At 36.3% G+C, this 72,089-nt stretch overlaps 1 protein-coding gene across 1 annotated transcript; it reads left to right on the forward strand.

Moving 5' to 3' along the window:
• The first annotated feature begins 3,567 nt into the window (after positions 1–3,567).
• On the forward strand, positions 3,568–56,813 carry LOC106711459 (RNA-binding protein MEX3D). The gene is made up of 2 exons (XM_014503772.2): positions 3,568–3,940; positions 55,428–56,813. The coding sequence occupies exons 1-2, from the start codon at positions 3,697–3,699 to the stop codon at positions 56,300–56,302; spliced, it is 1,119 nt and encodes a 372-aa protein (XP_014359258.1). The 5' UTR covers positions 3,568–3,696; the 3' UTR covers positions 56,303–56,813.
• Positions 56,814–72,089: the final 15,276 nt, after the last annotated feature.

The following is a 72,089-nucleotide window of genomic DNA, read 5'->3' on the forward strand; positions in this document are numbered from 1 at the left end:
GGATAGTAATTATTAGAAGATAATTGTAACATAAAAATAGTTTAGGTTTTAAAATTAACTTTCGGCGTAAAATTTCACATGAACCTTTTGCTTATATACTTTAGGTTTTATTTGGAGCAGTGTATATTTCGTAATCTGTAGAACAAGGATAATTATGTAGTCATAGTGTCGTGACGTTGGATGTAGTCTGCTAATTATGTACTTAGTTATTTATTCTGCGTTAATGTAAACCGAGAGCTATGTCATTAAAGACAAGCTGAATATTTTAAAACAGATAAACAGAAAGTGTCAATATTCTTTCTGTCATATTCAGAGACCTATAATGATTACTGGGAAAATCATTATACTAAGAATAGTTCAGTTTATATCTTTTAGTAGTGATTATCTTTATCCATTGATTAATTCCATCGCCTGCCATATGCCGATAACAGTTGGCTGATGAAGATTTCACACACTTTTCCGCTCGAAGTCATAACTACATATAGGGTTGCCAGGTCGCCAAACCTACTAGCAGGACACCAGGAAAGGTCGGACACCCTATATTATTTAGGATTGTCTCAGTATTAATAGGTACACTCTCGTTTAGAAAATGTAAAAAGCCTAATAAAAACCGGATAACCGTTTATTTTGGCCGGACACGCAATCAAAAAGCCTACCTATGTCCGGCTTTATCTGGACGCCTGGCAACGCTACCTACATAAGACAAAAATATTAGACAAGGCATAGTATAGTTAGCTACTTACAAATTAGGTAAAAAAAACTTGAGAGGTGTGTTGGGACACCCGGATGAAACGAAGTTCCTTTCAATTAATTAGTGAAGGAACCAATGTTTATTCTATGAATAAAAAACTTAAGTCTTCACAAGAAGTACATTTTATTTCTATGAATTTTCGTTATATATTGTCACGTCGTTGCCATGGTGAAGTAATGCTCATTCGTCATTAACATACTTACTATAGCAAAAAGTGTCGTGACAACTTTTCGTAAGAATTTTTTCCGTCTGGCCCCCTTTCACAACGCGCGATAAGGAACTTCGTTCCAAAAATATTAGACAAGACATAGTATAGTTAGCTACTTACAAATTAGGTAAAAAAATGATCTCTTACCAGACGCTTAAAGATGCGGTTCTCAATATTAGGTGGCGTCGTTTTTTATTGCAAGAAGATAGACTTTTGAACAATCTGATACACGTTGTGTCAAGTTTCGACATGTTTCGTTAGAAAGGAGAGCGTGAGAACTAATATTTTTTTAATTTATTTGAGAAACAAAACAATCATCACCTTCCAAACATTGGAACTTACAAACATAATTGGAAAATGGTTAATTATAGCATAGAATTGAATTAGAACTGATGATTATAGGAAGCAATCAATAGAAAATGTACCCACAAATATCTGAACCATTATTTTAAGTATTTTCAACACTTAAGGCGAAGTAAAAATTGATAAAATTTTAAAAGGGGTTAAGTTTTTGCAGAAACCTTGCTACAATCTATAAAAAGCTTATGAAAAACATTTGTGCCAAGGCGTCTAAGCAAAATTTCTCATGCAACCCTTGTACCGAATCTAAATTTATTCTAATAATAAAAATAATATCCCTTTGTCTGTCGGGACAAGGTCTCTCACTGTGACCTAAAACACTTTTCTAATATAAGCTGACATGTTTAGTGCAAGATAAAGTTTAAGCGAATATACGTTTGTGTTTAATAATACATGCAATTGTATTATACTTAGAAGGAGATTTTTTAAAGAGTCATTATAATTTTGTTTGTTTAATAAATATTTAGATTTAATGAACATTCGAATAAAATAGGTTTTGTATTACATTCAGGGCACGTGTAATTATTTGTAAGTGTTGAGGTAATAAGGCATTATATAGAAGTACTTTAGTACATTAGAGGTTTTATTCTTTGTTTGACGTGTTTGTCCATTTGAAATGTTTGACCTTGAACAAACAAATTTGACAGAAAATTTGATCGTTTACCAATTTACCGGGCGTTTAAGTTATTTGACTTAAATTCAACTGTTTTATAGTTGAAAAAAACTAAATTACTTATTCAACATTTTTTAATAAATACCACCGTAGTGCATATTCTGTTGCGTAAACTGCAAGCGAGGCGACTGAATGCATCTGCAAAGGGCATGAATACATGTCTAGACTTTTTGTGAGGTCTAGCATTCACTTGCAAAAAAAGGACTCTCACTCGCAGCATTAAAGAGATCTAAATCATAATGGTCCTGTAAAAATAGAAAGAGGAAGTCTTTAAGTCAAAAAACTGTTAGATTTAAGCTTTTAAAGTAGAGGATGATATTACCATGCTTTTACTCATTTATAATCATACGGAATTTATAAATATTTCGTACAAGAGTACAAGGAAATTTATTTAGTGTGTAGTTACCTCTACAAGGATATTAAAGTAGACTTGTTTTGTGTGAATATTATATAAATTTACTTTATTGAACGTATCATCATCATCATCAGCTCACTATACATCCCCACTGAGGGGCTCGGAGACTACCCCAAGTTAGGGGTGACTAGGTCATAGTCAACCACGCTGGTCAAGTGCGGGTTGACTTCACACATATCATTGAATTTCTTTTCACGTACATATGTGCAGGTTGCATCACGATGTTTTTCTTCATTGTAAGAACGTCAGACGTACGTTCGTATTGTACGTATACAAGACCAATAATTTTGGGCAATCAAGTCGGTTTATCAAATAGCAATGAGCTTAACAAAATAATTAAAATGTTTAATGGAAAGTATTAATAATAGTAATATCGTGTATTAATAGTGTATTTAAAAGTTAATTATTTTTTGTTTCAGATTACTGCTTATCATTTTTGTGTATCTTTATGTATTAAAAAGTGACTAAAGTGTCGCGTGTCACCCTTTTAACGCCACTCGCGTCATATTCCAAGAGATGCATTTTGGAGAACCTGCAACTGGGAGTGCATAACCTAATTCCTACATCCTCGTTGCGAAAAGGTAGATATTAACGAAGTGTTGGTTATCATATTAGTTTAACACTAAGTCTTGTCATATTTCGTATTCATTTAATTTTAGAAACGAACAAATCTATTATGATATCTTTTAACAAAATTTATAAGAAAATTTAATTCCAGATAATACGGCAAAATAGCTATTAGCTTCAATAATAATCCGATTAAAAAACAACCACGTTATTAACACAAGATTCACAAGTAGATGTTTTCAATTTTTGTCGCTTTTAATTTTTTTATATATAATAAGTAAAATAAGTTGATTAATGTGGTATGATATGCATAGGTTTTTATTAAGTACAGATACAGTAAGGTCCGTCTGGGTTGTACGGCGGCGTACGGGAGTGCACACAAATTGCGTGGCGTGCGTGAGTACCTGCGGCAAATTACGACCCGGCCAGGGCGGCAGGGCGGGCGGAAGCTGCGTCGCAGCCCGCCTTATTGCAGTCGCGTAGCCCCCTCCCGGCCGTCGGCCCGCGCTCCGTGCCCCTGCCCCACCACCCCGCTGCGAGCAACCGGGCGCGTGCGCCCGCCGGCCGGCGACTCAGTTCAACGCCGCGCCGCGACTGTACCGCTCGTGTGTTCATGACAAACCGCGGCGTTTGAAAACGATCGAACGCGTCTCACCAATATTTTAACGAGTGACACGAGAGGGCGACCTCTCTCAGCCGACAAGATTGCTTCTCAAGTGGAAATGCCGTCGAGCCTGTTCGGCGAGCTGGGCGGCGGCGGGCTGGTGGAGGACCAGAGCGCTTTCCGTTTGGCGCTGGAGCTGAGCATGCTGAGCCTGGGCGAGCCGATGCCGACGACAAACCCCCTAGCGAGCCCCATCGGGTTCGCACCGCCGCCCGACGACCGCGCCAAGAAGTCCCAGAATATGACGGAGTGCGTGCCGGTGCCCTCCTCGGAGCACGTCGCAGAGATCGTCGGCAGACAAGGTACCGTATGTTTGAGGTTAGGAGCGACCGGCGCCGCGCGCCCCCGCCACCCTTACATAAGGGCGCACGTGTCGTGCCGGCTCGCTCAGGTTATGTTCGATTGTACGACACCCTCGGAGCAACTCTGTCTTAATTACACATCGCAATTACTTTTTGTTTGTTTACCCTCTCGAAACAGTTTGTCGGAATGTACCTCGTCTCCAGATATGGCTTTAAATTTGTATTTCATTATGAACATTAGTCTAAACTTTTTGATATTATGTTTTCGAAGCAAAACTAAACCTTGTATATTTGTTGCAATGGATTATTCGAGATCTTAAAAATCTTTCTAATTTCTCGCTTCGAGACGCAGCATTTCGAATCGGTTATAGAAGAAATAAAAAACGCCGGATCTAATTAAGAGGTAGAATTCGACAAAAAATGATATCCCGAGGGATGTTGTGATTCTCGGGCGAGGGTTGCGTAAAAAATTCCGACAAAGTGCGCCGCGAAGCGAACCTTATCTGAGACTAATTTCTCTAAATGTGCAACGCACAGGATTTGCTGCGAAAAAAAACATTATGAAAAGTAGAACCTGAAAATTCTATCTTCGCTCCAAGGATGTTGTCGTTATCTAGGAATGTTTAAAATTATTTTTTAATTGTAGGTAGATTTTGTTCATGCAACTGTTTTATCTATTAACATTCAGTCTAGTGTTAAGTTATATTGCGTCATTATGCTGCATTATTTATTCCAATTTTTTTGCTAGATTACTCGCTTATTTTTATTTTATTGTATATAATTCTATACAAACGTAACTAGTATAAAATAGTTTTATCACAAAAATGTCGTCATCCCGTATTTAGTTTTGTACGTTAATGTTTTTTGTGTAATTGTATGTAATTAATTTTTTAATACGCTTATCAGTTTGTACGATGTAACCCACAACAATGCGCCTTAGAACAACTAACAGTATCAAAATAATGAAGGCCGCGCATACTTAATTTGACTAAAGGGTTGTCACCTTACGAATACACATTTTTGAATTTCGAAAGGCTTTCAATTGTTTTTAAAGCACACGTGCGAATTATCCATTTTAATAGATCATTCAAGAGATTGCGATTTTTGTTAGTTTCCTGCCTTAGAAATATTATGTTGATAACGTTTTAGAATCGACTTACGAAGACAATTCAATCTGTTATATTGTTCTTGTTGTAGCGGTCATAATCTATATATAAGACGTACATAATCTATGTGGAATTTGATATAACAAATTACTTGGTACAAATAAGTATAGATTGATATTATTTTTTAGAACAAAACGGCCATTCGATATTTGGTAATAATTAAAATTGTAAATTAAAATTTTTGTATACATATTTTCAATTAAAATAAAATATTTTCTTATGCGACAACCCTAGCCACAAAGATACTAGTTAAGTTGCCGCAACGAATGCCTGCTTCATATAAAATACGAAATAGGTAATTAGTTTAGTAGGCGTCGTGAATATATTTGGGGATATCTTTGAATTGAGCCGTCACTACGTCACGCACCACGGCAGCGGCGTTTGGGCTCGACTGGCATTGTCAAAGGCAACAACGTATCACTCTAATAAATTGACTCAAATCATTTATGGGTCAATAAAAACATAATAAAGAAACCATAAATTATAGAAGGGAATAATCTATACACTAAACTAAAATTTGTTCATTTGAAAAAAGAACTAAGTATAAAGTATAGAAAAGTACCAACGTATTAAATTTAAATTTTTGTAAAACAGCTGTCTTCGTATGTTTATTCCCGCAATAAGATCGTTGCTGCTGAATAAAGTTGTCCAAATAAATAGAAGACCGCAATATTAACGAAACGGGTAAATGTCGAGACATTTTAATTGTTTCTACCTAAAATTAAAGTAAAATTTATTTTCGTAAAGTGACAGTTGATACCTTCACTTTAGCTAGACAACTAGTAAAATGCCTTCAATATTTAAGCAATTGTTTTATTTCTTAGCAAAATTTTTAAAGTTTTTTTTTATTAAGCTCGTATAAAAAATGTTGTAATTCAGCAAATATTAATATATTCTAAATTGTCTACAGTGAATTTTTTTCATCGAGACACCGATATGAGCGACGTAAATGTTTATGGCTTACTCTATGTTCGCACGAGGCCAAAACAATGAGGCAGAGTAGTACACTGCAGTACTGCCATTATTGAAACACACACGCAGAGATACAACAGTATTGCTTTGAGAGTTAATATGCGTTCAAACAATATTAGTACTGCCCTGTCCTGCTACTCTGCCTCACTGTTCTGCACTTATGTGAAGCTACTGGGGGAGGAGAGGACGCGATCCGCACGGGGTCAATATACAGAGTGTAACTCTGTCACACACGGCTCATATGAGAACTTCTTACGTTGTTCGTTTTACATTCTATAGAAAGCACTAAGTAAGGTGTACAGCAATTATTGTGGCACAATGACCAATGTTACTTTTGTTTAAAAAATTGTCACGTGATTATTATTAACGTCAAATTCCTTGACAGCTGGTGACAGTTAACAGTTTAATGTTCTACAACTTTAATATTAATATCATTAATATTTATCGTATAGAAATATATTGTTTTATTATTATTTACACTTATTACAAAATAAAGAACTTAAATTGTACTTATAAAAATATCTATGGATCAGACGTGCAAAGAGGTACAATTTAATTAAGAACAGGTATTAGGCGGTCGGCGATGCGATGTTTGCGAGGTCTTTTTAAATCGGTTGCTCGGCTTCGAGTCGGAGGTGCATTCCGCTGGAAACCTTTCCCATAGCGAAGAACAATAATACACAATTATAGTGGACTATATCGCGGTACATTCCGTTGCGTTTCCAGTCGAAGCTCGTAAAGGCCAAGCAAAAAATCCACCAACAAGTTGCAACCTTGTCTCAGTACAGAGAGCTGCATTCGGTTAAAGAACTCTGCCGGGGCTCGCTGCCCTTTAAAGTGACAAGGTGGTAAAGCGAGCATTTTGTATTATGTGGGTTACGTCGTTATATTTAGGTCGTTTCGTTCGGGCATCGGCGTTCGTTCGAATGTTTTAGTTCTGCGAGACGGCATGCACTTTTGTTTTTTCGTTCCTCCGCGGGAATTAACTGTGGTTTGGCTTTTCGATTTATTTGACGTTGGTAGTAGCTGCCGACTGCATTTGTGTGTAAGTTGGTACTCTAACACGTACTAAAAATTGCAGCCTAGTCGTTTAATGTAGTCTCATAATGTTTGGTATATTTCTCATTTCTTTTAGTTTTTCTATTCTATTATTATGTAAATAAAAAGTTACATAATTTGTTGTGAAAACTAATACCTAAAAAAATTAATAAAACCAGTTCTTTAGTTCAATTGAAAATATAAAACCTAAATAAAATCACCGGATATCTTAATATTAAAGTTTTAACCTGAATGGTGTAATTGAGATAAACTGGTAACCCTTGTAAGGATCCATTAAGCAAATGGGAAGCTTTAAAGTTTCGTGTTTCACTCGGAACATTGCGAAATTACACGCAAATAAGTTGTAAGGGCAATTACAACAACTGCCACCATATCGACGTGAAGGGCGAAGTACCATTACATCTTATTATTTATAATAGCTTCAATAAAAGATTTTTTTCATCGACTTACTTTTTAACATTGAGAATACAATGATTTCGATTCTCAAGGATATATTTCAATTGATCCTGTGATTTTTGAAGAATAAAACCTTCTTGAAGTTTCTGACAAATTTTCCTGACATTTAAATATAGTAAATTACATCAATCTGTAAGAAATATTAAAAAGTCCAAGGTCCGTTAAATGTGGTATTCTCCTGAATTGCGATTTTTCTGGTAGAAAAAAAAAAACACCATGAATTATATAAAAACTCCTTGGAGTTCCTTTTTGTTGTTGATGCCTGTTCACAATGGAACAGTAAGATCGTAGAATGGTAGAAATTCAATACGCACTCAACAAAAGTTCGTTTTCAAGGGACTTGTTTTCTTGGTACTTGATCACAAATACGATTTTCTGCGCTGCCGTGTCTGGGCACGTTTTATTTTTGTCTGTTTTTATGCATGCGTTTTGTGTTTATTGAAAGACGTAATAGATTTTTTTTAGATTATCTACTTTTGTACGCTCAAGGGTTGCTTTAGTAAGGTTTTGAAGATTTATGCCCGAATACTGAAACGTCACTTAAATATGTAAGAGCGTCTTAAATTATAAGACCACGCTTAAACTCCAATATGGAATTTTCGTAAGTCAGTTAAAGACGCATCTCAACTTTGATGCCACTCAAGTCGTACCATGCTTAAAGGCCACTCAATATCACATTTCTTATACTGGATCGTCACTCAACGACATTTTGCTGTCAAAAGAACTGTCATGTCGACTTAAGTACGCCATCAATTTAAGAGTGGTCGCGAGCTATCTTAAAAGTAAAAATCTAAGGTGTTAACATGTCTGCTTCATCATAATCATCGCATTCGGACAAATAAAATTCTCATGTCACAATGTTCGTTCCCGTATTCCTCCGAAATGGCTTGACCGATTCTCATGAAATTGTGTGAGCATATTCAGTAGGTCTGAGAATCGGCCAAAATCTATTATTCATACCCCTATAAAGTTTTTTTTAACTGCGCACAAACGGAGTCGCGGGCGACAGCTAGTATTTATATAAAAATGCCGACTGAACGAGAATATATCGAAATCGCAAATAGGTTTGTAGCGACATCTGTCTGCGCCCGCTTAAACTGCTTAAAAAGTGTCTTGATGATATTATGATTTATTAAAATTTTATTAATTTAAACTTGTCAAAACATAACGCCAGATGCTTTCCATTCTACAAAAGTATGGTCAAATTTTTTAATTTTTTTTATTTAAAAATACTTTAAACAGAAAGGATATTTTTAACAACCTTCTTTGATTTTTGATTATTTAGTATTTTTATTTTAAATTTCTTTACTATTTGGGAATGAACACGTCTTACAACTATAGGTTGTCCAAGCCATGCTGCGTGAAACGGATACGTAAAGTGAATTTTAAGAAAACGTAATCGAGAACAAGTATTTTTTATACACTCTTTGACCGAAAACAAAGGATGTTGCCATGACGTAAAAATAATACGTCTACTTACGGAATCACGCGCTTACATGTCTTGATTTGCGTTTGTGTATACCACTTAAATTTTGACGTCTGTTAAATTGTAAGCAATGCTTACGAAAGGAGATATTTAAGTAACGTTTCAGTATTCGGTCATTAATCTCATAAAGACCGGATATAAACGAGACGTTTATCTTTGTTAATCAAAAAAGTTTTTGTAAATTTTGTGTGTATTGGTGTCTGTCTGTCTATCTCTCTCTATAAAGGTTTATTCAAACTATGCGTAGGCTGGTAAATAAGGTTACTTTTAAAATGATTTACCAGGATCACATAAGTTATCGATAGGGGTACATTGAAAATAACTATTATTTCATACCTATACTGAAACTTTTGCTTTAGTGGAAATGTTCTTGGTTTAAGTTTCAATCCATAGACAAGCTTAATTTAAAAGTTGCCTCTGAACAAGGTTAAAAAACATAATTATTTTCCCATTCAGATAGTTGGAATAATACTCTATATGCCTTTTAGTTTATTTACGAACAGCGAAACTACAAAATTATCTTCGCTTGACTTATTCATAAATATACTTTCAATGGAATTATTAAACTTGTTTTTTTTTAATAGTTTATTCGCGATAATTACGAACACCTCTGAAAGCAATATCCGTATTGACAGTAATAAAACAAGAGAAGTACCAGTTAACAATGTAATTGCAAGACTGTGGGGTAGACGTAAAAAAAATAGTAAAAAGAGAAGAGGTACAACGCACCGGGGCAGGTGCTGGTCGAGGACAAAGAGCGATTTCAATACAACATTTTGAATTCCTCTCAAAACATAATTACGACCTTATAACTACGCACTTTCAATGACATGAATGTAAAGTGTGCACATCCTTTATGACAAATCGTGTCACCTAGCAATTTCGACCTTAGTACCTAGGAATTAAGGTAGTGCTGGTTGGCAAAACCGAAGCTTTGTTTGTAAGGAATGACATGTGTTTGAGACAACGCAATATACCAAAAGGAGGTTGTTTAAAATTCTCGAGTTTACGCGCGGACAGGCGGTGACGTCACGTCCGGCGTCGCCTCGCTCTGCTATCGATGTCCGATTGTTGCGATGCGATCGTCGGCCGCTTTGATGGTTTTGATTTGTGGTGGCGCGCCGCGGTGTCGTGTCGTGCGACTTGTACATTTCGGTGTCGGACGACCTTGCGCGTGTCATGCGGGAGCTTTTGATGCAACTGCACACCACACGATATGATTTTAATAATAATTTTTGTATTAATTTGTCATGATGAGTCAATAAAGCTAGGATCTACAACTTTCAATCTCCTGGATCATTATTTTCAGCAGCCTTTTTACAAACATGTTCAAAAATTGTAAATAGTCTTTTGGATTAAACCAAAAACTGGAAGCTGTTGTTTGTTTTACTTTAAAATTTAGCTACTCCATCTAGTTTAAAATGTTTAACGGTTAAATAAGTCATGTAAAGTAGACAAACAATATCGTAGTGGACCCGCAACATATCTCATTGTCATAAATACCCTACTCATTGCTCCCGACATGCTCTCGGTATTTTAAATATGAAATAGGCCATAACAAAGTTTCCAAAGCGTCGCAGTGAGTAATTCATCCCCGTCAGTCAAAGCCGGTTCCGCTGACGACCGTCAGGACCGGTTCCACATCATTGACTGCCAACCCCTCTCTCTACCTCCCCCCCGAACCTCTACTCATCATTTTGATACAAGTTTCTTTACTATAACGTGTGTAACTCTCGATTTTGTACATGTTTTGAGACATTTTTATCGTTATGTTGCAATATTTTGTGCTCATTTGCAAAATATAGCTCGCTTTAATAATTTCAGTGCGTTTAAGTTATTTTGATGTACTTTATTAATTTTTTAAGTAAGACGTAAAAATTTACAATTACGAGTAAAACAACAATTAAAAACGAAAGAGAAAATAATGTAAGGCACACGTGCGAGTGGAATGTACTAAGATCGCAACACTGGCTAGTAGGCGACGAGAGGGAATCGACGAGATTCGCAGTGCGGCGCGGCGTGCGTTCCGGTCGACGCCACCGCGCTCAGGGTCAAGGCTTCGGCTCCTGCCCGCTGCTGGCCGCCTAGTACGCGCGGGGAGCGACGACGCCCGCAGTCCAGCGGAAACGGAGCGCTAAAAGCGAATCTGCACCATACTTATCTGTAGCTTTCCCACGACTTTGTAAGCAGACATTGTCAGGTCGACCTTAGATTGTATCCACATTTCTCTAGATATCGTCGTTATAAATTGTGCTATATCCGCACGACTGATGCAACATGACGCCTTGTTTGTCTCCGGGCAATACAAACGTCAACATTGATATTAAAACTCTTTCAATAATCACTAAATCGGTTGTTAAGCGGCCGGCCGCTATTACTTTAACAAGATTACACAAATCTCTATGCGTTGACAATTTTTGAATGAAACTACTCGAGACGGGAAAAAAATAAACGAGCATATGGTCCCGCCGCGGAGACGTCCCGAAATTCCAGGGCCACGTTTTTTCTTTAACTTGACAGATGCATTCTGGGACGCTGCTAACCGCATCTTGTGTCCTTATCGTGCACTCGGAAATGAGATCTATGCCGCGTCGGCGGCGTCCAAATCGGGGGTTATTTTAAGGTGGATTAGGCCATCCCTGTCGCTCACCGTGGCGCCAACGCCTGGGAATAGGCCGCTCGCTCGCTCCTGTTTATATTGTACGGTGTAGCAGCATTCTTAAACATGGCTACTTTTTGTTTTTGTAACTGGGCGATCTAGCGGCAGAGCGTGACACGACGCGACCTCCGGTACATGCGTCGTTGAAGACGTCTGGTGACGTCATGCCGCGCCGGCACCCCCGCGTCTGCGAAACTTAGGGACCCTAATGAATGACTTCCTAATTGCCGCGCTACCACAAATAAGCCCGTAATCCGGTGCGAAATCCGTCTCCGTTTAATTGTGGACCTTGGGCCGTTTCGTTTCTGAGCTGCGAATCGATTGACGAACGTCTGGTGACGAGTGCTTATGGTCGCGAGTGATTATTTGTTGCTCGGCTATCGAGTACTAAGTCCCGAGAGGCCGAGGTATAAAATGGAGTCTTAATACATAGGCACTGAATTGAGTTCAATTCGCTTGCCTGGTTCGTGCGCGTCCGATCACTGTGGAAGCGTATACAGCGATGTTAGGGGCGACAAGTCGATGTGCTTCCCGCACTAATGTTGACAACAATCCATCTCGCGCTGTCAGCCGGCGCCGCGAATTAGACTCACTCCCATTTCGATTTACTCATCGTCCAGAGCTTGCAATGAGCGGCCGTCGTGGCGACTTCCATTAGTCTCCGGCTGGCGATCGTTTCTGAGAGATCGTGCAATTTCAGAGCGAGATTAATTTATTTGTCGCGGACTACATTATGTTGGGAGTAAAAAGGCGTCGCGTTTGTTTTTCTCTCGAAGGTTTAATGACAGACAGGATATGATGATGTGTCGGTGTCAAAGTCCCTGCCGCAGCGCGCAGATGTGCGAAATGTCGACACAAGAATGTGGCCTCTCTAGCCGTGTGCATGGACTCAACCGTCCGCTCTACTGGACATGCACAATTGTTTTAAAGCTCAATTAACTGTAACCAGTCGTCATAGTATCAATAGTTGATCGTATATTCGCCGGTTTTAATTATAAAAATACTTTTTTTTTCATTAAATCACATGAAATAATTGTATATAAACACACTTTTAACACATCTGACATTAATCATGAAACAAATGTCAACTTACTCGTACTTTCACCTTTTGACAAGCGAAAGCTATTTCTTGATATATATGTTATGAATTCAATAATAATAGTGTAGTGTTGGTCACATCTGCCGGCAACCGTCGTGTGGCATTCACACCTGCCGAGCCAACCGTCTTAGCCGCAAGCCGCGGGTAAGCCGACGAAATTGTAAAGACGTTAAAAAGTAAACAGTCAAGTTACAGTTGATGAAACAAAGTTAAAACAGAATATAGCTTTCTATGCATACTTTCTGCATTTGCAATTTTTTTAATCACATTTTGGTATATTTGTTAAGGGTTAGTTGTCAAATTGTTTGGTTTTTAGAAGTATTTGAAAGTTTTACTTTCGTATGCTAAATAAAAAGCTATCAAGTTATTTTAGTACAGCTGAACAACAGAAATTAAATTGTATGTTTATTTAATAACTTCCTATATCCAAGTGTTAAATTATACGATCAGATTGTACTTTTGCGTTTTAAATATGTTTCTTTTTTACCGTCTCCTGTGCACATATATCTGATTACGAAAATGATTCATTTTATATGTCAACCGGTACAGACAATCTTTTTATTTATTACATACTCTTATTTAAATATCACCAGATAATTCTTGATACTTTAATCATTCAAGCAACGCTAATGACTTTATGAATAAGTTGTTTGCGGTTTCATACCAAAATTTATTAAGTGCTCAATTTCGACAGGTATTTTTTGAAAATATAACAGGTTTTACATTTTTACGTATTACTTAAACTTACATTTTTCTTTCATAATTTAATTTAAGTTATTCAAAATTCATGTGTTCTGTTGGTATAAAATTTAATAGGACGAGTTAATAATCCACAAACTACTATATTTTTCTTATGTCAAAATTTGGCGCCATACAATCAAACAAAGATCCCAAACATGTTCGAAAAGCTTACGAACAAGACTCGTTGAAACTAGTCGTATTAACTTAACGTCTATTTAAAACGTCTCGCGTCGTTATAACAACGTAGTTAACAAAGGGTGGCAGCTGTGTCTACCGTTGACGTCGACCACGCGTGAACCAACGGTCGCTACTGTCCCACGGGGGGTTCACTCTTACACTAGTTCTGCTAATGTATGTCAATGGTATGGAAGTTAATTTGAAAATGTCATTAGTATGGATGATGATTTGATTAAGATAATGTCAATAGTACGAAAAATGAAATAAAAAATGCTTCTTTTGAAGCTTGATTATTTTGTCACCAACATAGGGGTCTTAAGTTACAGTGGAGTTACAATTTTGTACAAAACTTACTCATTTTGCAAAGTAAATCGATACTGAAAATAAAACAAAGAGGATACGAAAAAAATAATCCTTCATATTTACTTAAGTTACAATAATTATTTTTGGTTTAATTTCAAACAATTAATAAAAGCTAAAGTATCAAAAAACTTAAAGCATACATTGATAACGTTTAAATAGTTTTCCTTAACCTATTTAAATGTAATTTATATTTGAATGGTAAATCCACATCATTACTGCTAATAATGTGCCAATCAATACTTTTAGTTCGTTGCTGAGTAACTAATTATGTTTCTTAGTTTTTGTTCAACCTACATCTTATTAGGAGGTGTGGTTATGTTAGACAATTTTAATATCATATAAATAAATATATGTTGTTAATTACAAAACTCTAGGTCAAGTACCCACCTTTAAATAATACTCACATATTTTTCTACGAATATAATTTAAACCTAACTTTACTGTCTCGTTTAAAAGCTTAGGTATTCATTTGTTGTGTAGTTATTTAATTTTACACATGTTTAAAGTATCAATCATAGTTAATCGAACTATAAAATTTGTATTCCCCGATGTTTGTTATTATTTTAATTAATTTAACTTCATTTTTCTTACCTTGGTTTTGAAAGCTAGTTAATCAATTTTAGGTGGTTCGATAATATTCCTATAAGCCAGGGGTAGCCAAGTGATCGTTTGCGACTATTAGTCCAGTCGATCATGACAAGATAAAAAATATAAATAAATTAATTATAAAGTCCCTTTTAATAATAAAAAAAAAATTCTACATAATTGTCTACTGAACTATGTTGTTTCAATTAAGTTCTAATTATGTTGTGTACCCCCGGTATAGGCAATACCTACATTGTTACAAGATAGTAAGTTCCCAGACCTTAGGCTGTTTATACAATTAATATCAATCTTAATAAATATAAATAATAATTAATGTCATTATTTCTCTCACTTGCGATTACTAAATAAATAATGCACTCGAATCTTTTATCTTAATGAAGTATACGGGAACAATTCACTTATTTTAATGTGATAGATAATTCGAATGTCTCTCCAATGTTTTTCTTTTTGTTACCTACGTAGCATTTTCTTAGAAAACAATTAAAAAATTTCATTTTCCTACCAAAAATCATACTTACTTAATTTTTTACGCAGTTATTCACCTATAGATTGTTAGTGTTATTTTGACGAAATAAAGTGAAGAAATAAGTAATTTGTTTCTATGTAGCATAGGTATATAATAGGGTATATATACCAGAGCTCGCCGTGAGACTGGGCTATGTATGATTCATTGCGGCCGTGAGTTATTGCGTCCCAGTAATCGTGCGGACGTCGGGGTTATCGCCTTCTATCACAATAAGCGGAAATTTATAACTTACGGTCAGCGGGGATACGACGACCGCTAACAGTGTACGTCTTGCTAAAAGATCAAGGACACGAGTTTTAGCGAAAGTTACGTACAAACGTTTCATGTAGTCCTGGTAAGAATCTCGCTGGTTACCTATTTAGTTCCAAACGATTGTTATTTTTCCTTTAAATTTGAGCTTCATGCTTTTAAACTTAATTTTTAAATTGGTGCTCAACTTCCCTTGTTAATGACAAAAAAGAAGGTTAAAATTTTTACAAAAGCAACAATACAACTTTTATCTATAATTGTAAAATTCCTTAACGCCTGGAACAAAAGGTGCGCCTGTCGAAAAACATAACTGTAGGCATCGAAATGACCACCGAAAAAAAGTCGGTCGAGTCAAAAGACCCGGCCGTTATTAAACTGTGGGTCTCTAAATTCACATGAAAGAGTCTACCTGGACCCCGAGAGCATACCTGCGCTTATCAGCGTTCTATTAGCGATAAATTAAAACGTTCGAGTTAGTGGGATTTATGTGCACTACATTATTTTTACATTCGCAACGGGGTTGCTGAACTGCTCGGAACCGGTAACTCGATATTGTTTACCTCACAAATAGATGTGCATCGGGTTTCTTAGTGTCTTGGACTATTTTTCTTGAAGCAGCTTTCGATTTTTTTGCATTGTGTTTGGGCGAGTACCAGGCGTGTATGAACCTCACGGAGCTTGCCCGTAGCGTAGTGGGTGGCGATCGCCGTAAGCCGATATTTCCCTCGTGAAAATGTTCAATGGCCGGTGTCGGATTGCGGCAGCGGAGCGCTCGAATCTTTAGGATTTTCGCCTCGCATGCTGGTACATTATTACGCGTCATTAATTATTTTATACAGGGTTTTTTAGTGAAAAGCTCTCATAAGCCACCTGCCAGTCGATGTAATTAAAGCTTGCGCGTAGCTCAACAAAAGGCATCTCCGGTCGCCGGCTGCCGCACAAGTTCACCTTCGCCGGGGCGGTTCCACTGCCTCCTTATTTATAGATTGATTTATTAAAAACAAATAGCACTGGTTCGTCTCGATGTTCGCGTGTTAATCCAAGGAAAGACTTTATTACTGATGTCATTGTCTACTTTTGTATTTTAATATTTATTTGTTTCGATAGTCAACTTCGAAACTTAAAAAATATAATACCCACTTGGCTGTTTTGTTTTTCTAAAGTCGTGATTTTTTTAAAGGAGATTCTTGTACCTAGTTCAAATGGCAGTCGGAGATTTCATGTTTCCCTGGTCGTGTTACTCCAGTATGGATGGTACTACATTATTGTGCAGGGTTCCGATACATTGGGAGGCGACGCAGCTGGCGGAAACACCATCTGCCAAGCGGAGCCCCGGAAACGGAATTTGTTTTTGTTTTCCATTTTTCGAAACTTTACGTTCGATCACTGAGCCGTTGCATGCAAATCGTGACGTGTAACGATCGCACGTTACCTCTGCGGTTACGGATACTTAAGTTTTAATGATACCTACAACTAACAATTGATACAATATATTTTTCAAATTTTATAACCATGAAGTTTGTAACTGACATCGAAAAAGATTCGGCTTTAATTTAATTAGATCTTAAAGTTTTATAATTCTTATTTCATATCTCAACCATCTCAAAAAAGACTAATTCAAAAAAGTTGACGGATTAAAAGATTGTTTATTTTGGATTGTTTGTCTAATTGTGAAGTTAATGGAGTGACATATTTATTATTAAAAACATCGAAGATAGTTTAACAGAAAATCGCATTTTGAACAACATGAATAAATAAAAAAAAAAAAAATCCTAAAATTAACTTACACGAGCACGCGACCAATTTTACTAGGTTAACATAAATTAAAATATGTATCGAGTTTACGAAACGGCATCAGACGTGGACATCTGTCGCTCGCACCTGCCTGCTGTTACTGTGCCACACATCGCCTGGCGGAGGTGAGATTACCTGATAAGCTTTGTTACCCTGGTAAATTTCACCACATACTCTTTCTATATGTGAACAACGATACTTTTCAAATTTTACTTGCCTTAAATTAAATTAGCTAGTTCCCGCCAAAAATGACTCACATCGTTTTTAGCCGACTTCAAAAAGAAGGTTATCAATTCGACTGTATTTTTTAATCGAAACAAAACATTTAATATCTTTTTCTGCACTGTATTTATTAAAACATTGAATCGAGTCATAATCGATGTAGATTGTTTAAAAATCGAATACAAGTCCATTCGGCAATAACGAGGCGTATTAAAATAAACTATAAAAGGATTTTATGCGAGGAGGGCGCGAGCACCGAAAGCGAGAGCTGCGCGTCGACATTCCGCAGTAATAGTCCTGTCGACAGCCCTGCGTCTGCGCATCGCACGCAGCTATACTACGACACTCGATTCCATACGATAATTTTTAATTTACTTTTGTACATTTCCTTAAGTGCTCACACATCTTTATATCTCAATTTATAAATTAAAAACTTGAGAGGTGTCAAGGGACACCCGGATAGAACGAAGTTCCTTTCGATTAATTAGTGAAGGAACCAATGTTTATTCTATGAATAAAAAACTTAAGTCTTCACAAGAAGTACATTTTATTTCTATGAATTTTCGTTATATATTGTCACGTCGTTGCCATGGTGAAGTAGCTCATTCGTCGTTAACATACTTACTATAGCAAAAAGTGTCGTGACAACTTTTCGTAAGAATTTTTCCGTCTAACCCCCTTTCACAACGCGCGATAAGGAACTTCGTTCCAAAAAATAACAATATTTTTTTATTCAGGTTTACACTCATATGTTATACATGTCTTATTAGTATTTACAATATGTTAGTATTTACAATTACATATTTTTAAAAGTTTTGTAAGCCTATGTCTGTTCTGCCTATATCTTTTTACTACATGTTTTTGTAACAAAGCCGTGAAAGATTAATAAAATGCTAGTGGACGTTCTAATGTCGGTGTACCCGCCTCTCACATGGTGTTCGCAAACTAAATATATGTTAAAAATCCAACCTTTCCGCCGGCGGTTGTATTGAAGAACAATTTTATTATAATTGGCAACGCGGTCAACACTTCTCCGAAATTGGTTTTTTCTCTCGTTTATTTCAAACATTTAGTTGATCTCGTTTTTGCATCGGGATCGCCTCGCCTTTGTTCTCCTTCCATCATATTGTTTTAATGTTTAGTCTTCGCCAGGTAATTTTATTACTGGGAACTTAATACTTACGTACTGGTCGCTTTCATTACAATTCATTTGTAGTTTCGATTTGAGTACTATTTAGGTTTAGAAAATTAGGGGTTTACGGTCAGATGTACTATTGCCCCCCCCCCCGATTGTAGTGTTAAAGGTAACTTAAACTCACAATTAAATAAAATCAAATATTTTATTGTACCAAGAATCAATTATCAAGAAACAATAGCTTAGTATAGATTTATTAACCTACACTTAAGACTCTTAGTGACCACTCTTTGAGTACGGCATACGTTTTATCTCTCCATGTGACTTATTTGATATAATTTTGTTTATAAAATTTAGGCCGTTGAAGGAGATAAATATCTATTAATTAATAAATTATTGGAACAAAGGCAATAAATATGTTATATCGGATATTTAAGGTATGTTTACCGGCCATTAAAATGCCGGCGACATATTCCATAAGATGGCAGTTTGTCGCCAAATCTAATTCCATATTCCAGAGGCATTGGACAGATCTCCGCTTAGCCGATACTAGATGACCTTCCGATGTTCGCGTTTTTCCAACAGCTTGCACTAGCGGTATGTTAATTTAGAGGTCAATATTTGGTGGTCCGGACATTCGAATGGGCGCGCCTTTGATGTCGCCGATTGTCCAACAAATTATTTATTTCACATAATACATCTCCCGAATTTAGATGTTTATCGATTTGTAGAAGCGCTAATAGCGTCATGTCGTTGTCGTTGTTGCCTTGATAAAAAAAACACAATTTGTTATACTAAAAGGCAATAAGTGATGTCGCTAATAACTTATGGAAGGCAGATGTTTTTGTTGTATACATAATAAAATATAATTGGGACAATTTAATCCGCTTTCAATGTAAATAAATAATAAAGAAGGCAATCTTTTTCGGCTACATCTTTTCAAGGTATTGAATCTATTTTTATTAGAGTGATTATTTTATTAGTAAAACATTTATAATTGTATAAAATTCACACATGGGTGGACTCCATGCCATTTGACATTTGCTTTTTTGGTCCGTCTTTAAAAAAAAAACTAATATTAAAACACTATAATTTAACTATAACAACGTCTATCTTCATGTATATGAATCAACATCCTTTTTGTAAAATAATAAATCAAGAATATAATAACTTAATTATATTGGTAAATCGTGATATCGTAGTTTTTTTTTTCAAACTAATAGATCAAAAGTGCCGCTCGGTTGACAGATATTTTGATATTTTGCATACGGATTATCTTAATGTATGCACATGGATGACTTAGTGAACGCCGGTGGCCTTTTTTTAACAATGTTACTTGTAAGTCACATTGGCTCGGTCGAATTCTGGCGTGTGTGAGGTCCGGCGAAATGTCAGCTTTAAAAAAAGTTTCCACTTGCAGTATAATGTAAACCTTTAGTCTATGAACATTAATTTGTATCGATTACCGGTTTAAAATTATCAAGTTACATACGTAACTACCCATTTTTAATGCTAAAATAATTATCAGGTTAGGCTAAAGCTTTCTAAAAGGCAGTTTAATTAAAAAAAAATCTTTTATTAATGAAAATGTGTGAATTTATTTGATGTGAGATAGCTCCAGAGAATGTCTATTTATCGATAGGACTTACATCTTATCATTTGCTGAGGTCCTAGTAGGAAAGACGAAACAATTACTGACTTAACCTTCGTATTCATAAAATGTTTATTAAATACTAGCTGTCGCCCGCGACTCCGTCCGCGCGCAGTTAAAAAAAATGGGGGGGGGGGGGGTTATGAAAAATAGATGTTCGCCGATTCTCAGACCTACTGAATATGCTCACAAAATTTCATAAGAATCGGTCAAGCCGTTTCGGAGGAGTATGGGAACGAAAACTGTGACACGAGAATTTTATATATTAGATTATTAAATCTTAATAGCGGGATATTCAAATGGTGTTAACAATTGTAAAATGATTTACTTTTTTATTCAGAATTTCAGCTTTGTAAAGGTCTAAATAATATTACTAATGAGGTCACAGACTGGAGCGTTGCACTCTCAACATGACCTCCAGTATAAGCAAATCGTTATATTTTATTATTTTTAAAAATGCATTTTCCGTCAGACCCCAAAGTTATTATCATAAATAGTTAATTAATTTCGAAAACTGGTCCTTTTATTGGCGTGTTGTTATTATTTAAATAAATGTCCCACACGAGTGATCGTTCCAGTTTTTTTTTTGTTTCGTCGAAACTAATTGTCCGCGATGCCGTCAGAGGTCGCGCCACTGAACTTGAGACTGGCTAGACGCATATGTGGTAAAATTTCTTCGGTAAACGATTTCAATAGCTTTCTAAGATGTGTTAAATAAGATAAAAGAAACATATAATCGTGTGGCTTTAAGGTTTTTTTATATTATAAGGTGGTAACTGTGAGAGTTTATTGCCTGTCTTCTATGTGGTCATAGTATTACACCGGGCAATACGATAAAGTTGCTTTACCGCTGTTTTGTTTCGAAGATTTATGACCATTCCATAACATGTAAGTAGTTAGTTATTTTTTAGATTCTGCATTCAATTCTGTGTCACATATCAATGTCTTGTCAGTTTTCGGCGTGCACACTGACGGCCAGACGTCCGACCCCTGCGACCCGTACACGACCTATCGCAAACAAAAATAAAGCTGGCCATTCACGTGCACATCCTTGAACTAGTTAAACTGGGCGGGGAGTAAATCTCCGAAGCAGACGTAAAAAAAGGCCCCTCGAATTTAGTATTTAGACCAGACGTATTATTATCCTATTATAATATTTCTCGCTAGTCGCGCCCCGCGGCGATGTCTTGATTTTTTATTATTTCGGTATGTTTAATTTGGGTACCGTATGACTTAAATTTAGCGAAAGTTTCATATGAAACTAACGGGATAGTGCACACAGATCTCAACATTCATTTATTTTAAAATCTAGTCTAGAAGGAGAAATAACTGACCTATGCAGTTCAGCCGAATATTTTATACTTAGATGAGTTCAAAGACACTACGTCTTCACAAAGACAGTGACAAACTAAGAGTAATAGGTACTGCCGGACGCTACATTGTTCCATAGTATTTAAGGATCACCATTAGTGTAGCTTTAGTAAGCTTAGCTGTTTAAGTAATCATAAGATGATTCTAATTGTAGGTAGACAAGAACTTGTAGTAAACTTTAGCATTTTCAGAGTCTTTTTGCATTACATCAGCTTTGCATCGGCGTCACGCAAACCGTTTGATTGAGGTCTGTAATGATCCCAAAATATAATCACTAGCTTTGTGGCCCCACAAAAAATGCATATTAATCTTAATTTTGACCCTACTGCAAATAATACAACTATGGGAACCGATATTTTTATTATACTTTTTATTTCTATGTTAATTCGACAAATTTTTAAATCGATTGGTGAACACTATTTTGGTATCGTATTAACTCGCTTCATTTGTGAATGTATAAGTAGTTATTTGTACAGTATAATGACGGGTTCGGTGATTGCTTCTCAGGCGTATTGTAATTATGAATCATAAACAAAGAGCTTTGGATGTCTGCGGCGGACAGAAAAAACTGCCAAAAGCTAATCTGTTCTCAGCAATTAACCTATCAGATAGGATTTGACGACGAAGGTCGCGGCCAATAAGTTGATTTCCTATACCACCGTGTTAGACGGCGGCTTACCTAATTACTAGTATGTAAGTAAGCAAATAAAAAACTAGTTCACTTACCTAGGCGCTTTTGTGAAAAGCAACTTTTGTATTGTTTTTAATTTCACAACTGGCAACACAAATGACCCGAACGTATCGCGTGATTGAATTTGTAATTCGAACGTCGAACATTTTTGCGATATTCGATAAAAGAGATTTATTTTTTTTAAATTGCCGCGAAACAAAGAGGTCCTTTGACGTTCTTTTACGACTCAACAAAATGGACGGGTGTTTTGACATACTTATATATTTCTTTTATTGCTCGCGCAATTTGGTTGCGGCTCCACATTACGAAGTCCGCTGGCCGGCCGTCTCCTCAGCACAAAAGCCTTTTAACTTTAATAAGTGCTGCGTGACACGTAATGTCTTTTCATATGAACCGAATTCGTAAATAACAGTTTGCAATTTTTCTGTTTTTTCATACAAAAAGTTTACATAATAACTACACATATGAACTCCAACAAAACACTTTTTACAATTCGTCCAATTTCATTGTTGATACAAAAGGCCAGTATCGGCGCGAGAAAGTTCAACATAGTTTAATCTGAACAACTTGCGTTGTAGTACTAGGCCATAATAAAAACAAAACAAGTTGTAGTACTAGATCGTTTTTATGGACTTTACGACAAACCAGTCGGGTGTGATGCGCTCCCACACACCACGGCTTCTCCGTGCCGTGATTGTGGTAACCGCTCGCCAGATAAAACCGCTTCATTTGATACCATCTAGTATTGATTTGATACCATCACCTCCACTTTCATGCTGTCCTAGTGACATGTGAAAGAAACCATGTTGATAATATTAAAAAATATTTAAGCGTTCCATTGTAAGCCAGTCTGGTTTTTGTCAATTTTAAAATCTAGTGATTTCAAAATAGCTTAGTTACGTAGAATAGGTTACATGATCGTGAGTTTAACAACTTGATGCACGTATAAAAGTGCCCAGAGTGTGTACGCATTACGTGCATCCGGCGGGCTCGGGCTGGCCGGCGCGGCGCTGGCGCATTGTCCGCCGGATGTCTTGCGGTCGCGCGCAATTTCACAACCTCTGCACTCCCATGACGCCCTGGTAGGTAGGTATTAATAGTAAAAAAACGTTAGCAATCAAAAATATTGTTGTGAATAAAAGCCACCTTGCTTACATTTTTTTTTTATTTATTTATTTAAAAACATCTCAGTTAATCATTATTTCCGTTAAAGGTTTTTAAATATACTTCGGGCCACCATTGCAATCTTTATTGTACTTCTTATTCATAAGATAACAAATAACGAGATAGCTCATTTAGGTGCCTTATTGTTGGGCACTTATAAATACATATAATTAATTGGAAACGATCAATAACAAAATTTATTGGGTGGTCCCAATTGATCAATAAACAAAATACAATTCCTTATAAATCAAAGATGTGCATTTTTATTGTGAGAACGACAGAGTTAAGGTGCGTGTTTACCTCCTTTAATTGACAATCATTAATTCTGCAACAGAACCCTTACTTGTAGTATAACTTTGTACGAACGTATAGACCGTGAGTAATGTTTCGCGCTTTAACACAAAGCACAAGGGACATTGTATCAAGGTTTGTTATTTATAACCCAACACGAAGGAGTTCAAAATTAAGCTTACGTTTTAAAAACATTACATTACAATCAAATATAAAGTCCGCACACGAATTCTAACCGACAAAAGATTAGTTAAAAGGGTTCCATTTGCCTATTAAATTGTTATTATTTCGTACTGTTGTTTAATAAAGGATTAGGTAGTCTATAAGGGACATCCCAGACCTACCCCGATGTTGTCGGTGACCTTCTATCTTATTTATGCACTTATAAATAACTTTATCTCGCTCCTGGTCGTTTTACATCAATCCGTATTTATAGAGCTGTCAACAGTAACTACAACAATAACAAACTTCTCGACATTATCGCACGAAGCTTTTGTCAAGAAAGAAATGCCTGTGATAAGTAGACCGCGTAATAAAATAATTATGTTTGAAAACAAAATTATATGACAACAGAGACGGTCGGCCTGAGAGACCTTTTCATTTAAGTCGTTGACTTATCGCTCTGAGGTCCACTGCGTTAAACGATAACAATATTTATTACATTCCGGATTTAAGAATATTAATGATTCGTGTTTTGTATTTAAGAATATTAATGCTGTAAGAAATATATTGTAATTTTTCCGCCGAGTACAATATGTTACTCATGGTATTTTTTTATGTCGATCGATAGATATCGACTAAATCACCGGCGGCTATTAAATTCGATACTTTTGAAGGTCGCAGTCTGCTCCCGGCGTCGATTTCATTTTAAATCGCGAACACACAAGAAAGCAAACCCGCCGAACTGGATACGCGACCCTCCTGCCCTTCGATTTTACGTTTCAATAGGACTTAGGTTTTGTAACGGTACTGCGTCACTTGGGCCGGCGAAACGAGACGTTTATAATTTATAAGGCGGTCCAAGCGACTGCTTTTTACCGGCCGCCGACGACGTCTGGGAATCCGCAACAAAGAGCGGACGAGATTCCGATTTGCATTCCGCGGGTATTCTTGTGCGTCGGCGAATTTAGCGTTTCGATACGAATTTGCACTGAATCGATCCAATGGAGGGCGAGGATGACCGAAATCGCTTTGTCTTCCGCCGAGTGTCCGGGCTGCGATCGAGGCATCGCTTGACCGCGGCGTCGCGACGTCTCAACTTCTCTTCTTTGTGACATCATCACATTGGAGTGACCCACTTTTGACGTAATAAACTTCACCATTAAATCTGAGGTACCCGACTTTCGGAACTTTAACGTGGTGCCCGTTGCATTGCCGATTTAACGACCGCCTCGACCGACCGCCGGCTGACAGGCTGATCGTAAACGAACCGATTTTATTTCTTATTGTTCGCCTCTCGCGAAATCTAATCGAAGTCGACGCGGCGCAGACCGACGCGATGCAGACTTTACGCGTTTTTAATTTGAACGCGGCTGTTGCGAATATATCGAACATGAGCGATTCGCTCTGTATCGTAAAAACACCGTTTCAAAATATTATAAAGCCTATAGTATAACTGACGTTGTGAAGTCGTCGCCTCCGCACAACTCTGGTGCGACTTATTGGATTCTTCAACAATTATTTTAATAAGCTTCATATAAAGGAAAAGAAACTGTGTTACATTAAGATAAGACTCATCGCGGGATACGAAAGAAGTGAGCATACCGTGGTCTATTTGTTTCGATTAACTCGAAGCCTCCATACCCGTTTTGGAGACAGAACACTTTTCCTACTTATTGCGTTTTGTCCACCGAATGTGTTATTGGCATATTAAATGACGATAATTATAAACGATTCGAATTACTTGAGGTCCTTTATATATCTGTTCGCCAAATAGAGTTTCTTTAGTTTTAAATAGCGACGAATAAATTTGTCGCCAAGGACCCAGTGACCTTGCGTTTCAAGGGCAATATCATTCATAGATTTCAATAGTTTTGTTACATAAAGAACAAGTTAATCAAATGATGAATAGAACATTCTAGAGTACACAGTTTCCAGGGCGGGTTACAAGCAAGCTTTTGTAAGCTGCGGCGTGGCGCGGTTGAGTCACTTTGCATGCGGCGCTGGTCGCGCTGCGTCACGCGCCTATCGGAAACGCTAACGGCTGGGACGTATTTAAATACGTAATGCCATACCTATTAGAGCCTTTATTCCGCGCATGTTTCTCTCAATGGACCTCCACGGTCGACCGGAGATGGGATCTAGTAAATTTGGCAAGAGGTGGAGCCTCAGGACGTATCGGCTAACGTTAAACTATTTAACAAAACCGATATTGCGCTGTGATATCGATATACTTCGTGGTATTCGATTGCGTTCTGCTGATTCGAGTCGACGTAACGTCTGTTTACATTTATGTCTTTGTTTAACGACATTTTTTGCGTGCGCAGAGAACGATTGTGATGGTGATTTTCCAAGGAATTACTTCTAGAGGGCTTGATACAGTCTTAAACAGAGATTCAAAGATATACGATAGGTATACAAACATTGTGACGCGGTACAATATATTTTACAATAGGTAGTGAGTCGATACGTACGTTAATTTTACTAATATTATAAATGCGAAAGTTTAGATCGATGCATGTTTGTTAGAAGGTATCTCCAGAATGGCTGAACGGATTTGATAACAACTAAACCTATTTTGACGGGGAGGTACACTCGAAAACATTATGTATAGGCTATTTATTTTGTAATTTTTTTCTAATTTTGCGCTGACGAATTTGCTGGCGACCGCTAGTAATTTACATAAAATGTGCTCTCATATGATATGGTCAAAACAAGCTGACTTCTAATGGCCACCAGTTTCAAGTTTTATTACGATTTTAATACGTACTTATCACATGAATGAGTTTATTACTGCAATAACTTATTTTTATTAATATGTTTATTCTGTCCTTTACAGGTAAATACCTCAGTGACCTGTGCTGATGTTTGGTAACGTTAATTTCTTATGACACATTGCAATTAATGTTATTTTATGTAAGTATTCTGGTAAATTAAATACGAGTAATTATAAATATAGCGATTTTAAAGTTGCTATTATTATCTCTGAGTAACTAAATAAAAAGTACAAAAATAAAAAGGAAAGAAGGTATTAAAAACGATTCATCACGAAATTTTACGTTTTTGTTAAGAATTCCAGACGATCGAGGACAACCTCTTTTGTTTTGAGGCCATTTTTAAAAATTTACATTATTAAAACATATAATAAACACATACATATTTAATAACATGCTCGTCTATTAATATCCTTATAGTCTCTCTTAGTCTACGAAGACATGACGTATAATATGTTACATAAAACTAAAGGCATCAAGCCGAGCAGGAAACAAATATAAGCTAATTAAATTATTTAAAACGAATTCAAAAGCTTTTATCAAACTCGTTAGCAGCCGCAGACTGTTGACTCATAACGACACAGGTAAAAGTAAAATAAGTGTCGGTACAATGAACTTATGCACGCCTAGTACACGACTCGCTCCCTATGCAACTATCTGATATTGTGTTTCTTGTACCTTTTTTTTAATTCTTTTTATTTAAATATCGAGGCAATAAAACAATATTTTAAAGATAATAAAACTTATTTAAATTAGGCCCTACTAAGTTCATTATCGTATAATTTGTACATTCTATAATTAAAACAAAAAAAACGTTATAGCAATGCATCGAACTGACCTAGCTCAAGCGCAACGAGGCACTTTCTTCTAAACTCAAAATGTAACCGTAACTATGAGGCGGGCGTCGTTTCCGGCGCCTGTGACGTCACGCGAGTCTCGCCGCCGCCGGTCGCCGCCCCTGCTGCGTAACCTTGGCGAGATGCGTCGCCCGCACCGCACCGCGCCCGCGCACCGCCCGGGTCCACGCCGCGCCACACAGCCAGTCAAAGTGCGACTTCGCTTTCGTTTTTAAATCTTGAAAAACTATAATCAGCCAGTATTCTGTGCTGAGTTTACATTCGACTTTCATTATATTCTTTGATTCATGTAAGAACAATCGATTTTAAATCGCCGTGATTTTCGAGTATAAATTAAATTTAAAGCACCTCGCTTCGCACCTGCACGATAACAGGCTCGTTGATCTCAGATTATCCAAATCGAATTCAAAAATTGAATCGAACCAATGGTGGTGTGCGTGTGCGCGTTCGGCCGGATGCTGAAATTACATATATCTTTTAGCATTTATAATACGAAACAAGAGCAAAATCCACTGTAATTTTTCACACGATCCACGAGGGCATAGTGGCCCTAAGCAGCGCGCGGGGTGAGCGACCGCGCGCACTGTAATTTAGGACCGCAAAACGAATAAGACGCATCGAGATCGGTGATTAAAAACCTTTGTCGGTTCTACTAATATTTATATTTTCGCGATGCGCCCGACATCTAATCGGCGCCGCGCCGGCCGCCGGACCACCGACGCTTCATTAGTTTTCCTGGTATACAAATCATAAAACTATTCGTTTTTTTATGTCCAGTCGTATAGAATAGACGACGTGACGGACCGCGCCGCCGACAAAGGACTTGGAGCTGCGACTTGTTACGCGTTTCCAAAAACACCTCCAATAATTCATACGAGACGCTAAAAATAGCAACATCACCGCAGGTACCGAACTAATAGCATCGTGCGCAGCCGCACAAGCCCTGGGATATTGAACCTGGGGAAGCGCGGGCAGGGAGGTGAGGAGGGCGCGCTAATTGCTATGGGTGCGATGTCTCACGCGTTGACTCTCATGATTAACTGCGCCTCCTAATCCACTCGGTATGCGGTGCGAACTGACCGGCGAAACAAATCCCGTAAGCCAATGCGCACTTCCTTAAACAACGGCTCGGAAGCGAGACGCATTATTAACGACGCCAGATGCGGGAAAGGGACGGACGATGGGTGCATTGCGCTGACGCATCACGAGCATCTGCTCTGGTGTTTTCATCTCTGCTTTCAGTTTCGTTGTTTGCGCCGCGACACTTTCGTAGTTACGCTTTTGGTAAACATATTTATTGATACTACGACATTGACTGAAACCATTTAAGTGTTGTTTTATTTAGTAATGACAATCGAATATAACCCAGTCGATTAAGGCTATAGGTGAATGTCCTAAGACCACAATTAAAAAATATATGAGCGATCTTGCCGCGCTCAGCCGATCCCCCGCAGCGCCAGCGTTTTACTGTTCGGATAGCGTTCGTCATTTCAGTCTCATTCATGCTTTGACGCTACCTCCTGGCCTCAAATTCTCAATTTACGCATAATGCTCATTACAAAGTTCGATTACCACGTGTTTAGTTATCGTCTAACGCGTTGTTCTCACGGCCGAGTGCGTTCACACCCATAAACATGAGACTTTTGAGTCGACGGCTTGCGCCCGCCGCTGCTTATTTATGCTAGGCAAACATCGATAAGCCGTGAACGAGCCGCTTGTGCTTCCCACATCTGCTGCGACCTTGGCTCCCGGGCCTGTTGGGTAACCTCCTTATCAGTCACACTAGCCTGGTACCTCACTGGAAACTCGAGTTTTCCGGTCTCGATAAATCACTTATCGACGTTATCGATCGATACGCAAATGTCCATCTGTATTGGACATTTGCGTTCACTATCGTTCACGCGTGGACTACAGCTGGCCACGTGGGCCTCATGTTTGGTTAACATAATTAAATCAACGCACGTACGTCTGATTTCCTGGTGGCGAAACCTTTTGTGTGTAAAACTAGTACGTCAAAGTTTAGGTAAATTAAAAGTTAGTTTTATAACTTATGAGATTCTACATCCAGAATAGTTCTTTATTACATATAGACTAGTGTTCAAAATAGCTTATAGACATGAAAAACTGAAAGTTCGAAAAATGTCGGCTAGTGTTGTTGGCATTTTAGGTTATGAGGTAGGGTTTGTTGCGATGCGGTCGGCGGTCCCGCGGTCCTTCCGTCATCTTTTATTATTCTGGCAATAAATTAAAACGCGTTCATTAATCGGCCCTTTAATCCGTCTGGCCGTTGACTCGCGTACGTACTCGCCGCGTCGCGCACCCACCGCCGCACACTACTACTAACACTTTAATGGTCGGACGCTCCAATTATAAATTACAACATGTGTACCCTATACTACGCTACAAATTATATTAAATATTTCTTTATTTACTGCTGCTTCTAAATTCGAACTTTTAATACAACAATTTCATATACACCACATTTTTATAAACGCAACTAAACATATTCAAAAGTAGTAAAAACGATATATGTAAAAACAGTTGGGTCACATCGGCCCGGGCGAGCGACTCATCGTCTTGGAATGCCGCAGCCTCCGATACGAAACCTGACATCCCGATCATTAGGTTCACCAACTAACATCACATTCCAGGATTTCGTAACCCATTTGGACATTTTAAATCTATTTTTTTATATTGAATAAACTAGTGCTAGACCACAAACCCACTTGATGGTAAGTGTATAGTAATTAGGCATAATAGGATTTAGTAAATAGCTATTCAGCCTAGTCTTGAAGGCACTAATTGATTTTATCATCCCGTTTGAATAGCTGTTGTCACTTCACCTGTTAGTAGTGGTGGTGTTTCTAGACAATTTAAGAATTATGTACTTCTGCTGTTTGAGTGTAGAGATCGTATCAGTGTGTATTGACCTGTTCTTATTTAATATGTACAATTTTAAATAATACTTCTCTGACCCCGACTCAATCATACCGCAGTATCGACACCGATGTAGATACGGCGAGTGATTTTTTGTTCGCCATTGTTAAAATAGAATGATACACAACTTGAATATTTAGCGATATCCGTTGCCTTCAAAGAAGTTGTATTATAAAAAAATTGGCGAATAATTAGTCAATAAAAATTCCGTCGATTATATACCGAGGCTTGCAAAGCGTTGCGTAATTGGAGTAAACGACCTGGGAATTGGTGGCCTGGCCGAAGGTCTTCCGACCACGTGGTTACAATATGACGGCGCAATACTTCTCACGTTCACGGTTCACTCGAATGAACGTTACTCGTACAGATTAATCGTTGACCGTGTTTCGACAATTCTAAAGGTAGTTAGTGCTCTATGAATTCCTGGTTTTTATCAGTTCTTGGATTTCAGAAGTTGCGCATGCGCACATGTTCAACATTGCAATTCTACTTCCGTAGCGAATGCTGAATAGATGAAGCTCATGATTTTTTTTAATCCTTACTAAAACTGTCTTTGAAATGGAGTACAAAAAATGACTGTTGCAATTTTTCATTTGATGTTGATTTTTTGTTAATTTTTAGTTGGCAATTTTTATTTTTTTGTTTCACTAACTTATGTTTCCTTGTTAAAATTGCCACGCAGTATTTAATCAATTACACACAGAAACGATTTTATTAAAATTTATAAAAAAATTCAATAATCTAATAATAATAATAATGGTCAAATGCGCTGCAAACATGCGAATGATATAATAATATTGTTTGATGTCTTCACCACGTACAATATTACGTCTTAACTTTTTATATAATCCGGTGTCTAGTCACGAGCGTCCTTAGATTTTATCTTTACACCGAAATAATGTTTTTAACATATCTGACAAATTCAAAACAATCCTTATTATACTGACTAGTTTTTTTACTTCTATATTTCTACCAAACTTAACAACGTATGACAAATCTCTTAAAATATTAGACGTAGAACATTTAAAATTCACGCAATTTATTAAAAGGTTTTGACAAACACAAATGTAGATAATAAAATTAATCGAAAAATTATTTTCTGCCAGATAAATATTTAACAAGCGATATATTCTCATTGTGTACCACATATTGCTACTCTTATATGAAGTTGTTAATTCGATTGCGGCGTAAACACGCGATGTATATTGTAGCGTCGCGGCGCGTCGGCCCGTAAACGAATTGAATGAACTCACGTGTGGCTGTACCATTCATATGTGAGCCGTTAACGCACGACAATTCAACTGCTCGAATGTTTCACTAAGTACTACACACGGTCATTTAAGGTTGCGATTACATTACTTTGTTTTTAAATTTGTACGTCATTTTAAATTTTAAATAGGACTAATTATTAAATAATTTGCATTAATTTTTCTTTATATTTACTGATAATAATAATCTTACGAGTATTTAATTAAAATATTATTTTCGCAGTATTCTGTGAAGCGATTTTATTTAATTTGCGGTCATATTTGTTCGGCAGGTCTTTCGAGAACAGTATAAAAAATTTAAATAATCTTTAAAAATGTAACTAATTTCTAGTTAATAAATGTTACTGATGAATTGTTAATCACTTTACTATCTTTAGTGTGCCTTCGTTAAATCATATTGCACCACTCCAATCCAAACCATAAAGCTCGTGTGTCTCAACGGAAACGAAGCGTCGCGTCACGGCGGCCCGGCGGCGCCCCCAGTGAGACACAGACAAACACAACTACCAGCGAGACTTGAGTCTCGAGTCAGTCGCGAGGCAAACACTGTTCCATCTCATTTGCGACCATTTCCTTCGCCTGTTACAACTGAATAGCCTCTAACACAATATTTACACTTATACTTTACGTTTATACTTGTAAGTTTATGTTGACAATGTTGCATTATAAGAAGCTTTTTGGACGACGTAAACTAAAGTAAAATACGTACGTACTATGTTGTTTCTTAAAATATTTGAAACACTTTTCGTCCCGAGTTAATTAAGCGCGCTAATCATTTCAATAACAATTCATCGTCACATTATTTTTTTTAATTCCACGCCGACGACGTCGCCAGCAACACCTGGTTTAAAATAAAATCAATAGGCCACTAAACTGGTACTTATATTGTTTATTACCTTGTTTTATTTTTATTCTTGTCAGCCAGTCCTTAAATAGGATACGACTATTAATTAATTGTAAAAAAGATGGAACAAGTTGTCCCTCGCGTATGTAGCCCTAGTAGTCGAGGCGAGCGGCGTCGTATTTGCGGAAGAGCCGTGGGGTCGACGGCCGCGCTCCCCGGCGAAGGTCAAGGCTGAACGGTCCTAGCGGCCGCTAAGCGAAAGAAAAAGTGACAGCCCAAACCTGAATAGAATGCGAGGACGTATAAAAACGAAAGCATATCGCCGCCACGATAAAACTACAGCCATGTCACCATATTGAAAAAAAATACAAAAAAAAAACAATCGAATTCCAAAAAAAATAAGCGAAAAAGTTGCCGGTTTGTCAAACTTACAATTAATTAACGTCAAATGTTTATTTTTGATTAATGTTAAAATTATAAATAACTAATTAAAATATAGAACTTCATGAATCGGTCTATAGTTTCCTGAGTTTATCCACATCCAGGCAGTGCCCTCGACCACTTTTGTCGTTGGTACGTTCAGATGTTTGTGGTAAAGCAATACAAATTTAATAATGCTCACTCTTCTTGTGGATTGTTGAGTTGATAGAGTTTGTACAAGTTTTTTTATAAATATTATTTAATGATAATTTATAAGATCCTATATAATTTTACTAATCTATGTTTTAAAATCAACTAACATCTATAATTATAAGAGTTACGGATTATTTACCAAAATTTTCTTGACAAAGAGCAGACAGAGTTAGCACACGTCAACTAATACGTCATAAGGCGTGCTTATTTTGAGGTTATAATTGAGCAAGCTGAACGCGTCCGCCATTATCGTCGATTAACTTAATATAACTTATATATTTGGAAGTAATACCGGTCATCTATGTTTTCCTAGTAATTGATCGTCTAATTTGAAAACTGACGTCCTGGTACTTGAAAGATCTCGGTCGGTCGTCCATCATTCCACCATTTCGTATTTACGTTCATATTGAAACACAAAGCACTTAAACATCACATTGTTTTTAACTCAAATTAACTATTTACCATTGTTAATTTACAATGTTGATCAGTAAAATACCTTTTTAGGGCGAAGTACGTATTTGATAAAAGAAAACAACGCTAATTGACGCCGCAGTGTATGGCATTCGTTGCACGCAAAAAAACTACGCCAAGTTTTATTTCTGCGAAGTTCCAGACGACGACCGTACCTCATTTTGTACATCTGTCCACGATGCATTGTGCATCTATATTATCGCGAAGTAATTTAGTTCATAATGACTAGGTATTAAAGTCTTATTTAGATTAATAAGTGTAACAAATATTTGTTAATACATTCTTTTTTCTTTAAAGAGTACTAAGCAAACGCGTTTTAAGTTCGGATGCACTGAGGGAGAAAATTTCAACATAAATCTAAATTTCAATCATGTTTGTTTCGTGCAAAGACGACATTTAAATGTCGTTTTCCTCAAATGATAAACATCAACCACTTTGGTATTCATAAAAATTGTGTTTTTTTTCACTAACTTATTGGTGTTATTAAATATATCTTCGTTAAATGAGATCATATGAAGGATAGTAATGAAAATTTAAGATTCAATTACATCCTCAATTAGTTAGTGACTAATGTCTAACTGGTGACTGTTTTTAGTAAGACGTCATTTAATGAAAAATATCACTTCTTTATTTTTTTGTATTAAAAAGTTTTTAGTCTAAATACAACCTCTTTATAAAATAACTTAAATTTGCGTGTTATTTATGTGTAAAAATTCTATTAAAACACATATGCACCTGCCAAAAGTTCCTCCATTTCAAAGTTGACTGACAGAAAAAGCTACATTAAGGTGTATTAAATTTATAAAACTGCACCTTATCCTGTTTTATAATACTCAGCACATAACTTGGCACGTCGAACAGAAGAATACTCTCGATCTCGGCGTGCCAACTGAAATATATGCATAATGTTACATTTTGGTATGAACGATTTTTTTTTTGTTGTCTGCTTTTCTTTGTCAAAGTCGGCGGTTACCTTTGTCAGTTGTGCTATCGGGCTGTCGTCTGGGCTAATTAAAACGTTGCAATCTTGTGGTCGCATTTGCGATGTGTATCATTTTTGTTTAATGGCCCGTTTTTGTTTGCAGTCCACTGATAATCGAACTTAACCGTCCTAATACCTGTACAAAGTTTAAAGGAAAATTAACTTTAAGGTTTTGGATATAAGGTTTGTTTTTTATTGTTGTTAAAGTGTGTGTACTTTTTTAATGGTGTTAGCGAGTTAGCATCAGAAATTGTCACCTAATCCGCAAAGTTACTCGGTCGTGATTAGGTTATCGGTTCGATTACAAGTTGGATCATTATTTCTTGTGGCACGTAGTTTGTTGTTTCACTGTTTACTTCGTTTAACTTTTTTCATATGGGATTCAATGGTTATATGAGCTTTTTAACATATGAACGATAATTACGCTGTGTTTTATTTATAATTTTTGTGTTTATTTCTTTCCAATCTCACTATGTCATCAGTCCATCTAGAAGCAAGAAGCTATTTCTTGATATATAAATTTTAACGCTCTTCAAGTATTGAAAACTTCATTAAAATCAAATTAGTACTTTTTGATTACATTTGACAATATGGATCTTTTTCTATTCTGCTATAAAATCCTTATGTAGACCAGGCTTACATAAAAAGTATGTAGCTGTAGGCATTGGAGGCAAAGCTCACACGGGGTCGTGCATGCGTTTGACCGAGAACAGACTAATTACTTCACAGTTTAATGTAATTAGCCACGCAACTATCGACTCGAATTGTGTTCCTTACGTTAGATGATATACCAATGTTCCTCGGAATCTACATCTTTAGTCAAATATACTTGGGATAAAATTCAGTCAGAAGCGGAGCGATTCCGCTTTATCGAAATGACAAATAATTGTTTTTTTTTTAATAAAATACTACATAATAAAGATGTTTAGATCAGTTTATGCCGTTTCGAGTTTGGAGTTAATCCTAAAGTTTTTGCGTTTTTTTTTTCGGATTGTTTTTACATATATTATTTTGGATAAATAACATAAATATTCTTTAGATTAGTCTTTTCGAACTTCAATTTTACTAATTTCATAAATAAAAAAGTTTAAATGGATGGATGTTTGTTAGAAGGTATCTTCAGAACGACTTAACAGATCTTGATGAAAATATAGTCTAGAAGAACTCATAGACTACTTAAGTTTTTTTTAATTCCATGCGGACGGAGTCGCGGGCGACAGCTAGTATTTTATAAATCGCTCCCGCTTATCAATGTGTGTACAATCTATCGTAGCGAGTGTATCGCACGCAAGTTTCCGCGGATCAAATTAATGAAACGCCATTACGTTCGGGTTCATGAGCGACTTGCCTTACAAACTTAATTAACTGAGTGTTTGTGTATTGTTACAATTTGTTTTAACATATTATTCATGAGCAAGTACCTTATACGTTATAACGTATCGTGTAACAACAACGATTACAATTTCTAACAAAAAAAAAAAACAAGACAATTTAGTGTATTTCTTATTTTTAATTTCCACTGGATCTGAAAATTGTGTGGATTACTTGAAATAAAATTGAAATTATTTGACTCATACTACAAAATGTAGAAGTTTTACATTTCAAATCTTCAACCAGTAACCTCCGTCTGAGTTGACTAAATTACTAAAAAAGGTGGACTAAAAAAAACTCATCGTTTCATATCTTGAATTTCAAAGGTGACATGAAAGTGGGTTACATTTGTATGTACCATGTAAAACTGTCTACAATTGGAGCATGGCTGGGTCCATAGTGATGCACCTACCGGCTCCGAAATGTCAGTCGGTGGTCGCCGCATTTAGTCGGTCCGAAATAGACTAGCGTTCATCAACCTTTACGGTGGCGTCTACTGCGTTATACATTGACGGGTTAATATGATCGATTAGTGATTAAGTGTTTACGACCCGCAATATATTGCGTGTTGGGCGAGTGTTTTAATATTACATTTAATTGTGTGAGGATAGTAGTACATTTTTTTAATTCCAATTCTTTATACGACTTAAAAAATAAACATGCAATTGATATTTTACATAGTGATTTTATTGTAACCGATCTAAGACCCTAATTTTGACTTTACATCTAAGGTGATCACAAAAAATTTAAAATGCAATATTTTTAAACGGCAGCGAAAACACATATTTGACCTACCTACTCGTAGGTCAAGCTCTCCTTTTGTTAAAATTTAATTCCAAGCTACTTGACACAGACTAATCTGTCTATCACATCTTATTCATGGCGTTACAAATAGTTGTTAAGCCACAGTATCGAATATCAAACCGATACCGATTTATTGGAACGCAATTTAGCGCTGTCAAAACGAATCTAAAATTAATTGAGCGTTCGCAAAGCGATAACTGACCGCGGTCGAAACCGCGACTCCCTCAACGCGCAAAAAACTTCCGACACCTCACGCAAAAAGATAACAATCGATTATTTAGTATCGAGAGAATAAAAAATCGATATCAATACGTCTTATTAAAATATAGTACTGTTTCGCTGACTGTTTGAGTTCTTTTTTATTTATAATTGCAAAAGGAATTTTATAAGTGGCAAGACATTTTCACATTTTTTATGTAAATCTTTTAATAATAAGAAAGTGGAAATAAGTTATTTTTAATATCGCCATTTGACCGAATAATTCAGGCCACGAACGAGTCTTGACTAATCGTAAAATTAATTTTGAAAATAGATAACTCGTAGCGAATAAAACAAACAATTTATTGATAAACTAGCGGTTGCCCGCGTCTTCGTCAACGCAGTTTAAAAGAAAAAACTCCAGCACACATAATTACTGGAACAAACGCGGATATGCGGACAGATAAAAATGTAAAAATGTACATCATGTTCGCGAAAAATATTTTCTTGATATAACATTTAATTTAATAGAAAATAAAATGTTTCATTTTTAAGCGGTTATAATTACATCCACTATAATACGTTTAAATAAATAAAAATTTACAAGTCCTTCCTTACGAATAGTGAAAACGCAAAGTCTGGGCCATACTTTCTTATTTCCTGGTAATAAAATTTACCACAACGACAATTACACTCTTGTCTCGTTATCTCCCCTAGAGCATAGAAACTATGCATTGTACGAATAAAACAGGTTTGTTTGTAAACAGTTCCCGTATGGCGTACTTTTACGCGTCTCCCCAAATAGCTGTCTTTTTATTACACAATACGAAACGTTTTTATCGCGCCCACGATATCTAGAGCGAAGACGACGTGTTCTTACGTTTTACGTTGATGCGCAACGTAAAAACGTAAGAGCGCGTGGATGACATTCTTTTATTATTATGATCTCCTGGTACTTGCTAATCATAAATATAACTAGGAGGCAATGTGCTAGGTCCAGTTTTTCTTTCGTATTTCCAATTTACTCTTTAATGTTGAAAAAGTCCTTATCGGATGTTTAAGATTACCAGTTTGATGAGTATTCCTTGTTGGCTGGCAGAATGGTGGTTTGAAATGGGATAGACGCATTTCATGTGGGAACATTCTCAGTAGATCTAGCGTAGTTGGGCATCGACATTTCGTGCGTTATTTTTGGCGTCGGCGGGCGCCAACTATAGACTGGACGGCCGGCTTACTGCATCCAGCGTTATTTGTGGAGCTTAACAACTTCTTCGCCCATTCAACTAGTTAGTGCCCACCAGAGGCCAGGGTTGGAATTATTTCTAAGTAGGATAAACAGAGAAACAGGACTTGTAAATTAAAATTATAAATTAATCTAAAAAAAATGGAGCTAGATTATGAAATACCAGGAAAACAGGACAATACTGTGGGAATTTCTTAGTGACACTATTTTAAATATTTCTCTTCACTGTATACCCAATTATACTTATACCTTTGCCTTAATTCTTTATCTTAGCGAATAGAAAATACTTGTAGTAATCATTTCATGTAATTGCAAATTCCGCTAATAAATAAATCTACGTGAGTTTTACTGAGAAAATAAGATGTCATTTGACACCTGAATCACATGTCGACAGTAATTTAATAAAGTTCTGTTTAATTTTAAATTTGATCTTGTTTACGGCGTTGCTGATAAGTTACCTTATGTGTGTAATAATGAAGACTTGATGCTCGGGTTGCGATGTTACCTCGTAACGCAGCGTGAGACGCCTTGCCTTAACGCCACAGTGTAGACAAATCAGTATAATCATTTTTGTTTAAATAACTGAGACATTTTATTTTGATTTAATTTATTACACTAAATCATTTAAAAATTATGGTACCTATATGTAGATTGTTTGTCCCCAATTTAATTTTTTCTAGAGTATTTTTTAACAAAATAAATTTAATAATTTAACTACAAATTATCTCTTATTATTTTACGGGAGCTTTTATAATCATTATTAGATTAAATTTCATGAAATTGGTGTACTGTTTTCGCTTTTGCTCTGTGCCCGAAGATTATCGTGAGTTCTTTTTGTATTTCATCCGTGTACGCGCCAATGTGCGCTTGTAACATCCTCTTTATAACTTTGGGAGTACATAAAGTTATAACCAACATATAAAAACACTTACACTTATAAAAGAACCTCCAAAGCGGACACGGCTGAACTATACTTTGTCCTAATTACCTTAGAGCACTTATGGTACCCTGGTAACCTTGTCCATAGATTTCTTAATACACTCAGCATTACTTTAATTTTGACACATTGCGGAAAATGCTAGAAAAATCGAAACAAATGATGACTGCAAATTAACGACGAATGCTGAAGTAGTTGTTTGTGTACTTTATATTTTTAGCTTGACAAAGTTCTTGTGACGTCACAGAGCAACTCCTCGAGGCTCTGTTGACCTAGTAAGAGACATGGTCGTGGTGGCAAGAAATTTAGTGCACTGGCATTCTTTAAAGTAAAAGTTGAAAAAAAGTTTATTTGTATCTATACTAAAAAAATCGTATAAACACAAATTAATAAAAAAAAACTTGAGAGGTGTCAAGGGACACCCGGATGGAACGAAGTTCCTTTCTATTAATTAGTGAAGGAACCAATGTTTATTCTATGAATAAAAAACTTAAGTCTTCACAAGAAGTATATTTTATTTCTATGAATTTTCGTTATATATTATCACGTCGTTGCCATGGTGAAGTAGCGCTCATTCGTCGTTAACATACTTACTATAGCAAAAAGTGTCGTGACAACTTTTCGTAAGAATTATTTCCGTCTAGCCCCCTTTCACAACGCGCGATAAGGAACTTCGTTCCAAAAACTTTGAAAAAGTATCCCCTGATCTTACGGAACAAAAAAATAGTTACAATTAAAATGGGCAGATATAAAATTGTTTTTTTCATTGACTATATTTATATTGAACCAGACGGAAACAACATATTTACGCACAACATATTGTCAATGAATGTAGATTACAAAATTGTTCACATGGTATATTTATGGAGACCATATGCCATTATATAGGACACTATTCAGTGACGCATCACTAAACTAGGTGCCATTAATTGTATTTATATATTTTCTAATACTTTAATCTAAACCAGTGATTCTCAAAAGAGGCGGACCTCCTGGAGTCCATGAAACACATGAGTTTATGATGGCGGGAAATTGAACGTTGACAAAACTAATAAGAAAGGGAGTTCATAAAAAAAAGTAAAATTTTGTTAGTAGTCTCCATAAAACTAATTTAGGAATCTTTGGTCTACACTTTTATATTTTAATTCTCTTTATTTAAAAAATTCAAACTGTTTAAAATAAATTACAGCCTTTCAAATTAGAAAATTTTAAGTTATCTAGAAGTCTTGTAAACTTTTTTAAGATGTTGATGTAAGTATTACATACACTTCAAGTTCAATGCAAGGTCTTTGACTTTGACCCTGGCTGCTCTAAGTTCATCCCATAAAGAAATTTCATCTTATAAAATATTCAAAATTTAAATAGCAACGTTTTAGAGTTAGTAAAAATGTGAGAATAAAAATTTTCAGTTATTATTTAAACTATTTTTAATAAAATTATTTTACAGTACTTAAATTATATTTTTAATTTTATAATTATTTAAAATAATCGATGTTATTAAATTTGTTTCCGATTTCAATTTCACTTTCCGTACACCATCTGCTGTAATTGAGTACAAAGGGATATCGGGTTAACTCCAGTTTAATTTATATAAATATTTTAGGTCAGACTATTTAAAATAATTTGATAATTTTGATTATAATTTTATATACATTAAATTAAGACCAAGATAGTATCCATTTTCTTTTAGATCACTGTTATTTTCTCATCACTCATGTTCTAAATACAATGAATTATTTGCATGTATCATATTACCGGTCCAATAACATAAACAGTGATATCTCTTTCATTCCCTTTAATAAACCTGAGATAACCATATGTTTGTTGTTTCCCCTACACTTTTGACAGTCAAAACCAATGTTTACTAGAATTCTAAGCTTGAATAATAAGTCGTCATTCATGCCATTAAAATTATTTCGTTTTACGCGTTAAAGATAAATAATAAAGCGTCATTTTAACAGCCTCCGATCAGTCCCGCCCGGGTCGTTCGCGATTGTACCATCGCCGATCGATTCTGTTACGCTTTGCGATTTACTATAAATAAAATGTTATTAGAAAATTATCCTTACAAAAAACTTATTGCCTTGGTGCTAGCAGCTTCGACGATATTGTTTACTCATTTAATTTTTTTAGGGTTCCGTACTCACTTTGTAGTCCCTCCGTCTGTCAAGAATTTTTTTTTATATATTTAAGCATTTTGATATGAAAGTTTAATTTAATAAATGTCTATTCATAGCTAAAGTAGTTGCAAAGATTTCAAATTAACGTAAAGTTGAGATATAAAGTTGTTTTAAGTCAATCTCCCGAAATAATAAAAACATGACTCCAACTATTGACAAACAAGTTGTAATTTAGCATAACGCGGCGAGGCGTGATCTAAGTTGCTCGAACTAATATCTCGTAAGGCGGTCACTGTCAAGCCAAGGACATGGACCTGCACTACACGGCTACATTATAAACATATATGAACTTAGATAAATAATTTCATTAGATTTTCATTCATTCATTGCAAAATATGTAAAAATAAGGACGTTTTAATTCGTAAAAGGAATTCATCGAACAGTGTGAATTTTGGTGTAAAAAAATTATCGTTACGTGAACACTCTAAAAAAATTGTGAATATAATTCAATGTATTGAGAACGTTTATACGACTTTTCCAATTCAACTAACATGATATCATAAAAGCATGAACCCCAGACAAAGTGCCCGCACGGTGATCTCCCAAATAGAATCATTTTCGGTACGTTGACGCTAGCGCCTGACTTTTGATGCATCCCTGGTGTCACGTCACATGTTTCAATGTTAACGATATATTTTTATAAATTTACTACCAAATTTCAAAAATAAAACATGAAATTTTGCGTCAATTTGAGGTTAGGTTGATTATTAACCCCTCTGGCTTTTGCCCTTTTAACTGTTTAATTGACAGAAACTTGTTGAAAACTATTGTTTTTACATTTTATGTAGCAAGTTACTTTTAATTAAAAGAAAATTGTTTCAAGTTCCATATAATACTGGTGACTCATCACCGAGGGCGAATACCTTTAGTGTAACGATCTAAGTCGACCCCATGATAGGTTAATAAAGTCACACTATCTGTGTCTATGAAGCCCTAGTAACTACATGTCGGCGCCACATGTCTGCAAGCGGTGCACGTACGCCGCGATCCGCTTAGCTTCGTTAATTGTCTCGCGAAATAGACGTCTATATCAAGCAGTGGACAACATTTTTATCGTATCAAATCACCTTGGGTGAGTGCTCGCGATGACTCGCGCGTCATAACAGTCACAAGTTGCTGACCTCACGTCTCTCGCGTCTAGGCGGAAACGTGTATAACTTTCGGCAATAACTCCACCTTATCAGCATCTACGTATGTACGCCTGGTATCTCATCGGAATGGTTCTGACATTCGCACAGTCTTGCATTAACAAAATTTTTTTTTTTTTGCACATTTAAAAACTTTACCTACTTAATAATAGAGATTAAATTTGTATATTTGTTAGTAACATCATACAAAGCTAATTTTACTGTCCGTGAGGATAACATTCCATGGGTATCTAACACAACTTTGATATTTCGCCGACGGTTGCGTATGACCTAACCGAGTTTTTAGAAAAAATATTAAAAAATGAATTTTGATGGAATTCTTCGATAGAAAGAAGTTTTTGACCTTTAAAAATATGATAGCTATTGTACTGAATTATAAAAATCATTTGTCGAATGATGAAATACATCAAATATAAACGAAATTGCACCGTAAGTTTGGGTTGTCGCAACGTAAGGTCTATGTCAGTGCATACAAGATAATGCGGGTTGATCGAACGATAAGGTCCCCATTATCGCGGTTATGTAAATCTGGCCCGGAACACAAAAACTACGCCAATGTTGCACAATGTATGACGATGCTTTTTTCAACTACTTTGAGAATATGACCGTTACATATGCGTCAACGTAGAAATAAAGATTTTCTTCAATATGTTATTGATAATAAAGTAGTTTTTTAAGTATGTAAGTTTACTAAGTAAAAGGAAGAATGCTTTGTTTATGATATATAGCTTTTATCCGCGACTCCATCCGCGCGGAATAAAGAAAATATGGGGTAAAAATTATCCTATGTCCGTTTCCTGGTTCTAAGCTACCTGCCCACTAATTTGCAGTCAAATCAATTCGACCGATCTTGAGTTATAAATGGTGTAACTAACACGACTTTCTTAATATAGATTAATCTGTTAGATTGCAAATAGTTACTAGGATATCAGTGGTATGGTTAATGTTACAACACTTAGGTACAATTGTTTAATAGGTACCAGGAGTTTATAAGCTATCAGGAGCATATTAACAGTGGGAGCGGGGTTGATTAGGAGCGTTCACCGTGAGAGCTGGCGCAGCGCCAAGCGGGCCACGCCGGTGCGTTCACCCACAGAATAACACTTCGTTAATATAATTATCGTTACATTCTCTGCGATATTTGAAAATATTTTGACAGAACACAGCGCGTAGATTACCAGGCGTGTCTTATCACACGCTGCCAGGACGCTAACCGCTCGCGAATTTATAACGCTCTCGTAAAATTTGCTTAATATGTTTACGGATATACTGATTCATCTACACTCCAACCTTGACACGAATTATTCGCATTTTGTAACGTACTTACTAAGTATCTCTTATCTGTTTACAGTTGGAGGAACGAACTATTATCAAAAAGTATAAGCGACTATTGCTGTTTTTTTCAGTAGAGCAAAATAGTAAATAACTTTGTTAAAACTGCTAACATGCGAAAAACATTCAGGAAATACTTGATGGTACAATAATAATAATTCAATTGTATCCGTGTCTTCAACGGGGCTCACATAAATGCCTACCTAGGATACCTACGTGCTATGAATGCTTATGTAACTATCGCAACTTGTTTGGTCGCTTGTCGAAAAATAAAAAATGTTTAATCACAAACACGGACTTTTTACCTACACGGCGATTTCATTATCCTACAGGTTATGTCGCATTGTTTTGCGCGATCGCTCTAGAGACATGGTGACAAATCTTTACGTATTAATGTGCAATTTGTTTCTAGAAAAATGTTTATAATTGTGCTACCGTTCCTAATGTAATAACTACTAAATTAAGTTGTCGTGCCCAAAATATTGTGTCGCGTGCCATTGGTTTGCCATCCCTACTCCAGTGTATCACAACCTTCACCCACTGGTACTTATGCTTTCCTGGTAGGTTTTATCTATAATACATTCTAGGCGCCTGGTCACACACACGCAAATAGAAAAAACTAATTAAAAGTTTTTTCTAGCTCTTATGTGCGATATATATATACGATATAAGCGTAAGTTATCACTGCCGCCACAGTTGTACATTGATAATTTGAAGCTTGAAATAATATAAATTTCACTAAAACTTGAGTTCAACTCATTCCTTGGTTGAGTAGCGCAAAACTCTCGCATGTTTTATGATGATTTTTATGAACCATCAAACGAAATTTCATTGCGCCTTTAAATGAATGTTCGGTGGAAAAAAAATGTTATAAATTTATTTAAAGGCTTTCCGAACACGTTCGACTTAACGGCACTTCTTTAATTCCTTTTGTGCAATACCATTCATTACCTATATAAACTTATGTGTAAATAAAATATTTGTAACTTATACGAGTATGTGTAAAGACATAGCCTTTAGATTTAGATCACTAAATAACACGCAAAATTGTTTCTATAAATCAAACGAAAAACTTGTGTCAATGTTACATTGACAAATATTTTTTTCAAATCGAAATGACACATTATAGGTACAGGAATGGAAAAATAAGCCTGCCAGTAATATCTATACGTTTATTTCATTTTCATATAAACTCTTTTGACAGCTCATATAGTCCGATTATAGTTAACAGCTCTCGTAAAATAAGAACAGTTAGTTTTAATGATAAAGTTTAGAATTTGAATCTTTAGAAGCAATCGGATGTTAAGGAGCTCAGAGCAGTCATAATGTACAACATGGGGATACCTACCTCAATGATTTAACCTTGATTGTTGCGAGCATATTAATATAGTCGATATCGCGCCCAACGGCCGACACATAGATGAATGGACCACGTGCTGTGACGTCATACACATAGTGGAAGCCGACGACGGTTCGATTCTCTTTTCACAATTCTGTCAAAGTTGAACACGTTTTTAGCTAATTCGTATCTCAAAAATAATTTTAGAACATTTAATTTTACAAAATCTTATGACTACTTGTAAAATTTACATAACTTGTAATAACATTTTATAAATTTATCACGGTGACCTTGTTTTAAATCCCCGGTGAGACATTTTTTTTTAAATTTCGTACAATATTTTGGCGACATTTATTTGCGTAACTTTTTTTAAATTTTCTAGCAAATATGTACAATAAAAAAAAAATCACATTTATTTCATTAATATTTCAAAAGACATATTGACATTTTATAAAGTATTAACTCTATTGAATTTGTTCAGTAGATTTTAAGTAAATATAGATAATGCAAATATTTCAAATACAAACCGGATTTCGATGTAACAAAAATGGCGCGCAGAGGAAAATATCACGTGACCTCGTCCGTTACAACTTCCTGGTGACCTCTTATACATTGTCATTTGGTTTAGGGCACACAAGAATAAAAATTATTTGGACGTCAAATCCCAGCCGGCAAATATCATAATTGTACATTGAAAAGGTTTTTTCTTAATGCCGAGCCACTCTTTTGGATCGTATTAACCTTATTTTTGGATTCCATTGATTCCATCATACAAAATTTACACACCAGGGGTAAAATAAATGCACCGTATTATACCTATCGAGTATTCCGGGAAGCAGGAGAACATAAAATGTAGCACCCTCATAAACTCGTCCATACTAACTCGCAGTGACGGGTCGCGAAGTTAACTCGAGTATCGAAATGCGCAGGTTTTTGCTCGACTGACCTTGCCACGATCTACCTACATCTGAGCTGCTTCTAATAATATTTTTTATACGTTTTTTTTTAATGCTAACTTGGTTCTCTTATAAATATAATACTTTCGATTTTTCATAAAAGTTTTATTTAATTTTTTACTCCTTGGGGATTAGATGGAAACTTACGAGGTCTTACGCCATCTATTGACTAACAAATGTAACAAAGGTCATACAAATTGTAAACATTTAGTTACTATATTTACCTCTAACCAAGACAATTACGTCGGCTTCTATTTTGTTATTTAGTATTACGCATAAAAATAACATCGATTATGTTATTTATTGGCCAATGTCAATAATGTATTTATTTCAAATTTAAAATGTTGCATGTTCATTAAATAAAATAAAACACGCGTGTTGATAAAACACTATTTATTATAAAAATACATTATTGTGTATTTTTATATTTTTTTTCTTGTTTAATTTTTTTTATTGAACACAGATCTAAAAAAAAAATAGCAATTTACTCGTAATCACCATTGTTAGTACTTAATATTAAATGATAAGTTATCTATAACAATGTTGCTTTATGGTTTTATTGTTTGTTTTATTGATTTTCTATAACATGTTATTAAAAGAAACTTTCCTCTTTTTACAGGTAATTATCCGGATAAGGCAGAAATACGATAAGTCCACAAACTAGTATTAATTTTATTTTTCAAAACATTCCAATTATTTATTTCGAAGCCATACTATAATAACCGCAACTGCTTAACAATAGATGTCGCTACTTGTACAATACACGTGAAACAAATTAGATTTTTTCTCTTTTTATATTTCGGATTAGAAATTGAACTAGGGTACTATAATGGGTAATTTATATTCAGCTAAAAAAGTTAGTTGTACAGGATTCAAAGTTATTTGCCTAAAGAAATGACCATACTATAGAATCATTCCGTAGCAATATAAAATAGAAAATGTCAAACGTTCTCGACTCTTCCGTACTTCCCTACTCGCATTCGAAGACTTCCAAGTTGCTAGAAATATTAAAAAAAGGACAGATACCAAAATAACCACGACCCATCTCTTACCAATCTATTTCATCGTTCAAATGTGTCTATCTTGAGAAATTGAAACGAAATTACCCATCATCCCTTTCACACCTACGACATTCTAGATGCTCTGTCTCCTTCACACGATTGTCTCTGGATGCCACGTGTCAGTCACCAGTCGAATAAAGTATCGAGTTTGTATAGTTAAACGAAATTAAAATCTATATCATTGGTGCAAGGTTTCTATTCGATTGAAGCATACGACTTAGATGAAAATATATTTCAACATTATTTCACAGTTAGTGAATTTAATATTATTAATTATAAAAATGTTATTCAGCTAATGCGTCGTATTCTAAAAAAAAAACTATTAATTCCCATTTATATTTCAAGTCTAAATTACAAGTCTAAACATAATAGAGTGATTCTGTGCTAATTTCAAACATAAGTAAATAGTATTGTAAAGTCGAATTGCCTACTAATCAATCAACCCTTTTGCCCACTCTCTCTAATGACTATCAATCATTCTTAAGGAACATTGAATTTCTACTACGAAGCAATTGAAGCTTTATACCCTTGATATTTAGATTGCATTTATAAAGTACTATAATTTTTACATAGACTGTTTTCATTCTGATTTGTTTTGCTCCTCCGTACCTCTGCGCCCCTGGTATTATGTAAGGCGGGTGCAATGGCCGCGCGAAAACGCCGGGAAAGCGGGTAGGCGTCCCAGCGTCCCGGACAACCCGGACAATATTTCCTCCTCCAGCCTAACTTTAAATATGTTTGTTTCCCTCCCTTTTATCAAAGTTATTTCCCTGCTGTTGTTAACTCATTGTGATTGTCGTTTTACGCATTTTATGGAAAATGCCACTCGGTACCTATGTAAATGAAAATTCCTAGTTAATTTCGAAACTTTTTAGGAATAAAATAGACGGGAAAATTGTTAGTACAAGCGATCTTTATACGGAGCATTCTAACCTATACAAATTTAAGAATTACATACAAGAAGATCATTCCCTCAGACGGACTAAGTTCGGCTTTGAGTTATCTCTGAGCATGTAAAATATTATCGAAGCCTGAAAATATTGCATCACATAAATATGACAAACAGCCACGTTCACATACAAATTACTATTTCATACGATCCCATTCGTAATTAGCAGTCCGAGGTGAATCCGCGTATGTGGGTTAAAATCGCGAGCAGGGCTGCCAATGCACCGGCGGTCTCGGCCCGCTGCCGGGTCGTTGACCGCTATCGATCGCGGGGTGCGCGCCCCTGCGGCGCCGACTCCCCCGCCCGTACAACCCCCGCCCCGCATCGCTCCCCCACACACGAGGAAGCTACTACCGCATGCGACATTTCGCTCCACTTAAGACTTACTATATTTTTTCCTGCCTTTTTGATACTATATATTTCATACGTACGTGAGAGTAAATCCTTACCGTAGAATTGCCGTACCACTTGTATTAATGTTGTCTCTGTTTAATAAAAGAGAATGAAAGGGGAAAATATATATTAATCTAATTGTCACTGCAGTCGAAACTCACTGAACTTACACGTGTTTGGATGTTGTTAACTTTATAAAAGATATTTCTAGAACATTTTTAATTGATTACAGAGCAAACGAGTTTAAATCTTAGTGCGTTGAAATAAAGTACGTATCAGATTGTAATTGTTACGCTAAGTTTTCTTCGACGGAAAATTCCATTTACAAACTCAGTGCTAACAAGTTCTTAATTTTTTATTAATTTGTCTAATGATTTTAGCGTATTATTTTAATACAAAACTGGTTTTAGTAAATACAATTTTTTATAACGTACCTACTCATTTAAAATCAAGTTTAAAACATAAGTAGATTTGATAATTTAATTTATATTCTTCTCATAAACAAGACTATATAATACAACAAAGTGGCAAATATAAAAATATATTTGAACTAATATTTTTTAAGAAACCATTCTCCTTACCCTCCATAGGAAGAAAGCTTTAATATGCTATAGATTCGTTGATGGTGCGCGGGAAAACGAATCTTCTTAGTAAGATCCCCACCCCTAACCGTTGTTATGGTTACCCTGATTTATGTTTTCCTGGTGACTGGTCGATACTCCATTGTTAATAAATATCTTTGAATTGATTTGTTGTTTTTCTTCGTGAGATATTTTTAGAAAAAATGATCACAACATAAAAACATTACGAAGAAATATGACATAGGAAAAGTTTTACGACAGTTAGTTTAGTTTTTTTATTAATATTCTTTCTTTGTGGTATAAATTAGTGATGCAACGGATGTCTGTTTCCGTTTCCGCAAGTGCGGAAGTTCCGCATGCTTTTCAACATCCGTTTCTGCTTCTGTTTCCGCAACTTTTATAACGGAGATAAAACGGAACTTTACGACAGCTGAGAGATCCAAATGCGCGGCGCGAGACGCGCAATCCGTGCGCGGCCTTTCGGCACTTGTCGCATTCGTTTGTTTACGTACTTTTTCGTGAATTTAAGCGCGTAATATTTTCTGCTGCTGTTTGAAACAATCAGTTTCTCTTGCTGGAGTAAACTGTCTAGTAGTTGTCCATATAAAATTTGACAACTGGCAAAATGTTCCTATTTCATACTTACGAGTTATTAAATGTACTTTTGAATAAGTGATAACCATGTAATATATCATCATCATTATTATCATCAGCTCACTATACATCCCCACTGAGGGGCTCGGAGCCTACCCCAAATTAGGGGTGACTAGGCCATAGTCAACCACGCTGGCCCAGAGCGGGTTGACTTCACACATATCATTAAATTTTTTTCTCAGATATGTGCAGGCAGCATCACTGTGTTTTCCTTCACCGTAGGAACGTCGGATAAATGTAAATATCTAAATCGAAAAACACATTGGTACATAGCGGGATTCGCACCCAGGCCCTGCAGATTGCAAGTCAAGTGCCTAATAATTATATCTTTTTTTAAACTAGATTTGGTGTTTTTGATACTTAACACATTCACTGTTTACAAAATAAAAAATGAAATAGCTGGGAGCCAAAACTTTTTACTGTGAATTTTTATTTAGTATATCTGGGAGTGTTTGAACATATAGATAAATTAATAATGTTTTTTGTATTTGAGCGCTAGGGATCATCATTTTGAGTGCTAGGGATGGCAATGGTTTAGTTCACTAATATGTAGATATTTGTTCCACGATCGCATTTCTGTGTACAAATATGTTACAAGATTTTGACAAAGTCAAGTTTTTCATCAAATTCCAGAATATTGAGTAAAACATGTAAGGATATTAATCAAAACCAGCTTTTATCTTCTCGGTTCAAGATCTTGTAACATTTCATACACACCCACACATACACACACGTATACACACACACGTACACACACATACAGGACATACATATATTTAAAAATATACATACATAACATAAAGTTCAGCCTTAGCTTCATGTGATACAAGATATTTGTATGTTTGCCTCCGTACGAACGTGGCCACTACAACACTGTAAAAATAAAACTAATACTCTTTTTCGTTAGTTGACTATATTGCCAGAGTGGCCACACAAAGCATCATGGACTCGCTTCAAACGCCGGCGGCTTACTGGCTACTACAAAGTGAACGGTCCTCTCGCTCGGATCCGAGGGGGAGGCGCCGCTACTAATAGCTCTGCCCACTCGGATCCGAGTGGTCAGCACTGAATGTATTAATAAAGAAATATATTTGTCGTTTATCAACACGAGTGGTTTGGCGAACATTTATTTGTAAATAGTGTAATTTTGTTTCCTGAAAATAAATTAAAAAAAAAAACGTATTTTAACTTATTGCAGCACAGTAAAAATACATATATTGAAGGCTAAAGGACACCGATATCCAATGCCTTAATAAATTAAAAACGAATACAAACTGTTCTTACCAAAAAAAAAATTGTTAATATGAAGTCTTTCGACTGTCATCAGGGTTATCTGACATCTCCGAGCGGACGTGGACTTGCGGGTATTCCAATAAAATAACTGTTGTAATAATTATCACAAGTAAAACTGTCGATGATACAATCAATGTCATTACTAAACTAATTTAGGATTGTTAAGATAGAATTGGATTTAAGTAACGTCCACCTAGCACGTGGTTGCGTGCGCACCTTATGACGATTCAAACCGAACTGACAGATTTGTCAAGATGGCCGCCCTACCAGTGCTCGGTGTTCGTTATGGGTATTGACAACGTCAACACGGCCAATCCTGACGATCGCACGACCTCGTGCGCATAGAGTTGCGCTTCACCGTGATGAGATGTCATTGTTCTTCCTCTATTCTATTTGATCAAAAAGCAAAGATATACCATAAGTAAAGATACACCATTACCATTCGTTCGGCCCTTCCTGACTAGAAGGAAATTAATCATCATTGCAAAGTAACATGGATCGGTCGTGCAAGGCCCCCTCGACCTGCTATACATTACCAATTATTACAGCGTGGACCGGGCGTACGAGGCCCCTTCGACCAGCTACACATTAACAACTATCATAGCGTGGCCCGGGCGTACGAGGCCCCTTCAACCAGCTATACATTACCAACTATCATAGCGTGGCCCGGGCGTACGAGGCCCCTTCAATCAGCTTTACATAACCGACTATATATGCGTGGCCCTTTATATCGCACTTCTGATGAAGTCTTTCGACTGTCATCAGGGTTATCTGACATCTCCGAGCGGACGTGGACTTGCGGGTATTCCAATAAAATAACTGTTGTAATAATTATCACAAGTAAAACTGTCGATGATACAATCAATGTCATTACTAAACTAATTTAGGATTGTTAAGATAGAATTGGATTTAAGTAACGTCCACCTAGCACGTGGTTGCGTGCGCACCTTATGACGATTCAAACCGAACTGACAGATTTGTCAAGATGGCCGCCCTACCAATGCTCGGTGTTCGTTATGGGTATTGATAACGCCAACAAATATGTTTTGTTATTATTATTTACACTTCTGTTTCCGCTTCCGTTTCCGTTTCCGTTTCTGCTAAAATTTATTTTTGACATCTGTTTCCGTTTCTGGTTCCGGTAAGACACTTCCGTTGCATCACTAGTATAAATTACTAAAATGACTCTTTGTGGCACCCAACAGATTTATTAAAAATAGTCTAGTAACGAACGTATAAGGAACAATATTACAAACATACGAACATTTTTTTTAAATGCAGAGTATACGGTTAATATTGTTCTGGCAATGTCATTATATTGTCATAAGCGCCATCTAGCGTACTGTCGAATGAAACATACATATACAACCACATCTAACCTTGTTATCGATTTAGGGAATAAAATGATGGAAATTAATGTAGCCGTTAAAAAATCAATAAGTATTTTTTTACATAGTAACTCTAGTTAACTGTTCAACGCTATCAATTATATAGTTGACTAAACTAGTTATTAATTCGGATATCTAATTATAAAAAGTCAAGCGAAAATTCTAGAAAAAAGTATATTTTAATAATAAAAAGTACTCGAGCTGCGTAGCACTAACCTAGTGGGAGGAGAGGCGCAGTGACCCGGTTCTACGACGTAGAGTGCACTGGCCGCGTAGCCGCGTAGCGTCGTAGACACCGTAGCGCATTACGCGGCGGTTTCCATAGAGTAGGTGTTGGTTAGACCGCTTTTATCTTGACTGCTTATGTATTGTACTGCATTGTAGGCGTTCTATTTTATTCTGTATTCTAGAAAACGTATTATTACCATCCATATTCCGCTTTTCCTATATTTTAAATACTACTCTATTCTTTTATCTTTACTTATTATAAGAGTTCTGTTATTTTTCTTCTTTTAACATACAATGATTTTTTAAGAATAATATTAAGACTACCTCTATTAAGTCTGCCTTGGTAATATAATGACAAATACTAGAATTGAAACTATAATTAGAAACAAAATAATTAATTTTTACACAAAAACCGCAGACCATTTAGATATAGAGTATGTAACATTATCAGACTGTGCATGAGCTTGGATATTTGCTTGCACGACTTGGCAAGCCGCCAAGGGAGGTACTTACCCCAGGTTTCTTTACAGGACAATCTGCAGCAAACCTTCTAATTTTATCAATATTAAACGAGCTGTGTTGATAATTTATTTTTAATTGTAATTATTAATTATGTTGGAATATATTTATTTATCGATTTCAATATTATCTTAGTTGCCAGTTTTAATTTTTACTGATAGTAGTGGCTATACAATGTAGCATAAAATTGTAAAATACATTAATTTACTATTAATGACAATAAATTGTACGTAGCTTTGCTTAAGTTTTGATCTATTTCAAAAAATACATTCACATTCAATATACATATAAAAATACATATTCACATATAAAATACATTCAAAAATACAACACCATCTAGGTAATCAAAATATTCATTAAGGCCTTTTTATTATATTTTAAATAATGTTTAAGTTGTAAATTCTAATACTGTTCTAGTATTCTAGTTCTTGAACAAGTGTTTTCATAATTCATTGTTTTTAAAATATTTATTATCGCTCTCATATTTCTAAATGCCTTTATTTAACATTAAACCATTATATTCAACCTTCTACAATACTATATATTGATTGGAATTGTTACTGTTACACGCGAATTTGAATTTAAAACAATGGTAATATGTGCTATAATGGCTTTTGTTGGTAAAGGATCAACGACCTGTGATTCGAAAAACTACCCTCCATTACGCACAGGCTCTACATTTGTAACGAACAGGGTGATACGTGTGCCTCGCACCAATTATTTATTTACATATTTAAAGTCATGTACATAACAAATTAACTTATTTATGTTCCTTAGATGTTATATAGAATCTAATTTGTAATATTGTTTCTGTTTTTCCTCTTTATGAAGCAACATTCATGTAAAATTATATATTCCATGTGTTTTTAGTTTTTAAAGGCGTTGAAATGAAACTAAAACCATATTGCGGTTGTACCTTAAACTTTATAATGCCTCAAATACAGGTCTTCAGAAACAAGCTTTATTTTTTTTCTCATTACTAATCAATGTTACTAATATTATAAATGCGAAAGTTTAGATGGATGAATGGATGGATGGATGTTTGTTTGAAGGTATCTCCGGATCGGCTTAACGGATCTAGATGAGATTTGGTATAGATGTAGAACATAGTCTGGAAGAACACATAGGCTACTAATTACATTTTTTTTAATTACGCGAGAACGGAGTCGCGTGTGACAGCTAGTATGTTTATAATTTAAAACGTGGATCAACTCTTAGCTGTTATTCGTGTAGGCCGTTCCACTGAAGAAAACAATGGGAATATTGATTGAGGGGTCGTAAGTACCCGAGCGTAACTGGGAGACTGCACGCCTCCGCCGGCCTTGCCGCAGTGGGTCGCGGGAGCGGGACGGCTTGAGTGTTATTATATCAGCTAGAGCAGGACGGATGTATCGACCGCCACGTGGCACAGAATTGTTTTATAGTTCAAGAAGAATTTTGTTGTATGTAGTGGAATTATACTTTAAGTCGTAGTATAACTTTAAAGTCATTATTATAGTACTAGTGCGTAGTGGCTATAAAGTTATGACATCCTGGTAGGAATTGGCGTTATCATGTATTCGCAGTCAGGATAGGAGTGACGTTACCAGTCGGCGGGCTCCGGCGCGGCCCGACGCGCACGACCGATGTACCCGGTTGGCCTTCGATGTCGCAGTACAATGCCACCAACTCTAATATATTTAAGAGACCTTGGACTCCACAGATCCATGTACAAGCTACTTATCCTTTAAAAGTATTTATTTAGTAAAGCTTGATAGCTATTCTTATATATTATAACTATTTTTGAAGGATAAGTTACTATATCTTACTACGTACTTTTTAGGAGCTGGACAGCAAGGCCGTATTTATAAATGCGTACTAAGAGATTAAAGTTACTTTAACGTTACTTTAAAGTTACTTTCCCTTTTATAATTTCTGATAAATAGGTTGATGCTAGCAATAATCTTTTATATGTTTTTGTGTATGTACGGTGACGACATCTCTTGTTAGTGAATAGGGATGTAGAATCTCTTTACATAACGAGAATTGGACTACTTTAACAATCACTAAACATAAGAATTGATTGTTCATTCGTGTGTATATTTAATAACATAGTCTTGTTTGTTTCCAGGTTGCAAGATCAAGGCCCTGCGCGCGAAGACCAACACGTATATTAAGACGCCGGTTCGGGGCGAGGAGCCTGTGTTTGTGGTGACGGGCCGCAAGGAAGACGTGGCGCGCGCCAAGCGCGAAATCCTCTCTGCCGCCGAGCACTTCTCGCAGATACGTGCCTCGCGCAAATGCGGCGCCGCGCCCCCGCCGCCCGCCGGTGCGCCCGGACACGTGACCGCGCAAGTGCGCGTACCCTACCGTGTCGTCGGCCTCGTCGTTGGCCCCAAGGGTGCCACCATCAAGCGCATTCAGCACACGACGCACACTTACATAGTGACGCCGTCGCGCGAGCGCGAGCCCGTGTTCGAGGTGACCGGCCTGCCTGAGAGCGTGGAAGCGGCACGTAAGGAAATCGAGGCGCACATCGCGCTGCGCACAGGCGCAGCGGGAGCAGCGGCGGGCGGCACTCCGCCCGGCGACACGGAGCCGCTGGCGCAGCTGTACCGCGCCGGGCTCGCTTCGCTGCTGCGCCCCGAGCCGGAGGCCGCCTTCTCCTCGGCGGGCTCGTGCTCCTCGAGCGGGTCTTCAGCGCGACTTGGCGATCTTCTGGGCATCTGGTCTTCGACGGAGCGCGACGAGGGGCTGGGCGAGTCGCCGTCGTTTGAGTCGCCGGGCGCGGGAGGCGTGTGGGCGTGGGGTCCGCCGAGGCCTTCGCCCGCTGCGTCACCTGCGCGTGCATGCGCTGTATGCGGCGAGCGCGGCGTGGCGGCGGCGCTAGTGCCGTGCGGGCACAACCTGTACTGCTATGAGTGCGCGCAGCGGCTGGCGGCCACCGCGTCGCCATGCCCCGCCTGTGCTGCGCCCGCGCACCAAGCCATCCGCATACTGTCGTAAGCCGTCGCGCCCCGCCGGCACGGATGCACCCTTTTTTACTTAAATCGTTACGGAATTTAAAATGTATAAGTCGCGTAATCGAAATCCTGGTGCCAAAAGTCGGCGCCCGCCGGCACGGCCCGTCCGCCGCGCCGCACCTAACGTAAGTCGGCAGAGTTACTCACGATATATTTTCTTATTATGAACGTTTTTTATTGGGTCGTCGAGCCGCCGAGCTCGTCGCCGCAGACTCGAGGTACGTTACGATAGAATTTCGAAAAAAAAATGCATAAAAGTTAAATAAAAAAAGTTGTATAATTATTATTGATAGCGTAAAGAAATCGAAATTTATAAAGCTTACCTAACGTAGTAGCGTAAAGTATTAAGGTATCGTAATATTATAGGCGAGGGACGGGCGGCGCGGGGAGTGCGCGTCGCGGCGCAATCCGCCTGGCGGCCACGCGACTAGCTAATGTTTGTAGGAAATGTGCCGTGCGCCGCGCCGTGCCGCGCAGTGCCGTGCGCCGTGCGCTGTGCCGTGCGCCGTACCGCTCGCGCTCGCCGCCCGCGCCGCTCCCCCGCGCGCCATGCTCACATTATTTTGACTATACGACTATTCGCTTAAATGATATTATACATACGTACACACTATGATTATGATAATATTAATATAATGTTTGTTTTAAGTGTGTTTTAATGTTTAGATTTTTATTGTAATGTTTTTATGAATGATTTTTATCTGTATGATTATTATTATTGATTATTATTTTATGTGTTGACGATGTTTTTTTGTGATGCGCGCCGGCGTCCCCGCGCCCCGCGCCCTACGCCGCCGCGTCCCGCGCGAGGGCGCTGGCGGCGGTGACTGCGGTTGACTGCGGGTACTGCTAGTAGTAAATTGACTGGAGCTAGGGGTAGTGGGTAGGGGTGGGCAGGGAAAGGCGCCGGGGACGCGGGCGCTAGCCGAGGCTGCCGCGGGCTGTTTAGTGGTTATGATATCGAATAATAAAATTAAAGTAATAAATGATAAAGAAATAATACGATTCATTCATTATTATTATTATTATTATTAAACTATAGTAGTCTGTAGCACGACATTGACTAACCATTACCTATTGATACTTATTAAGTATTATTATTATTATTATATTGAATAAATTTAAAGAATGCATAATTATATTTCATAGGAATCATTATTCTGTATAACTCTAGTTAAATATAACGATAATAAATACGTTTGTATGTGCATTGATTGTGGAAGATCTTTGTTGTTTGGTTTCACGGGGGGCGGATTTTATGGATTGATATTTTTTTATTTTTTTACCGTTATTAGTTTTGATTAATCATGTTAAGATACGCGAGAATGAAAACTGCCTATTAGATTATATTTTAAAAAATAATGGTTGCGTAAAATCAGCCCCCGACGTACGTAGATCCAGTGATTTTTATAAGTTTATTTTCATAATAAAATGGGTAGACGCTTTAGGTTCAAATAACGTTGTGAAAATTTGTGAAATTTTGTAGACTACATATCTTATTATAAATCTAATATAAACTATAACTTTGGAACATATTCTTTTATTTACAACCTGCGATTCCTTCACCTTATTCCTAACTAAAACATAAACCTTATAAAACACGAAAGAAAAACAATAGTCTTACCTACAATTATCGTAATTCAAGGAGATTCATATAGATTAAACATAGATAAACAAATAAAACAGACAAACCACTGGTAAAGCTATCACCTTATTGGATTTATGTTAAGTGCCCATTAGCATTGACAATTACTAAAATAACTGGAAAGTTTCTATTTTTTACTATACACATAGTGTTCACCCTATAAAATAAAAGATTGGATTAAATTGAGCCAGTAACCTTCATATAACACAATAGGTATAAAATAAAGAAATACTCTATAAAAAACTGTTACCTTCTAGAACGATTCATTTACTGCTATCCTCATAAAGGCATTGCTAAGAAAAAGGAGAGCTAAGGAGCTGGTTATCTCAACACCGGTAATGTCAATCTTATTAAAATTCTAAGGGGGCGGAAGTAAACGCAGGCTAGTATAAGCAGATGCATCCATGAAATATAAAAATAATTTTCAATTACTTTATGAAAAAAAATGTCGTTTAAAAGAAATCGAAATACCCTACTAATTAGTTTCGATGTAAAAATATTTTTAAAACAAAATACGATGATGAAAATATACTGAAGCCAAATAGTTTTTTGTACTGCTTCGGTATTTAAAAGCTCAATTACTTTTAATCCTGCTAAAAGTGATTTTAATTTCGACCACCTATTACTACCCATTTTTCAACGAACATAAGTCCTAAATAAGACTTGGTTGGTGGTTTCATGCTGAAACGCTGCAGCAAAAACATAGCATGGTACCTCAATCTTCTCAAAAAAAAAAAAAAAATTATATACATTTACAGAAGTATATATTAAATAATATAGAAACGAATATATTAAATAATAAAGAGCGTCGGTGGCTCAGGGGTAAAGCACTTGATCTGCAGGTCCTGGGTTCGAATCCCGCCATGTACCAATGTGTTTTTCGATTTTCGATTTACATATGTACATTTATCCGACGTTCTTACGGTGAAGGAAAACATCGTAATGCAACTTGCACATATCTGAGAAGAAATTCAATGATATTTGTGAAATCAACCAACCAGCATTGGGCCAGCGTTGTTGACTATGGCCTAGTCACCCCTAACTTGGGGTAGGCTCCGAGCCCCTCAGTGGGGACGTATAGTGAGCTGATGATGAATATAGAAACAAAGATATAACAGAGTATTAAAATGTGAACGTAAAGAATGAAGCTACGTATTACAAAAATAGAGTTGTAACGTACGACCATATATAAAGTCAGCTACACACCTTCAGTTCTAACTGACTGACAAAAAGACTTAAACGAGTCTATGCAAGCTTTTTCTGATATGGTTCACCGTTTAACGTGTTTCTAAGCGTTAACATATATTGCCGACTCTGTTTTATCGGACAGTATGAGAGAAACGAGAATATCATTGAGACAGGTGTTTTGACAGACAACTTACGGTACAGGAACTTATAAATCTATTTCCAAGTATTTAATTATAAAAAAAAAATTATGCCTAGCAATTATTTAGTTGAAAAAATGTTGTGACAAAAACAGTACAGTTTTTGGTCAAATATTCTAAGAACGTATCCTATACAGTAACGATGTATTTATTGGTCTATTTATCATTGAATAACACAGTATTGGTTCGCTTCCAAAGTACTAAAAGTAAAGTTAACTACGATTAAACTTCATGTTATCTATACCTATCGATTATAATGAGTATGGAATGAATTATTGTTTACACTTATGGTACTATTTTACATTACAAAATGCAGAGAACATTTAACAGAAGTAGAGCCAGCAGAATTATTACTTGCTCCACGAAGGGTCTACTGGACCGGTGCAATATCAACCACACAGAAGACACGCGTCAAGTGGAAGTAACGCCGCGTTTCGTTTGACAAGTGTGCGGACCGAAGTCCAAATTCTAGTCTTCTTCCCCTCCCTACCTTTTTCTTTTAAGAAAAGGAGTGAAAGAGGAATTGGCCTCGGCAGGGGCGGACACGTAGGAAGATCAAATACGCTCTTCGTTTTTTAGGGAGACAACTTGTTGGAGATATTTATGGTTAACGGTCGCATCGTTATTTAACTGCCCCTTTGGTACCTATTATTGTAAAAAAAATCTTGAAGTAAAGCATACCTAAAGCTTTAAGATTTTCCCTACTCTGCCACTCACATCAAGCATATAAACAAAGTAATCCTTGCATAACTATCTTGATAAACATAAATATATTTATCAACAGAAGGTTATATTCTTATTGTACATTTCTTAAGTACTATTTCTGCAGTTTAACTCAATATATTGATATAATGAGCGAAAGCAAAGTGTACAAACTCAACATCCTTAATGACAGGATGTTCTCCGTAACCTGATATACTGTTTTATAATAAATCAAATTTCATATGTGAATATTATATAGAACTTTAATACATTAAAAATAAAGTTGTAAATGCATTGTATTTTAGTATAGAGTCTAAATTGTTATTGTATTGGTTAATAAGCACCTAGCTAGCACATCTGTCGTATCCTATCTCCGTAGCCACTTGAACACGATCACACGTTTTTTTCCGCAATCGAACCCGGGACCCGATCTATTTTAGGAGGCAGGTGCTATCGTTTCCTGTCACATGGATATTTGAAACATTTACACAAACTATGGGAACCATTTGCAAGTACAAATAAAATTTCAATATTCAAGACTAACTACTTATTAAAAAATATGTTTTGTTTAGTCTATAAAATAATTTAGGTATTATAAAGTTTTGGATGTAAAAACCTCGTCATTCAAACCTTGCATCGGAACCTTCATTACCAATATTCTATAACATATTAGAAAAGTCAATTCAGGCCAGTGGGTCGCCACGATACGTTTATCAGTTAATTTTGTTATAGGGGAGTTTGGGGGCGCAGGGGGGCTACTGCGTCACCGTCACCAAATTTAATAAACACTTCGACAGATGTTTCCATTTAGAAATTGGCCTTCTAAGGTCGAAGTTATAAAATTTTAATTTAATTAAATTAATTTTTTAAGGTTACTCATTAAAATAATACTTGTAATTACACTAAATGAAGGTTAGATTTCTATTCAATGGGGTACATCCCACCTGGTGATATGTCGAGAGGGGTTTAATGACTGGGGATTAGACCCCCATAGTAAACGTGTTCCCTACAACTACCAAGGTAACAGAATAATAGATATGTATATAAGTGCTTGTGCTATGACAATAAGTCGCAACAGACGTTACGCAGGAAAACAAATAATACGCAATCAAAACAGAGGTTAGTCATCTCGATGAGTCGCAAAAGAGAGTTCGTAAAATATATTTTGTTACGTTTCATACGAATTACGTGTCAAAGATATTTCTCAATTACCTCAAGTTGCTTCAGATATAAATCTATAACTACTATAATAAGTAGAAAAGATTTGATTGTTTATTTTGCATTAAATAGGCTTCGAAACAACTGAACCGTTTTGAAACATACTATCACTGTTTGGAAGCTACACTATCCCTAGGTGACATAGGCTATATTTATAACTAGATATTTTTTAATTCCGCGCAGACGAAGTCGCAGGTGACTGCTACTATTACTACTAGTTACTATTATATTTAAGGTACAAAAGTTGTAGACAAATATAATCCGTCTTTATAAGATAACTATCTGTCGCCCGCGACTCCGTCCGCGCGCAGTTAAAAAATGGGGGGGGGGTATGAAAAATAGATGTTGGCCGATTCTCAGACCTACTGAATATGCTCACAAAATTTCATGAGAATCGGTCAAGCCGTTTCGGAGGAGTACGGGAACGAAAACTGTGACACGAGAATTTTATATATTAGATTACAATAAACACTGATGGATTTATAGCTCTGTATCAATGTCCATGTATCAACTAGTTAAATTGTGCTAGGAGTATGAGAAGGTTACATTACCCTGCTCACTAACAGAACAGAAATTGACTGGCAAAGTGACAGATATTTACACGATATTGACTTTTACATATAACTTAATAATGGGTAAGAATAACAAAGTGTAACTTAGTATCTAGTAGAAATTAAATTGAAGTAATTTTTATTGCCCGCGACTTAACGTAGAATAATTAAGAAATAATATCTATCCTTTAACATGCCATTAGCTACCTTCCTAACATGTTCCAAATGCCAGTCAAATCGACCCAGTTGTTTCGGAGGTTATCCGGAACCAAAGAGGTAAAGCGGAGCGTCAACAAAAAATTTAAAAAATTGGTTTTTCGTTATACATTATGTACACGAATTTGAAAATAACAAATGAAAATCGATTTTTTTGATGCTATAAACAGACACGCCAATTATATTAATTGTAGAGATTAAATTTTATAAATCTGACCCGTTACAACTTTTTTCTGATTATTATATGACATTTTTTGCAATACCACTCAACATGAAAACTGGTATGTTCCTTTTTAATTCTAACGAACACAAACCTTAAAGTGGTCTCCGGTGGTAAGCTACTAGAGAAGGTAAGGCAAGGATTCATCCCAATCTATCTAATGGTTCAGGAAAAGCTAAAAAGTAAACTTGAACATGCAGTTTCACGTTTGTTTCGTCAGACACAAATGACGATCGTGTGTCAACGTTGCATACAGCTGCTGCAAACTGGAAAAAAAACTTTCACTAATCTAACATCGACTAGTCAACAGTTGTGTAAGATTTTTACTCCTAAAACAATGCTATGTATTCAGTAATAAAAAAGAGAAGCGTCTAAATTTTTTTCCTCAAAATTGTGTCGCTTTATAAATAAAATTAGAAGCGAAACTAACGCAGCGTGTTTACTTAGATAAAAATGAAGCTTTCAAAATTACGTTAAAGTCTTAATATGATAATACTAGCTATCGCCGGTGACTCTGTCCGCTAAAACTTAATTAGTAGCCTTTTTGTTCTTCCAAACTATGTTCTACATCTATGCCAAATTTCAGCGACATCCGTTGAGCTGTTCTGCAGATACCTTCAAAAAAACATCCATCCATCTAAACTTTCGCATTTATAATATTAGTAAGAAATAAGATTTGTCTTCTTAGAATCATTCTCTGTAACGTTTTAAAAATATAGCCAAGGTAAGTCTTGATATTTCTCCGAATCGTATAATGAGTTGACGAAAGATAATATTGTTTATCGAAGCGGCGGGTCCTTGGAGCGAGTCCCGGTGGTTGCTAGGCAACGACGGCACGCGTGACCTCTCGCTACATTATTACCGACGATTTATATATATCTTTGTATGTATCTTACAATAATTATGTCTATGGGTCTAAATAAAATGGTCTGGCCAAATTAATCTGTTTATTCAATCTTTTTTGATAGGTAATTTATTAAATTAGGACGTTTATCGGCTTTCCTTAAATAAAAGGCCAACGAACGCGGCTGTACACGAGAGTTTGATTCATCAGTCTCTCAATACTCCCACGTCCTTGTTCCAAAGCTTATTATGATTTATATAAAAAACGTATAAATCAACAATTGAATTATAAAGCCTAAAAGAACACGACTGGGAGGCTGCGGTGGCGCGTCCGCCGTCACTTCCGGCGCTCGCGTTACAGCTTTCGGAGCTTCTCTCATGACTGCACCGGACGTAGGCATTTTTTGTTGTTTGTTTAAAAGACCGTCGATCGGGGATTGAAAATTAACCTCTATATTTGCGCTATTTTTGAGAATCAGTTCACGTATTGATGTTGCAGTATTTAGTATTGTTAGTACGTCAAGTAGAAAACTACTTTTAAATATTTCAGTGTGACGTTTCTGTATTTTATGGTAAAAAATAGTGTATGAATAGATATAACAATAGACGTATCTTACATAAACTAATTTCAGTTTGACGCACTGAAGGGAAAGTCCGCAGGAACTGACTCATAGGACTTTCCTGTTAAATTCATTGTATTTACGACTCTTATTATATTATTATATTTCGTAGAAATATGTTGAATATATTTCTCTTCTGGACATTTTAATCGAGTTACTGTTATAGCAATTTAATCAAATTTTTTTTTAAACATTCGTTACAAAGATTCGAAAAGATTCAAAAACTATTAGACCTATTACAAAAATTATTTCACAGTTAGACTGTCAGATGAGACCATCTAAATAGTACAGGCTGTCAGCGCCCTTGGCGTGATTTCTACGGCGCCACATTTTTACCATCATGTTACGTGAGACGTTTGTCTCCAATTTCTCTCCAGCGCCCTAGGCGGTCTTCCAACCGCGCCCTATCCTAACATCGGTATGCTGCAAAGAAAATAGTTTGAAAAATAAATATCAATACGGGCATAGCCACAATGGGTCTGTTTATGATAATTATAAAAATACATAAAACAACAATTTTTTTATGATAGATTACGAAAGAGATATACACGTAGATACTACGGGTGTACATTGTACGTTATATATGTTCGTATGTATGTTCTATTGTTCTTTATATTGCAGTTTGTATTCCAATTTTAATATTCCACAATACCAAAAATACGGCAGTTGATTTCTATAGAATACAAATAAAACTTTCAAACCAAAATTAAAATCTCGGACATTGAACTTATGTTCCTGAAAATCAATTTTTAACATATTTAAGAATTTAGTATAATTCTCATTCGGATTTGTCAAAACCACTAGCTACTCACTACAGTTAACTATTTATCGACAACTTTAGTTGTTTAAATAATTTATTTATTCCAAAGATCGTAATTGATTTCTTTAACAAAATAAAGGATACTTGCCAAAAGTATAACCGTGTACAATCTCCAGGTCATCGACACACTTGGTGAGCGGGTGAGGTGCGGCGTAAATCGGCCGCTGCCGGTAATTTTCCGATGGCGTGTCGCGATTTACGACCCCGCACACCTGGACATGAATCTCACATTACTTATATGGAGATGGCTTCCTTAAATACCTAACTAAAAATTCACATATTATCCGTTAGTTTGTCGCTACGAATCTTTACTCTAGATTTGTCTCACTAAATTTTCAGAGATGGTGAACATTCGATGACAATAATTGAAGAATACATCTCAAGATGTCAATTAATAGCAATCAGTTATCATTTAAAAGGTCTGAGAACATTACATATATTAGTAGTACATATATTAGTAGTACATACAAAATTGTATAAAAGAAAAGCTCCTTAGGCTAACTGCAGATTTTTCAACACTAGCACATTCGCATCGACGGATTAAAGTTGTGAAGTTTTTTTTTATATATCAAAAGGTGGCAAACGAACAAATGACCACTCGCCGAAATGGCGAGGCGCCCGTTGCCCATAGACATCCACAAATGCAGATGCGTTGCCTACCTTAATCAACGGAGAAGGAGACGCATAGAAAGAGGATATTTCTCCTTCCTATTAGTTCCCTCTTCCGCCAAATGCACTAAGAGACAAGACTAAGAGGACTAAATACGTTTTAACAATACATTGCTGAAATTGATGTAAATGTACATAGACTGATAGAAGTCGTTTCACCTCCGACCTATGGTTAGCAAAGGTGAGGGACGTTCGCCGCCTGACCTCGCACCCGCTGACATCTAACGCTACTGAAAGATCGACAGGATATCGTATGACATATTATTTTTATGTAATAAAATCAAATGACTCATGTATTTACGAAAATTTCATTTAAGTACTAATATAAAAATTTGCTAAGTGTAGATTTTTCATAATAAATTCCAGCGCAACAAAGCTTCAAAAGGCTCTGTTATTGATCACTTTACTTCGAGTGATAAATAATAATAATAATTGTACAGTAAACTATAACCACAGAGCATCATTTAGCAATATTTTACAGAAAAATTACGAAGTGAGATGTAAAAAACAATTACATGCAAACTTTATTTACTCCAGACTTACGTGATTTCTTAACCTTATTCAGTGACTTTAAATGCAAAGAGAGAATAGAAAGCAATTATCTGTTAAATCGAATATATTACGCCTGAATTTAATCAGAATTTGTTTGGAAAAGTCGGCTAGGCTTATCATTTTCAGGTAAGCAGAAAATACTTCCTTGTTCGGTTCATTACTTTCGCTTTGAAAGATTACTCCAATTTAACATGGCCCCGGAGTATCGATGACTACAGTAAATAGAGTATTTTTACGAAATACGTAAACATCAAATGTTCCCATTTATAAAATATTTCCTTGAAGGTGATGTTTTCGTTGTATTTAAATAAATTAGATGGAACATTTGGTATACCATTTTATTTTATCCGATTGACAAAAGAATCTTGAATTCGCGTATGTTGCTAAAATTTTGCGTGTATGTGTATTTGTATAGAAGTCCATTCTATTGTGACCTCAATCTCCGACTCGAAGGACTAAGATGTTGGGTTGGTACGTAATACAAATAATAATGCCGAGTTTAGGGAGATAATTTGGTTTATTCTCTAAAACTAAACATGTTTTGTGCTGTGTTTATACCGTACAGAAGCCCATTCTATTGTGGCCTCAAGTAGCCTTCGCTTGTTGGCATAAAAGACAGTGTTATATGTCAGTTTACCGTCCATTTACTAAAACTTTTCGGTGGCCATCGTTGCAACTACGATGATTCCGGGATCTCTAAAAGAACGCATCGGGATCCTCTGAAAACCTACCTTCAGTTGAACCAATTTTGACGAGTGAGGTGTCACTTGGTTCGTATTCATCCCTGAAATGTTACAGAGGTACAACTATATTCAGAATTAATGTTTTTTCATTAATTAACTTCTACTAAACTAATATCAATTAACACGTACCCTCGGCACTGAGGTTACCCATAAGTTGTAGGCGTATGAAATCAACAAGTTTTCGCAAAGTATCGAGGCAGAGAAGCGTGGATAACGAGGCTCGGCGCGGCTACGGCGTTGAACAACTCACGTAGAATTAGATATAACTGGACGAGACGTCTTATTTGTCATACATTTTCATACACACATATATTTACACATATACTAGCTGTCGCCCGCGACTCCGTCCGCGCGCAGTTAAAAAAAAACAAAAAAAAATGAAAAATAGATGTTGGCCGATTCTCAGACCTACTGAATATGCTCACAAAATTTCATGAGAATCGGTCAAGCCGTTTCGGAGGAGTACGTTGACGAAAACTGTGACACGAGAATTTTATATATTAGATGAAGAATGAAGAACCAAATATCTAAGTTATATAAAGTACATAAAGAATAAAGTCGAATGTTTGTTGGGCGAGTATAGTAATTCTTTATTATTGACAACATTTTTTCATAAAATAATTAAGTTCACACAAAAAATGTCCTTATTAAATAATAAGAGTAAGGAGATAAAATCAAAGGGATCGGGAAGATGATAAAAACGATAGACAATTTTTAATAGAATAAAAAAAGTAAACAAAATGTAACTTATAATGGAACAGAAATTTTATTAGTACTTATTTCCAGTAAATCTAGATCGGCGAAGTACGTAAATAATTCCGAATGTAGGTATTCCTCCCCACTAATACATCAGTGTACTTCAAAATAATTATCAGCGATGCGATCTGTCTGCACATGCACTGTGTCATATGTGATAATTAACTTATTATATTTAACGCATTGGTATGAAAAAAAAAGATACAGTACTTATCCCATTAATATCTTAATCGATAACCTTAATTTTATTTCATTTCTGTTATAATTGTATCAAATCGACATGAATTGGGAAATCCAAAAACATTATAATTTTAAAAGCAAAATCTTTCGTTCGAAATTCTTAATAACACAGTATTTGCCAATCATCAAAACATCTCCAATAGCCAAAGGGTCGTTAAGCTAATTAATTTACAAAAAAAATCTCTTTGTATTTGCAATAAAGTTTCTTTTCATTTGAACATCGTATTGCTTATAAGAATTTTCCTTCCCCTGTTTACAGAACACCGTAATCCTCAAAGGGATCCCCCAGTCGTCACGTACCGGCCGACCTATACATATTATTTTCATACATAGCTGTACATTGTGCGGTCATTTGGAGAAGGCTCGTTACTAGACAAATCTCTATGTAAAGTTTAAAATCACAGAGATTATAAAACTTTTTTTTAATTTTCCTCCATGCGGCATACGTGACGCATATAAGCCGCCGGCCAAAGCGATAATAACAACAAAACAAACACAACAATAGTCGCCGGCTCTCCAACGCTCACAGCGGCAACCTCACACAGATAACCAATTCACAACTTTCCCGGCGGCGAGCGTTTGAAAATGGAACGCGGGCGAACACCGACACACAGCACGCACACATCGGCACCGCCCAGGGTAACTCCTCACACACACGTATTGACCACTAAACATTGACCTCCTCGCTCCCCGCGCCAAAGTAAACCTTCAAAGGCTACAGGCGCGGGACGCGGACCGTCGCAGTCCAACGTTATCTGGTTTGGTTGTCACCCACACAGCGGCGGCCAGGTTCCCCGGGCCCGGCCGTAGTACTAGAGACACATTGATCCACAGCGCGGCGTCTGGTGGCATCGATTGTGCAGTTTCCTGCAACCGCGCGTCGCCATGGCGACCGCCCTCCCCGGCCAGCACCCACCCCCGCCATGCCGCACCCCGCGCACTGCCCCGCCCGCGCCCTCCTAGCGCTACATAGAAGCCGACTGGCGCCTTATTGGAATATTCCGTTACCAGGGGCTACGTCTCACTTGAAAATTAAGCATCATTATGTTTTGAAAGATCGTTATGTACAAATAGATAAGGTATCCAAGAAACTAATTCGTCTGGGAATTTTCCTTCAAGGCTCTTTGCAAATTACGAGGCACGTGAATATTGTTTGAATATTCTCTGATTTGTTCAAATATCCAGTTAATAAATTCGTATAATCACATTGGGGTCTAGGGTTCAGTACAATAATCTACTTACTACTAGTGAGTACTATGCTTTTTTACATGCAGATTCAATTACGCTACGAAATAATTTTCAGGGTTTGTTTTTTTTTACAAAATAAAAATCTCTGCGACTGTATCACTTATAAAAAGGTTTTGAAACCCTCTTGAAACCATCCGATGCAGCTGCCTTGAAGAGAAATGAACTTGGTCATTACACAAAAACCAAACTGCATCTAACGTTATTTGTAGATACGGAGCACATATTCGTACACCTAACTCTGCCGGAGTACAAAAACATATACTTCTTTTTGAAGTTGCAATATATTATTTTAACAGTTGCACTGGAAACCCATAATTACGACTGCAAAATAAAATCTGTGCAAGCTAATAGTTTGCCACCCCTGGCGCAATGATGTCCGCAGTGTCACGTCGCACGCGGGCTTTTTCATTTGCGGCTAATTTGTTAAACCAGCGAACTAAGGAATTATATGACTGCGGGAGTCATATAATTTTTTGGGTTCAATTTTCACAGTAACTTTCTGAATTTTGGTCGAATACGAATTTTTTTTAAAACTAGGTATACCCGCGATTTTGTCCGACCGAAAAAAATATCTTAGCAAGTAGCAGGTGTTTTTTTCCTCAGACTCTGTTAAACATCTGTATCAAATTTCATCGAGATCCGTTTAGCCGTTTTGGTAATACATAATAATAAACATCCATCCATCCAAATTATCTCATTTTTAATATTTATTACTAGCTGTCGCCCGCGACTGTGTCCCCGCGGAATTAAAACAAAACTTAACTTGTAGCTTCTGTGTTCTTCCAGGCTGTTCTGGAAATACCTTGTAACAAACATCCATCCATACATCCAAAAATTCACATTTATAATATTAATAAGATGATTTATACTTATTGTTACCGTGAGGTTCCTATAGCGAAACATGAGTAAGCAAACTATTACAATAATTGTTATCTCTATTTTATTAAAGAGAGAGAAAGAGAAAGAATGAGTAGGATGATGATACATTACTATTTCGGGAGTGGAAACTTACGGTTTACTTGTTCTTATTTAATTACCATTAATCGGTAACTCTGTACTTACCTACTACTAGACTGTCTCACGATATACGTGCTTTAATACAAATAAAACAATTGTTTTTGTCGCAGGAAAACTTGTGAAAACTCTTAAATTAGTGTAAAACATAGCCGCGACGCTATCCCACAACTTCGACTAAAGTATCTGTCGATAAAGTTTACTAAACAAAAAGATAACATTAAACCATGTCTGGTGAACAAAGTTGTTTTATTGTTTTGATTGTAAAGGTTTTTAAGCAAAAAAAACTTGAAGTTTTGAAAAAATTCAACTTATTTATATAGTTTTTCTCTTTATATACACCGCCATAAAGATGTTATTAACTGCTATAAATAAACAATACAATAAAAATTCCATTAGTAAAATTGTCAGAATAAGAAATTTTGATTTCTAAATCGTAATTCCTAAATTTCCTAAATCGTAATTCTTAGATTTAGAATTAAAGCTCTATAACTGTGACTTTCTATTACTGATTTTTTTTTTTACCTAAAACAAAAACTATTTTAATCTATTTTAATAACTCCATCTGCCTTAAAAAAAAATTACATTATATATTTATAGTGTTTCGCAATGAAATCGCACCGTTACATTTGTCTCCAGTACCGAACTAGACACCATGCAATTTGCTAATTACTCTCCCAATACCAGGACCACATACATAATACTAGATGTTCCTACAGGCTTTGTCTGTATCCCGTCAGACAGAGATCGAATAAGCTCCCACACACACATACACACATCTTGCACTCTGCACCAAACATTAACAAAACATTATTTCATAAATCTACAAAACATTGCATACTACACCTTAACAACTAAGTCATTAGGTTTAAATTTAAATGTATTTCTAAGTTACATGTGACTTTATGAAATTAGCAGTTGAAAATATTAGGTGTCTACGTATAGGAAGCCGTTTATAGATTTTCGTGCACTAGTCATCCTTTGACGAGTGACTAATGAGTTTTTCACATAATCTTACATTAAACAATGCAACGTTGTTTATTTTAGTTAATAAATTGTTTGTTTTAGATACTTCTTCTATTTATCTTACTAATTAAATACGAATGTTTGTTAGAAGGTATCTCCAGAACGGCTGAATTAAACTCGCTGAAATTTGTCATATATGTAGAACATAGTCTGGAAGAACACATAGGCTACTATTTTTTTTAATGTCACGCGGACGAGGTCGCGGGCGACAAGTAGTGTTTTATAAAATGTACTTGCTTTTCTGCCTAAAAGAGACTGTAAAATTGAATTTTCAAACATAGTCAAGATCGTCATAATGTGGATTGCCATTTCATAAAATGAAAGACCGTAATGCGTGATTAAATAATGCGAGTGCAAGTGATATTTATACGTGTTTGTCTCGAACTCCATTTATCTGTATTCCTCGTCACGTTTGCACTCTCAGACCCCTTTGAATAATATGGTTGATAGCAGTTAGCTCTTGAATATAGTGAGCAATTTTATAAAAACACGTCTACTGTTGTCTGTGTTTATATCAGTTAATATTCTATTAACATTTTTTTAAAGAAAAGCAATATTAAAATTCGTTACGCACAATCCAAACTTTTATATCAAGAAATTTAAAATAAATAAAGTCGACCTTATTACATTGCAATAAGATATTCTTTCATTCGAGTAAAGGTCAAACCACAATACATAACAACCATATAAGAGATGAGTATTAAGTATTTGTTTTCTTTGGGGAGACCTATAATTTGACTGCGTACATTATGACTAATATAACCACTAATAAATGTAGTCTTTATTATCTTTATCATATAACATACATTGCTGCATTAATTCCATCTATAATGTTAACGATCGAACATAAACCGCAATGTATAGTGTTTAATGCGGAGTATGCGTTGTCTGGATGGATTTACGGTGGGGGAGTGTCTCGCCCCGCAGTGCGAGCCAGACCTACCCCAAGGTAGAGCACGTTGCCCCCGTCTGCGATCTGCAACAAAGGAAACATCAAACTTGGTTTTCCAACAAGATATGGATTATTCAAAAAGCTGTAGGTTTTTCAGATTAACAATCTTCGCCAGTCGGTGAACTTCACTTTTTATTTCTAAAGTACAAAAGTTGTTCACGCTAAGACATTTTCACAGTTCAAAATAAGTGGGATAAAAAATCATGGAAGTTAATGCATTTTAATAGCACTTTAAAATCGATTTTATTTTAAGTTTATTTACAATAATACATGTGCATATTCATCCCATTTAAACTAGAAATGTAATTATCTACCAAAGACTTTATGTGGTAAATACTGAAACGGATGAT

This window comes from Papilio machaon, chromosome 20 (assembly GCF_912999745.1).
Source record: "Papilio machaon chromosome 20, ilPapMach1.1, whole genome shotgun sequence".
NCBI classification, from domain to species: domain Eukaryota; kingdom Metazoa; phylum Arthropoda; class Insecta; order Lepidoptera; family Papilionidae; genus Papilio; species Papilio machaon.

Excerpts from the sequence above, each read along its gene's own strand:
- LOC106711459 (XM_014503772.2), top strand. The coding sequence starts at position 3,697 with ATGCCGTCGAGCCTGTTCGGCGAGCTGGGCGGCGGCGGGCTGGTGGAG. Across the intron at positions 3,941-55,427 it reads AGAGATCGTCGGCAGACAAG|GTTGCAAGATCAAGGCCCTG; the intron begins GTACCGTATGTT and ends GTTTGTTTCCAG.